The 69788-nt window shown below is 55.1% G+C and overlaps 2 protein-coding genes and 2 pseudogenes across 3 annotated transcripts; 2 read left to right on the top strand and 2 right to left on the bottom strand.

The window, feature by feature from the left end:
* Window positions 1–25322: 25322 nt before the first annotated feature.
* On the bottom strand, window positions 25323–37694 carry LOC128826617 (immunoglobulin superfamily member 1-like). The gene is made up of 10 exons (XM_054009988.1): window positions 37626–37694; window positions 37308–37343; window positions 32210–32500; window positions 30610–30894; window positions 29095–29397; window positions 28024–28146; window positions 27478–27505; window positions 26883–26926; window positions 26227–26264; window positions 25323–25932 (listed from the first exon to the last, which is right to left on the bottom strand). Exons 1-10 carry the CDS (start codon window positions 37654–37656, stop codon window positions 25777–25779), a joined length of 1335 nt encoding a protein of 444 aa, XP_053865963.1. The 5' UTR covers window positions 37657–37694; the 3' UTR covers window positions 25323–25776.
* Window positions 37695–41319: 3625 nt separating this feature from the next.
* On the top strand, window positions 41320–42156 carry LOC128826736 (cytochrome c oxidase subunit 1-like; annotated as a pseudogene).
* A 1174-nt stretch (window positions 42157–43330) lies between these two features.
* On the top strand, window positions 43331–44601 carry LOC128826522 (cytochrome b-like; annotated as a pseudogene).
* Window positions 44602–56462: 11861 nt separating this feature from the next.
* On the bottom strand, window positions 56463–68243 carry LOC128826572 (immunoglobulin superfamily member 1-like). Of its 2 annotated transcripts, none has more exons than XM_054009922.1 (12): window positions 68153–68243; window positions 67958–67993; window positions 67013–67303; window positions 65659–65943; window positions 63783–64076; window positions 62555–62845; window positions 61594–61644; window positions 60804–60941; window positions 60248–60275; window positions 59947–59996; window positions 58931–58968; window positions 56463–58672 (listed from the first exon to the last, which is right to left on the bottom strand). In XM_054009922.1, exons 1-12 carry the CDS (start codon window positions 68196–68198, stop codon window positions 58517–58519), a joined length of 1704 nt encoding a protein of 567 aa, XP_053865897.1. In that variant the 5' UTR covers window positions 68199–68243; the 3' UTR covers window positions 56463–58516. The 2 variants fall into 2 exon arrangements, with proteins under 2 accessions (XP_053865897.1, XP_053865898.1); XM_054009923.1 differs by having other exon boundaries at window positions 63783–63953.
* Between the last annotated feature and the right edge of the window lie 1545 nt (window positions 68244–69788).

Below are 69788 nucleotides of genomic sequence, written 5' to 3'. Positions count from 1 at the left end.
GCCTCAGCCGCAGGCAGATCGATGGGGCCCCGGGCAGAGATTCTCTTCCAGATCCAATAGTTCCCCACAACCAGAGTCCCAGCCCCACAGACACTGAGCTGCAGCTCCCTAGTTCTTGGATTCCTCATGTCACCCTTCTGCCGGTCTGAGTTAGCAGTAACAAGGGCCGGGTTCAGTATCTAGGGGTTCCGTTTCAATAACACAATGTAAAACCGGCTCAAGCCCCCACCCAGTGACCTGGGACAATTACATACCACCCCCCGGGTGCCTCTACGAGGCAATACTTCCCCTCTCACAAGCACAGAATCTGAGTCTAGCAAAAGCCTTTCAATAAAGGAGGGAAACAATGCGGCATTATGTTGGGGAAACACCACAAACAGGATTCATAACACAAACCATGAGCAAAAGACCCACCCCCAAGAAAGTTTGACAGTGTGCTTTTCCCCTCAGGGTCATAAGTCCAGCAACCCCAATAAAATCACCCAAAGTTCCAAAAGTCCCACACCCCAAAAGTCTCTGTCCCTGGTCAGTGCAGCCCCAGAGTTCAAAAGTTTATCTGCAGCGTTTTACCTCCCAGCCCAGGGGGGTGTGGCAGAAATGGAGGGGGCACACAGGATGTTAAGGGGCACCTTACGTGGTCCGAGGCTGACTGCCCCACTGCTCTATGGGGTTCTGCTACAGCCTTCACCATCAGCCGTTCCAGCCATTCCACAAACTGCTCCACTCTGCCAGCCGCTCTGCTCCACCAGCTGTCCCACATGCCGCTCCAATTGTCCCACAAGCTACTCTGCCTCTGCCAGCTGCTCAGCAACATATCTGCAGGCCCCCCACAGCACTCAGTGACTTCAGCTCTTTAGTGATTTCAGCTTGTAGTAGGGGAGCCTCAGTGCTGGTGCACCATTAGCCCAAACTGAATTCAACTCAGCACTCTGTAACTAAACTCTTAAAAGAATTAAATTAGCTCTAACCTTCTACAGCAGAGAAAGAGGATAGAATAGGTATTTCAGAAACAGGCATGACACAGTACCCTTCTCAACTCACCAGGTTTTAGAACCCATGTCCCTTGTCTAGTGAGTACTACTTAGTTGATGGCGAGTCCCTCTGTCATAAAACAGTTTCATTGTCCTTGCATCACATAATCAGGGTAACAACACTTTATTCTTCCTGCCCCAATAACAGAGAAACTGGGGATCCCACACCAGCCAAAGAAACCACTTTCAGTTGCTGTTGTTTCATGCTAGGCGGGGTGGGTGTGCCTATGCAAACAAGATCAGCCCCTGGAGTTCTTTTCCACAACTCGCCACAATTCACTACCAGATGTCACGGTAGAGCTCATCCTGACTCTGCTTACACTCACATACCCGTGTCTGGCCCCTGCCTCATTCACTGCATCAGGCCTGCCCTGGACACAGAGCAACTCAGCCCCACACAGGAAGGGAGTGATCCCCCCGGGAGGCATGAAGGGGTCTTTATTCCAATTCTACACAGGGGGAAACTGAGGCACAGACATATTCACTTTCCTTAATGAGCTCCCAGGGGCACGAACTGTCTCTTCACTCTGTGTTTATGCAGCGCCTGGCACAATGGGACCCTGATCATGGCAGAGGCCCTACCTGCTCCCCCAACACAAGGGATCCAGTGCTATTGAGGCCAGGATTTGCAGAGGTATCCACTAATTGTGGGCATCTCAGTTTGTGGGTGTTTGGCCTGAGATCCCCCAAGATTGAGCCCCCACCCCGCAAGGAAGGACAATTTTGAAAACCACGACATGCTCCCATCACAGAGTCTGTGGCTGTGCCAGGAGCTGGGCCAGATCTCCTGGGTCCCAGCCCAGCACCGTGTCCACCAAGCCACCGCTTCTGCTGCAGCCTCTGCCTCATTCTGCCCCGGCCGGGGCACGGCCTGCTGCGGGGCCTGGAGCACAGAGGGGATGGGATCACGGAATTAAATAGCGACTCACAGTTCCTACGCACAAGGTGCAGTGTTAAAGTAGCCTCCCTGCCCCGAGTCTCCAGGGGCGACTGCTCTCCCTTGGCTGGGGAACCCCCCAGTAACTCTGTCCCCACTCCCCAGCCGGGCGTCCCCTCTGCTGGGCCCAGGGCAGAGCCTGGCTCTGAGCATCCCACAAGGGCAAGACCCCCTGAGGATCCAGCTGGGTGTGTGGCTGGGAGCAGGGACGCTGAGCCGGGCCCCTCACCTGCTGCCATCAGCTCCTCAGGATCGCTGAGCTCTGACCAGACGGGCAGGTCGGATTTGGTGCTATATCGGCAGCTGTAGCTCCCTGCGTCTCTCTGGCTCACACTGCAGATGGAAAACTCAGCCGCACCCCCCGCGGGGTACGTCACCTGCTGTGCAACGCGGTCTCCAGCTTTATTGAGAAGGACCCTCGCTCCCCGACACTGACACTCACACCGGACGGTCATGGCTCCCTCTGGGGCGACACGCCTGCTGGGGCACAGGGAGATGGAGGCTTTGGAGTAGCTGGGCTCTGCTGGCAGGAGGAGACAGGCCGTGAGACACAGACCCCGGCATGGTCACTGCACCCCGTCCCCACAGCCCGGCCCCAGTGACGAGACTGATACAGGGGCCTGCAGGGAGACACAGGGTCCCCACACCCCTCAGCAGGGCAACGGTGCGGATCCATCTGCAAGGAGCCCCTGGAGGGGTAGCTGGGGCAGGACAAGGAGAGGCCGAGGGGACCTAGAGGCCAATTGTGTTTTATCTCCATCAGCTGGGGAAGGAGAAGCCAGTTCAGTGGGGAATGATCACAAGTGAATCAGAGTTGGCTGGTGTAGCAGGAACTGCTGGGTAGGGTCACACTGGGAACTATTGCTGAGCTCGCCTGGACAGTAACTGCCATTGGCTGAATTCAACCCACTTCCTGGGCAACAATTTACATTCATGGAGCACCAGGATCTGGAGTTAGAACGTCCAAGGCACTAGGCCAGAACCCACCGCTCTACGGTCCCTTCGCGGCTTCTCTGATTGCAGCCTCTGTACGTCCCGAGTTTGCAGGGAAATTTCTTAGGACAGTTTGCTGCAGTTTGAGCCATCCTCTTGCTCCGTCTTTGTTGGCTGTTCTGAGTAGGGTGACCAGATGCCCCCATTTTATAGGGACCGTGCCGATATTCAGGGTTTGTCTTATATACGCGCCTAAAACCCTCCACTCCCTGTCCCGACTTTTCACCCTTGCTATCTGGTCACCCTAGTTCTGAGTTTGAGCTCATATCAAGACAGCTAGTCCTCCATGCCATCTCTGTCCCTTCTGAATGGGACTTTCTCCCTGCCAGCTCTGTGCCTGGCACCCCTCTGATGACACAGCTCAGCCACCAGGGTCCCTATCCACTGGCTCCCCACTCCCTGGGTCCCTTCATTTCTGGTCCCGGTTGCTACCTCGCTGGCTGCTAGTGTCTCTCTCCAGGGACTGGGCAGCCTCCCTCCAAACTCTATCAGGCTGTGGGGAGCTGCTGCCTGCTGTCCCATCTGTTTTCTTTCTCACCCTACTTCAGCTGCCCAGGAATCCTTGGGGTTCTCCCCACCGCAGCTGTTTCATGGCTGTTTTCGAGGAATCCCCCCTCCCTCAGCCCCAATCTACAGCAGCTCCTTATCCCAGCTGGGAAACCCCCAGTGACTCCATCCCCACTCCCCAGACAGGTGTCCCCTCTGCTGGGTCCAGGGCTCAGGGCAGAGCCTGGCTCTGAGCACTGAGAACCCCTGAGGGGCTGGCTGAGGGTGGGGCTGGGAAGCAGGATACCAACCTGGGCCCTCACCTGCTACCCCCAGCTCCACGGGGTCGCTGGGCTCTGACCAGATGGACGGGTCTGATTTGGTGATTTATCGGCAGCTGTAACTTCTTCATCTCTTTGGCTCACATTGCAAATAGGAAACTCAGCCACGTCCCCAGCACATTCGGGTGCTCGGGGAAATGGAAGGTTTGGGGTAGTTGAGCTCTGCAGTGACAAGGGGACAGGCCGTGAGACAGACCCCGGCACAGTCACTGTGCCCCATCCCCACCGCACGGTCACAGAGATGCAGCCCCCGGGAGAAAACCCAGCCTGAGAAAACTCTCTAAGATCCCAGAGATTCCTGGGAGCTACGACCAAAGCTGCCCGAGGACCTAAATCCAGAGCACCCCTCTGTACCCATCTTTCCCCAGCCCAGTGTCCCCCCTCCCCATCCCTGACCTCCCATGGGCACATCTAGCCAGTATCCCCCACCCCCCCACCCCGGATCAGTACACAGCTGCTGAGTCTCTGGGTCCCCGTAGCACTGGTGAGACTGTGACTGGAATACTCTGTACCGTTCTGGTGTCCGTGTTTTAAAAAGGATGGTGAAAAATTGGAGGGGGGGCATAAAAGAGACATAAAAATCAGCTCGAGAATGTGGCTTAAAGTGAGATATTTCAGGGGCTCCATCTCATTTGGCTGTGGAAGAAGATTGAGAAGTGATTTGATTACGGTGGAGAAACACCTTCCTGGAGAGAAAATACCGAGTCCCAAAGCGCTCCTTAATCGAGCCGCGAAAGGCAGAACAAGAACCAGCGGCTGTCAGCTGAAGCCAGAGACATTCAAATGAGAAGCCCGGCACCAATTTTTAACAGTGAAGGTGATTAACCACTGGAACAAATTACCCAGGGGAAGTGGTGGATTCTCTGTTTCCTGATGTCCTCACATCACAACTGGGTGTCTGTCTGGGAGGCGTGTTTTAGTGAAACACAAGCTATTGGGCTTAATATGGGGGTAAGTGTGTGAAACTTCCTGGCCTACAAAATACAGGTCAGATTAGGAGATCAAATGGTGGCCACTTCAGGCCTAAAAATCTGTGACTCTATGAAGTGTGTGGGGGGAGGAACAGATCCTGCTGTTTTACTGTTTCACCTGCTTGTTCCCTAGAATCACTAGTGAGCAGTGGGGTGATTTGGGGAGCAGCTGAGACACCCAAACAGGCTGGCCGGGGCAGACACCAGCCCTGCGAGGGAGAGGTGGGCGTGGCAGTGACTTCACAAGGGCCTTGGGCAGGAACTCAGCCTATTGGGCAAAGTGGTGAGGCGGCTGTGACCTCACAGAGCTCCCTTGACATCAGACATGCAGTACAGGGGGGCAGGGCAGGGGGAATCTCAGACACCCCTGTGGCCTTGCTGCAGCAAACCTCCTTCTCACCGCCTCTCCTGGGGGATTTGTGTTCACGCACCTGAGTGCTAAGGAGGAGCTTCTGTGGGAGTTTTCTCCTTTCCAGCTTGATTCTGTAGAACGCCGACACCCCGTGGAGAAGGTAAGATTCTCAGTGAGGGTTGGAACATTTCAGTCTCATCCAAACATTGCCAGCCGAGTGCTGGGCTCGGAAAACACAAGGTAAGTTGGCAGGAAAATGTCCCTCCTAGGAATCCACCCCTTAATAACTGGGTAACTATAGATCTCAAAATGTAATTATAAATGAGGAATCATTCTCGGACAGGTGTCTTTGTAGTAGGATCCTGCAGGGATCGGTTCTTGGCCCTACACGATTTAACATTTTGATCAGTGACTTGGAAGCAAATATAAAATCATCTCTGATAAAACCTGCAGATGACAGACAGATTGGGGGAGTGGTAAATAACAAACAGGACACGTCATTGATACAGAGCCACCTGGATTGTTTGGGAAGCTGAGCACAAGCAACATACCTGTTAGTTTGTCCAAATGTAAAGTTATACCTCTAGGAACAAAAATCTAGGCTATATGTATAAGATGGGGGGGCTCTATCCTGGGAAGCAGAGACCCTGAAAAAGACTTGGGGTCATGTTTGCTAATCAGCTGACCAGGAGCTCCCAGCAGGACACTTTGGCCAAAACGGCAAATGCGATCTTTGGATGCCTACACAGCAGAATCTCAGCTAGAAGTGGAGAGGTGCATTTGGCACTGGTGTGACCACGACTGGAATATTGTGTCCAGTTCTGGTGTCCACAATTTGAGACGGATGCCAATAAATTGGAGAAGGTTCAGAGAAGAGCCACAAGAATGATTAAAGGATTAGAAAACCTGCCTGATAATGATACACTCAAGGAGCTCAGTCTATTTAGCTGAACAAAGATACGGTTAAGGGATGAGCATAAGGGAACAATATTTGCTAATGGGCTCTTCACTTTAGCAGACACAGGGATAAGAAGATCCAGTGGCTGCAAGTTGAAGCTAGACAAATTCAGACTGGAAATAGCACGAACATTTTTAACTGACGTGGTTGGAACAATTTACCCAGGGTTGTGATGGATCCTCTATAACTGGCATTTTAAAAATCAAGATGGGATGTTTTTCTGAAAACTCTGCTCTAATTCAAACAGGAATTATTTTGAGAGACGTTCCATGACCCGTGTAATACAGAAGGTCGGACGAGATGATCAGAGTGGATCTTTCTGGCCTTGGAATCTATGATTCACTGGGGCCTTTGGAATTTGTCCTTTTTCACTTGCCTTTACCTCCCTTCCTCTTGTCTCTTCTTTTCTCTTTCTCTTTCTTGTCCCATTTCTCTCTGCTGCTCGTCTTCCTGATGAGGGTGGGGCTGTTCACCAGCTGTCCTTGTGAGAGGTCGTCACAAAGAGGTGGGGCGGGAATCGTGTGCAGATGATGATCTCCTATGGGGACTGATGCTGTCGTCTGGCCGTCTGTTCCCTTGCTCAGCTCCCAGCCCAGAGAGTCTCCACACGGATGGGCTGAGCTTGGGGTTCTCACTGAGTTAACAGGGAGGAGACTCAGGTCCCTGTTGGCTGAGTGCAGCGAGGCCGAGGGCTCAGTTCAATGGCATTTCTTTGTCTGCCTGTCACACGATAATTTTTTATTCCAAAATGTCTGGACATCGGTGGGAAGAACCTTGTTGGTTTTGGTGACAATTGAAAAACAGCAACACCAGGAAAACCTGATTTTCTGCACCACACCCATTAAATTGGTGCTGTAGGCAGAGGCGCTCTGTGACATCACAGTAAACTCAGTGGTAACTGTCTCCAGGTGATTTGCATATTTCAACCCCATTGGTTAAAATGAGTCAACCTGTGGGTTTCAATGGGGAGATGACCCAGGCAGGTGGCAGGGTGAGGATTTAAGATCAGGGTTAGTGGAATGAGTGAGTGATGGGCGGGTTGCTGAGTTGTGGTCGATGTCACAAGGTTACTGCTCAGCTCCTCTGTCTGCAGCGCCACATGGGCACCGACTGCCGAGGGGAAGTTTTTGTTGATCTGAAACTTCTAAAACCAGAAGAACAGACGAGGAATGGCTCAGAGGATTTGACAATAAACTGTAGGGTTTGGCGCATTGCCCTCTCCCCTCACCTCGTTAAATCAGTAACACCCAGGGACACTTAGTCGCACCCCCTCTGCATGCAAACCATTGGAAAAACAAAGGAAAAAACAAGAAAATCCCCCACTTCGTCAAGTATTCAGTACATTTAAGGTCGTTTTATTTAATTAATATATTGAAAATGCTGTTTTGTGCATTTTTGAGTGCATTTGAATTTCCATCCAAACAGAGGTTGGACAATCAGAAGTAAAAAAAAATCATCGTCATCTAGGCAATAAATGCATCATTTGCCATTTTCCAACATAATAAAAATGTAAAAATTAGACTGAGGAAATGTACATTACTCCATATAACTGCTTAAATCAATGTGCATAGATATAGTTTACCATCATGGTTAGCAAGAGAAAAAGCACCAAATTTAGTGTAAAGACTATATTTAGTTGCAAATCAACATTTTTAATGGTTATCAGCTAACAAGAATCAACCTATCGTTAGGAAAATAACTAAAAAGTACAACTGTAAAACATGATGAAAATCAATGGTTTAAGTCAATCCACCCTGATGTCTAGTTCTGGGATACTGAATTTTGGAGGCCAGACTGAGACCATCATTGACTAGGAAGAGCCAGGAACCCAGGAACAAATTCTAGTCCCGTTAGCAGCCAAGCCTCTAAATCCAAGGAACAATTGAAGGCAGTAGGAGACTGGGGGACACTGAGAATTTCCAACCATTGATTCCAAACCCAAAGATGTGACATTGGCTTTGGATGGGAGAGAAGCAGGAAATCACTAGGGATTCTTGCCCCAAACAACAATCACCCATTGTCCTTTGGAGCTCAAAGGTGTCTAATGCTCATGACCTATTCAAATCGCACTGCTGCTAGGAGTTAGAGAAGTGTCTCTGTCCCGAACAGAGGAGGTGAAAATAGAGGTAAGAAGCAAGAGGTGGTTACACAGCAAGACCGCAGCAGAGCCAGAAAGAGAAGCATAAGAAAAAAACATTAATCAAAAATGTTTTGCATTTAAACCTGAGTTCTTAAACAAAGGAAATATTATCTGTAGTTAGTGAACTGAATTGATTCCTTCTGCTCATCGTATCCTTCTAGATGTATCAGCTGGTAGATCTCATCCCCTCACAGCTCATTTTTATTCACAGATTGAAGGAAGAAAACAAGTTTGCCTGCTTGGTCAACTCCCCAGGGGTTTCTTAAATCCAGTCAGTTTGTCATTGAACCGAACTAGTTGAATAAACTGAAATGAAGAAAATCTTCTTTCTGCACTTTCAAAGGAGGCTACTGCTGTCTAAAGCTGTTTTAACACTTCAAGTAATTCTGGTTCTAGGGGCTTCAGTGGTTTGACTGTCCTTAAAACTTGGCAGTAAACTTGTACTGCTTAATATTGTTTTTTTTTTTTTTTCAATTCTCTTTCCATTATTTTAAGAGATTATAATAAGGTTAGGGCTTAACATAGGTTGTCAATTTGAAATTTAATTGTAAGCAGGTTTAATTTAACAAACAAACCTGTGGTTAATTTAATTTAAAAAATCCTGTTCATATTTTAAAAATAATCTATTTTTAATCCATCTGCCTCGGGATTGAAAAGGCTCCTAGCTCATCTCCCAGTCCAGGAAGGGCTGATCCTCCTCGATCTAAGGTCTGGGGCTGGGCTCCTCACTCTGCACTGGGCTGAACTGAAAGCCCAGATGTAAATTCTAGGAATTTGGATCTGATCTTTAATGGCCCAATGCTGCACAGCGCTTACAGGGCGGCTTTTCCTGGTTAGATCTCAGAGCGCTGACAATGGTGGGTCAGTGTTATAGACCCTGTGACTGATGCTCTCGAAGGGAGTGTTCCTCTAGTGCTCAGTGCAGGGCCTGGACACAGGACTCCTGGCTCCATCCCTGGCTCTGTCACTGGCTCCCAGTGCGACCCTGAGGCAGTGACTCCCCTGCCCAGGCCAGTTTCCCATCAGGGGGGTTGGGGTCCCGCCCCTAGATTCCAGGACTTGTCAGGCGTCAGGAATGTGTGTAAGGTGCTGGCAGACGGTGAGCTGGGAGGCGTTGCCTGCAGTAGGTTGGTGTTCTGGACCCCGGCTGCTGGCCTGAGTTTCTCCATCCCTTGGCAATAAAACATCATCTTGTTTTCACAGCCGCGGTCGGTCTCCCGGTTTCTACACCCGGCCCTGTTGGCAGGGCATTGCACCGCCCAGCACAGCACCTTTCCCAGCTCACATCGCGGCGGGAAAGCGAGGAAGAGGGCCAGGGACGGACCAACTCTGAGCATCTGCCACCCAGCTCAACACCATCTAGAGCAAGTGAGCGGCACGTAGCACATCCTCAGGGGCTTCCCTGTTCTGCTTGGGGAGGGGCAGAAATGGGAGGAATCTCCTCCCAGAGAGACTAGATTTGCTAACACAGCCCCCTGCAGCCCTTCGCTCTGGGCCTGGGCAGCACGTTTCCTGCCGGGTGTTCTCCAGAGCTGTCTCCAGCGTGGGGGAAATGTCCCAGCAATGGGGCTCCTGGCCTCCCCTTATAGGAGACTCTCAGGGAGCCAGACCCTGCTGCTGAACCCCCAGAACCCCAGTCAATGAAATCAGTGAGAACTGGGGGGGCTCAGGCCTCATGTGACTGGGACCTTGTGAACTTTAGCTGGGGGTTCCCAGGACAAGCTCAACCTCCTTCCCGGGTTCTGTTCTTTCTCCAGCCTGGCAGGGAGTGTGGCCTGGGGCGGGGGCGGGGGGAGCTGCTGGTCCAAACTCACTGCAAACCCCACTGCTGTGACAGGACGAGACTCCCCCGGTGTCCCAGTGCCTCAGTGGGGAGGGGGAGCGTTGGGAGCAGCCTGTCCTGGGAGCTCCTGCCCATGTGTGTGGGTTGCAGTCCCTGTGCCCGGGGTGGGGCGAGCGCTGAGGGGGAGTTGCCCCAGCGGAGGGGAGGCAGGGGGGGGAGCAGGGAGGCCTGTTAGTGAGAGGCTGCCGTGACCCCAGACACACGGCTGCTCCCCGCTCAGTTCCCGGATGGAGAGGCTCAGGCGGATGCTGGGGAAGGAGGCTGTGAAGGTGGCTCCAGGGCCATTGGAAGCCGCTGCCGGCTGCCCCAGGAGGAGAGCGGCCCCTCTGTCCCCGCTGGGCGGACGCAGGCTCTGGCCTGGCCAAGAGGTGGAAGTGCCTGGCGATCTGCAGGAGGGAGACGCCAGCTCCCAGAGCAGGCCCTGAGGCACCTTACCAACTCCCACCTGTTCATGCTCTCTGTATGTGTGTATATATATCTCCTCCATATATGTTCCATTCTATGCATCCGAAGAAGTGGGCTGTAGCCCACGAAAGCTTATGCTCTAATAAATTTGTTAGTCTCTAAGGTGCCACAAGTACTCCTGTTCTTTTCTCATTAAACCGGTAACATCAAGGGAAACTGAGTCCCGCCCCCTCTGCATGCAAACCATTGAAACTCCACAGAAAACAAGAAACCCCCCCCACTTTGTCACAGTAGGTGAGTCCCTCGGCACCGGGGTCCAGGGGCTGGGAGGGAAAAGAGACACCGATGTGGGGGGGGGGGTGTATGTGTGGGGGAGCGCCAACACCAACACACACACACACACACCAGACAGTTCTGATCCCAGCCACCAGGGGACAGCGATGTCCCCCACAGCTCCCCCACACATGCACTGTTGCTCTGACAGGCTCTGTTCTATCCAGCAGGTGACCCCAGAAGAAAAATTCAGTGTACCTGACAGGAGCCGCCCAGTTCCAGAAAAAGGAAGAAGGCACGCACACAAGCGGCTGCTCCTTGACCTGCTCAGCAGCCTGGATTCATGACCACAGATCGACACACCAGATCCACCACGCTTCGGCTCCTCGGTCTCCACGCTGTCTCCAGTAACTCTTCGCCTGTGTAAGTGTGTGGGTGCATGAATGCGGTGAATGTGTGCGGGTACGAATAAGCTCCATCTCTTTTCTATCCGACCTAACAGTGGCATTGTAATAAAACAAATAGAAGTGTGACCCTGGGTTGGTTTTTAGGATTGGATATTAGGAAACACTATGTCACTAGGAGGGTGGTGAAGCACTGGAATGGGCTCCCTAGGGAGGTGGTGGAGTCTCCTTCCTTGGAGGTTTTTAAGGCCCGGCTTGACAAAGCCCTGGCTGGGATGATTTAGTTGGGAATTGGTCTTGCTTTGAGCAGGGGGTTGGACTAGAACCTCCTGAGGTCTCTTCCAACCCTCATCTTCTATGATTCTATGATAGGGGAACAGAGATAAGTTCCAGCTCAGATACCTGCAGCTATTTCTCCAGGCGATGGGTCGGCTTCTCAATCGAACAACTGTCCCTCCGCTGCTTTTTCTAGAGTCCCTTTGCTCTCGGACAATTTTTCCCCACTGAACTGGTTTCTCCTTCCTTATTTCTCCAGCCCGTTTCCCTTTGCTCACAGCTGGTTTCCATCATGTTTCATTCGTGCTTTACTTCTTTTCTAACAATTGCTTAGGTAACTTAGAGACTCTTTTTTCTTCCTGTTTCACTGCCTGGTTCTTCCTGTAACTTTCCCCCTCATGCCTCTGTCTTTCCTCTGTCTGCCTCCTCCTGTTCCTGCCATCTCTGTCCCTTCTCAACTGGACTTTCTCCCTGTCAGCTCCATGCCTGGCCCCTTCGATGACACAGCTCAGCCACCAGGTCCCTATCCACTGGCTCCCCGCTCGCTGTGTCCCTTCATTTCCTTCACACACACACACACACACACACACACTCCTGTACCCCTCTCTCACACAGGGGGTGACTGACCAACCCGAACCTCCCTGCCCATTGCTGTCCACCCTCCATGCCTGGCTGGGCCCCCGGGCACGGACCCGCCCCTCCTGGTATCTGGGGCAGTGTCTTCCAGAGGCAACACGTGGCAGGGGGGTGGAGAGACACAGGGTCACATGCCCCCCCTCCCCAGATTTCTACCAGGGTTCACACCAGAATGTGGCCAGCAGCAGCCTCTCGGCACTGTGCCCTGCCACCATTCTTGCACACCCACCCCTGTCTTCGGCCACTGGGACCCGCCCGCCCCCACTCACCGCTGGTGGGCGGGCAGCTGGCGAGCAGGGATCCAGCCAGTACTGATGAGGGGGAGACAGAAAATATGAGACAATTTGCCTATTTTTAAGAGAAAGTCGGGACACCTGCAGGAGGGTTAAATACAGGACTGTCCCTTTTAAAACGGGAGGTCTGGTCACCCACCCCACAGTCTCCCGGGTCAATCAGGAGTCACCCTCTACTGTGCTGGGGGCAGGGCCAGGTTCTGATCTCAGCCCCTGGCATCAATACAAGGAGGTTGAGCTGATTTTGGGTGTGAAGGTTCAGGGCTCAGCTCCTCTTTTCCACTTCCCCTCCCCCGTCCCCGTCCTGAACACTAAAGTTTCCTCTGCCCCACAGATACCCACCTCCCGACACCCTGTGCTGCCCAGCCAGCCAGCAGCCTGGAAAAGAGATGTCTCTTTAGGGACCAGATCCCAGAGCAACTGGTTCATACACCCTGGTCACAGATCCCCCAGACACACACACATGAAAACAATAGGCTTAACTCTCCTTCATAACATCCTGGCGATTAGCACAGGGTAATTTATCCATTAAACAGTTCAGATACAGGTTACCACAACCTTCAAAGAGACATAGAGACAATAATACTATTTCACTCAAGGATTATCATAAATGTTAATATTCCTTTTTGATCTTCGAATTAAAGTTACAGCAATAGACAAGACTTGTTTGCTTACATCACAAGCCCTGAGCAAACATCTCCCCTTCTATCTCTAACAATGCAGACTTGCATTTCAAAGCTCTAGTCATTTACATATCTTCCTAACCAGTCTCTAAAGTTCAGCCATAGATCAGGTCAGTTTGTGAGTTAATTAACTCTTTCTAGCCCTGTCACCTTTCAATGAAATATTATATTACATTCATAACGTCACAAGGAGACACTGTCAGTGGTTATGTGGCCAGGCCCCTAGAGAGGGACATGACACAGGCTTTGTGTATACGCCATTGGCTAGAGGGCAGCAGAAAGCTGGGGGTCAAGGGGCTCCATTCCCGGCTCCAGGAGGGGAGTGGGGTCTAGTGGTTAGAGCAGGGGGCTGGGAGCCAGGACCACAGGTGTGATGGTCCCACCATCACCCATCCTTTGTTCTGACACTGCACTGGATAACGCCACGGAGCAGGAGGGCGACAAGCAGCAGTTTTGCTGCATAGCAGAGTCATTCCCCACCTCCGGCCTGTCACCCACAACTAACACCCCCCACCTACCCCCATCTCCCATCCTGCCCCCTGGCCTATCTCCCTTCGAATCCCCCCAAGCCTGCCCCCCTCACACTCTGCCATCACCACAGTCTGTCCCCTGCCCCATTTTCCCTCAAATGCCCATCCCCTGCCCTCAGTTAAGATGGCCACCATCTCCCAGTGACCCCAGTGGGCTTGGCACCAGGCTGCCCTCTGGGAAATGGTGCCTACCTGGGCTAGGAGGGGCAGTGTTGGGCAGTGGAATTTTGAGGGTGGAGGAACGTGGGGGAAAATTGGGGGCCAGGAGGCAGGGCCATGACAGGAAAGAGGGGGAAAATAAGCTACTGTCTGTGATTAGAGGCACCTGGGTTCCCCCCTTGTGAGCGTTTCAGTGTGAATCTGCCCCATGGTAATGGGGGGGTTCAGTCACAGACTCCCAGGTCATGCCCACTCTTGGCCTGTACGGTCCATGGGGGAACCCCCTTCAGTGCAACAGCCCTTCTCGGGGGTCCACTCTCTCTCGGGGTCAGGCCCCTCCACCCCCCTGGAGCCGCACCTCTCTGAGCCTTAACACGCCTGTTCCTCACCGTGGTTGACTGCGCTGCATGAAGAAGAACTTCCTTGTATTTGTTTTAAACCTGCTGCCTATTAATTTCATTTGGTGACCCCTAGGTCTTGTATTATGGGAATAAGTAAATAACTTTTCCTTATCCACTTTCTCCACATCACTCATGATTTTATAGACCTCTATCATATCCCCCCTTAGTCTCCTCTTTTCCAAGCTGAAGAGTCCTAGCCTCTTTAATCTCTCCTCATATGGGACCCATTCCAAACCCCTAATCATTTTAGTTGCCCTTCTCTGAACCTTTTCAAGTGCCAGTATATCTTTTTTGAGATGAGGAGACCACATCTGTACGCAGTATTCAAGATGTGGGCGTACCATCGATTTATATAAGGGCAATAATATATTCTCAGTCTTATTCTCTATCCCCTTTTTAATGATTCCTAACATCCTGTTTGCTTTTTTGACCACCTCTGCACACTGCGTGGACATCTTCAGAGAACTATCCACAATGACTCCAAGATCTTTTTCCTGACTTGTTGTAGCTAAATTAGCCCCCATCATATTGTATGTATAGTTGGGGTTATTTTTTCCAATGTGCATTACTTTACATTTATCCACGTTAAATTTCATTTGCCATTTTGTTGCCCAATCACTTAGTTTTGAGAGATCTTTTTGAAGATCTTCACAGTCTGCTTTGGTCTTAACTATCTTGAGTAGTTTAGTATCATCTGCAAACTTTGCCACCTCACTGTTTACCCCTTTCTCCAGATCATTTATAAATAAGTTGAATAGGACTGGTCCGAGGACTGCCCCTTGGGGAACACCACTAGTTACCCCTCTCCATTCGGAGAATTTACCATTAATTCCTACCCTTTGTTCCCTGTCTTTTAACCAGTTCTCAGTCCATGAAAGGACCTTCCCTTTTATCCCATGACAGCTTAATTTTCATAAGAACCTTTGGTGAGGGACCTTGTCAAAGGCTTTCTGGAAATCTAAGTACACTATGTCCACTGGATCCCCCTTGTCCACATGTTTGTTGACCCCTTCAAAGAACTCTAATAGATTAGTAAGACACGATTTCCCTTTACAGAAATCATGTTGACTATTGCTCAACAGTTTATGTTTTTCTATGTGTCTGACAATTTTATTCTTAACTATTGTTTCAACTAATTTGCCCGGTACTGACGTTAGACTTATCGGTCTGTAATTGCTAGGATCACCTCTAGAGCCCTTTTTAAATATTGGTGTTACATTAGCTAACTTCCAGTCATGGGGTACAGAAGCCGATTTAAAGGACAGGTTCCAAACCTTAGTTAATAGTTCACATTTGAGTTCTTTCAGAACTCTTGGGTGAATGCCATCTGGTCCCGGTGACTTGTTAATGTTAAGTTTATCAATTAATTCCCAAACCTCCTCTAGTGAAACTTCAATCTGTGACAGTTCCTCAGATTTCTCACCTACAAAAGCCGGCTCAGGTTTGGGAATCTCCCTAACATCCTCAGCCGTGAAGACTGAAGCAAAGAATCAATTTAGTTTCTCCGCAATGACTTTATCGTCTTTAAGCGCTCCTTTTGTATCTCGATCATCAAGGGGCCCCACTGGTTGTTTAGCAGGCTTCCTGCTTCTGATATACTTAAAAAACATTTTGTTATTACCTTTGGAGTTTTTGGCTAGCCGTCCTTCAAACTCTTCTTTGGCTTTTCTTATTACATTCTTGCACTTAATTCAGCAGTGTTTATGCTCCTTTCTATTTGCCTCACTAGGATTTCACTTCCACTTTTTAAAGGAAGTCTTTTTATCTCTCACTGCTTCTTTTACATGGTTGATAAGCCACGGTGCTTCTTTTTTAGTTCTTTTACTGTATTTCTTAATTTGGGGTATACATTGAAGTTGGGCCTCTATTATGGTGTCTTTAAAAAGCGCCCATGTAGCTTGCAGGGATTTCACTTTAGTCACTGTACTTTTTAACATCTGTTTAACTAACCCCCTCATTTTTGCATAGTTCCCCCTTTTGAAATTAAATGCCACAGTGTTGGGCTGTTGAGATGTTCTTCCCACCACAGGGATGTTGAATGCTATTGTATTATGGTCACTATTTCCAAGTGGTCCTGTTATAGTTACCTCTTGGACCAGCTCCTGCACTGCACTCAGGACTAAATCAAGAGTTTAATCTCCCCTTGTGGGTTCCCGTACCAGCTGCTCCATGAAGCAGTCATTTGAAGTATCAAGAAATTTTATCTCTGCATTTCATCCTGAAGTGAAATGTTCCCAGTCAATATGGGGATAATTGAAATCCCCCACTATTATTGAGTTCTTAATTTTGATAACCTCTCTAATTTCCCTTAGCATTTCATCATCACTATCACTGTCCTGGTCAGGTGGTCGATAATAGATCCCTAATGTTATATTCTTATTAGAGCATGACATTTCTATCCATCGTATAAGCAAGCATTGGTCTAGGTGTGTGGAAGAATTGTGTTATCATCCTGGCATGGTGTTCAACATGAAAGTTGCAGCCCTGATAGGAAACTTGCTCGTGTCACAGGTGCCCTGTTGGGTGAGAGCTGCAGTTCTCAAAGATTAAATGTCTTCACCTTGGATGGTGGCAGGGGAGTGGTCCCTATCGATAACAAGGGCATGTTGGGATGGTCATTCCATCCTTGGAGGGGTGTTAATTCCTGTGGGTTGGGCTCCTGAATTGGAGGCTCACCCACTCCCATTCTCATGTCACAGACACTCGTGTAGAATAAAGGCCGGCGATAATTATATAGCTTTCCCATGGGACCAATGTTCCATCCTGGAAGGTTGGGTTTTGTGTATGGAAAACCTGAAGTCAGGACAAGCCTTATCTCAAATGTTGGGACCTGACGTAATGGTGCATGTAATGTTTAATTTAATGGATGTTATAGCAGTGAGGAAGGACTCCACTACCTGGTGTGAATTTGGGTAATTAACTTTAGCAGGCAAGCCTTGCTTAAACATCTCGTTCTTCCTATTGTGTTAAGCCTTTTAAAAAATATTACAAAAACGTGGTGGGGCAATTATAGTGATTCAGTGGATAGAAGGGTTTGCTGTTGTGGAAACAAAGATTCCATGGGGATGGCTTTGGGTTCTGTTCTCGCAATGGGCATGGGGACTTACTATTATTTTTATTGTAGATATCATTATGTATTATTTAATTCTGTTCTCAAAATTGTAGTTAATTAAGTTTTGCTAAAGTTAATCATTGCTCCTAATAAATACAAGGAAGTGGTGTTAGTGGGGGTCTAAGAATTGTTCTTAGCCCCAAAACCAAATGGGGGCGCTGAAGGGTTTGCTTGTGTTCATTTCGGATAAAATGTGGTTTGCAGGGTGCTTATGCACAGGGAAGCATGCTGTGTCTCACCACCCTGGGAACATCCTGGAGAAGGCCAAGGGGAGGGGGGTGAGCTCAGCATGTGGAGTGGAGAACTATGAGCATGTGATGAACAAATCCATATATGGAAAGGTTAAATATGATTGGTTAGAGGTTTGTGTTATGTAACTTGTTATGTAAGTGCCACGTGCTATAAAATAACAATGGGAGGGGCTCCTTGCTGGAGGGATTCTGCCTGATTTTTGTACCAGGGGCTCTCCCTTTGTGCCCATTGAATAACGCCTTGTTGAATTGAATCAAATCGCATTGAATTGAATCGCCTCCCATTGAATCGAAGACCCTTGATTCTGCCCAGCATCTGACTCATTGGGAACCACAAAATCCCAACAACTCTTACTTCCTTGCACCCTACACCCTCAGGAGTGAGATACTGGCTTCTATGACCCCTGCCTGTGGAAAATGGTGGCAGAATTTACCATCTTGTCCCTACTCATCTGCACTGTTCCCCTTGAAACATCACCTACACTCTTTGCCCCAGTTTGAACGCCCACCACCCACTTGGGCTGAACTCAGCATGTTTAGGGTGTTCCCCGAGATGTGTGCTTTGCTCAGGGTCTGTGAGAAAGTGATTGGTATGTTACAAGAGATGTATTTTAATGTAATGATTCAAAGCTGTGTGTGAACTAACAATCATGCTTCTATGTATTGCTTCTTGTGCTTCTGCAGATGTGGCCTTCAGGTGAAACCCCTACACACCAGCGGAGCGCCTCCACCAGATAAAGAAGTGACCTAGGTGGCGTAAGAAGGATATGTTCCATGAGGTGCTTCAATTCTCAGAGGCAGAAAAAAGAGAACACAGGGAGTGGAGAGAAATGGAAAGGCGGGACAGAAAGGAGAGTGAGGAGAGTGATCAAAAGGCCCATGAGCAGATGATAAAAGTCATGGAGGAGCAAACAGAAATGCTGAAGTCTCTCATCATGCTTCAGCCAGAACAGATGTGTGCTTGCCCCCTTCTGCAGCAGATACAGACCTATTTTCCTTGCCCTCCCCAAACTCCTTCCACACGTTCCTTCGAACTTTCTGGAACATCTCGGTATCCCGTTCACTCCATCTCCCTTTGGACAGCTTCCAAAATGATAGCTGGACTTACACACAGCAATGACAGCCTCCACTGCCCTGCACTACTACCTCTCTTCCCACCAATCCCTTTGTGCGTGTTAATTGGTATTTAATAAAAACAAACTCTCTGAAAGAGAACCAATCTTTATTTGTGTCCTACACAAAGTGATTACTGCTGATACATGCAGTTTAATCATTTGCTTACAGTAAATCCTGCTCAAGATTCATCACAAGTGTTAGGCAAAATAAGAAAACTCAAATTAATGAATCATGGCAGATTGCTGAATAGAAATACACATTACAGGTGCTCATTATCAAAATATTGACTCAAAACCTCCCTGACTTGAACTGCCCCCCGTTGTGCCCCCCTAATAGCCCTGGTATCAGGCTGCTCAAAATCAGCAGCCTGGAGATCTGCCTCCACTCCTGGGCAAACTTTTCACCCTTAGCCTCACAAAGATTATGGAGCGTGCAGCAGGCAGCTATGACCATGGGAATGTTTTCCTCACTTAGGTCTAACCTGCCATAAAAGCATCGCAAGCGCTCTTTTCATCTGCCAAAGGAACATTCCACGGTCATTCTGCACCTGCTCAGCCTATTGTTGAAGTGTTCCTTGCTGCTGTCCAGGTTTCCCATATAAGGCTTTCAATGTAAAGATGGGAGTAAGGGCTATGCTGGGTCTCCCAGGATCACTGTGGGCATTTCAACACCCTCCACTGGAATCTTCCAGCCTGGAAAGAAAATCCCTACTTGAAGTTTTCTGTACAGGTCAGTGTTCCTGAAGATGTGTGATGCACCTTCCTAGACCACCCTACATTGATGTCAGTGAAACACCGACAGTGATCAACAAGCGCGTGCAATACTATGGAGAAGTACCCCTTTCTATTGATGTTCTCAGTTGCAAGATGGTTGAGGGCCAAAATTGGAACACGAGTTCCATCTATCACCCCATTGCACCTAGGAAATCCCATTGCCGCAAAGCCGTCCACTATTTCACGCATATTGCCAAGAGTCACAGCCCTTTGTAGTGAGATGTGATGAATGGCTCTGCACACTTGTGTTAACAGGGCACCCGCTGTCCATTTCCCCACTCCCAATTGATTCATGACTGACCGGTAGCAGTCTGGAGTCACCAGCTTCCACACTGCGATCACCAGGCGCTTCTTCATGGGAGGCTGCTCTCATTTGGGTGTCCTTGTGCCGCAAGGCTGGGGCGAGCTCTGCACACAGGTCCAGGGAGGGGGCTTCCCGCATCCGAACATTCTGTAGCCGTGGCTTGTCATCCCAGAGCAGGCGACTGGTAACTGCAGATAATGGCGGGGGGAGGGTGTGTGCAATGACAGGCTCCCCACACACACACACCATCATAGCCACGGTCAGCTTCCTGGTGACTGCCAAGGCCACTCCAGCAACAACCTTGTGACCACGGCACCTGGACAGTCATCCACCTGGCCCACACTTAAGGCCGGCCCTGCCAGGGTCGTCCTTAGGGGAAATGGCACCTTAGGCGAACTTGTATTTTGGCGCCTTGGCCCCTGCTGCCTCCCCCAGCCCCCAACCCCCATATCATCACGGCCCCCATTGCCTCCTCCCCCCCTTTCCCTGACTCTCTGAGCTGCCTTCTGTGCACCCAGGCAGGCTAGTCCAGACACGCACTCGAGCAGGTACATACATTTCCCTGCTGTGTCACCTGTGAAGAGAAGTTATTCTCATGGGGACCATGTGGCTGCTGGCGAGGAAGGGATGGGACTCAGCTGGCTTCCCTGTGACCCCTCTGGCAGAGAGCTGCACTGTCAGCCCGGTCTCACTTCCCGGCTCTGGGCAACGTCTAGTGGGTCTCAGCGGAAGCACTTGCTGCTGGTGCCTTTCCCACGCACAGGCCAACTCGCACCCTGGCAGAAATCTGGGGGACCATGTAACACCGCGTGCCCCCACACACACATCACCTATCCCAGACCTGCGTAACAGTGTGATCCCACCGCTCAGCGCTTGTTTCCCGAGCCCAAAAGCGACGCTCCACCGCATGCAGCCGCTCCGTGAATGCCAGAAGGAAGCTGGCAGAGGAAGTGCAGCGTGAACTTGCAATAGCGATGTTATTGTGGCGCTTTTTGCCGACAACACTCTGTAGTGTAGACAAGGCCCAACCGTCAGAGGAGCGAAGTTCTGGAGCAGCCTCCCAAAGGACATAACTGGCTTCAAGACTGAGCTCGAGACATTTCTGGAGGGGACGGGATGAGGAGACATCCCACAACGGCATGGAGCTGATCCGCGACTGAAGCAGCAAATATCCCCAACGGCCGGAGACGGGACACTCGCTGGGGAGGGCTCTGAGTTACTACAGAGAATCCGTCCCCAGGTGTCTGGCGGGTGGGTCTTGCCCACATGTTCAAGGTCTAAGTGGTCGCCGTATCTGGGATCAGGAAGGAATTTTCCCCACAGGTCAGATTGGCAGAGACCCTGGTGGGGTTTCACCTTCATCTGCAGCCTGGGGCGCGGGGCACTGGCAGGTTTAAACTACAGTAACTCCTTACTTAACGTTGTCCCGGTTAATGTTGTTTCGTTGTTACGTTGCTGATCTATTAGGGAACAAGCTCATTTAAAGTTGCGCAATGCTCCCTTGTAGCGTCGTTTGGCCGCTGCCTGCTTTGTCCACTGCTTGCAGGATTCTCTGGAAGAGCAGCCCCTCCTTGTGGGGATTAGAACCAGGGGGGGCCAGCAGCCCCCCCAAACAGCTCCCCTAAATTCCCAGCAGCAGTTCAGCTGTCTCTCCCCCCACTGCCGTGCTGCTCTGGACCTGCCCTCTGCCTTGGAGCTGCTCCCAGGAGTTTCCTGCTTGCTGGGGGACGAGGGAGGGGTGCTGATATCAGGATGTCTTAGGGTTACCATATGTCCGGGTTTCCTCGGACATGTCCGGCTTTTGGGTCTTTAAACAGCCGTCCGGGGGGAAATCCTGGACATTTTTAGCTTTTTACAAATTCCCCCCGGACGGCTGTTTAAAGACCCAAAAGCGGCTGACAGGGCAGCCGCGCTGGGGGAACCACGGCAAGCCGGCGCCACTCATCTTTCCCCCCTGGGCCCCGGGGCAGTGCGTAGCTGAGCTCCCGGCGCGGCGGTGCCAGCCCACGGGGCCCCCCGCCCGGCCGGCAGGAGCCTGCAGAGAACAGCCCTGCCCCTGCCCTGGCACACCGAGAGGCAGGGAGGAGGTCTCGTTCCCCTGCATGCTGCAGCGGGGCGGGGCCTGTAGACTCGGGCAGAGAGCGGGGGGGCCCCTGCCCCCCTCCCCTAGACCCAACCGTAGGAAGGAGCCAGAGGGACTGGGAGGGACCTGCCTGCTGGATGCTTCCTGGGAGCCGCTCCAGACAAGCACTGCTGGGCTCACCTGGCCCCCTGGCAGGTCCCTCTGGGGGGGCTCCCCTCAGACCCACTGCCCTCAGCCCCCACCCTGACCCTGTTCCCTCAGCCTCCCCCGCAATTCCCCCTGTACCTCCCATCCCGAACCCACTGCCCTCAGTCCCTGCCCCCGTCCCAACAGCCTCCCCAACAGTCCCCCTGCTCCCCCCAACCCACTGCCCTCAGCCTTGCCCTACCCCAAATCTCTTCTTCAGCCTCCCCCATCATCCCACCCCCATCGCTCCCCCTGCTGTCCCACCCCCTCAACTTCCCCCCATTCCAGTCCTGCTCCCCTCTGTCTTATCCCCACCAGACCCTGTCCCTCTCCCCAACCCCCCCAGCCCAGTCCCATTGTCTCCACCGCCCCACTCTACACAGCTCTCTCTACCCTGTCCCATTCATGCTCCCCTCAGCCCCTACCCTACTCCCCCCATCCCAGTCCTGTCCCATCCCCCTCAGCCCCCCACAGTCCCAGTCTTGTCCCCCTCAATTCCTCCACCCTGCTTCCCCCGGTCCATCCCCACACACCCGCCGACTCCCTCGACCTCCCTCCCCCCAATCCCACTGCCTGGACCCATCCCCATCCCACTCAGGACATGCATGAAAAAGAAGCAATGGGCTTAAATTGTAGCAAGGGAGATTTAGGTTAGACATTAGGAAAAACTTCCTAACTGTAAAGGTAGTTAAGCATTGGACAAATTACCTAGAGAGGTTATGGAATAGCAATCATTGGAGTTTTTTAAGCGGTTAGACAAACACCTGTCAAGGATGGTCTAGTGTTGTTATTACTCAGTCCTGCCTCAGTGCAGGGGTTTGACTAGATGACCTGTTGTCCCTTCCAGTCCTACATTTCTGTGATTCACACTGAATTGCCTTGTGCCACGGTCTAGTAGTAGTGGCACACAGTTCTCTGACATGCAGGTTTATAAAATTGTAGTTAATATACAGTTTAGAGCAGAGCAGTTTTAAAGCTTTGCATGTTCAGACCAACTGAGCTGAGAATTGTGATCTTGTATTCAAAACTATTAAGATGTGGGCTGAAATAAAATCAGCCTGAATTGCTTAACAATATCAATGAAATCAGCATAGCGCTGTTATATATTGAAAACATTACAGTGAAATCTAGCAAGTATTACATAGCACGCCGCCTTGCCCCAGTGGTAACTAAGCATAACATTTTCCTGTTTCAACATTCTTAACTTGTATCCCTCCTAGAAGTTGTTTTTTTTCAAACACTGAAAGCTGCTAAGTTATGAGTTTTAACAGTTCTTTTTTCTTTTAAACGACAGCACTGAATGTTATTCTAAAATTGTTTTCCACATATTCTTAAACTCCCAGTTGATCCCCCGCTGATGTTCATTGTGAAAAGTATTGCAAGTCTAATAATAATATTTGGCACTTTTGTAATTCACTGTCCAACATGTGTTTTGTGCCCTCCTCTGGTGGATTTTTAGAGGATAACTGTATAGCTACCAGCTAAGGGAGTTATATCTTGAACTCAAGTAGTAGAAGCTCATGCTTCTACTGGATTGGACCGAAAAAAACCTGATGAGGTTCAACAAGGACAAGTGCAGAGTCCTGCACTTAGGACGGAAGAATCCCATGCACTGCTACAGACTAGGGACCGAATGGCTAGGTAGCAGTTCTGCAGAAAAGGACCTAGGGGTCACAGTGGACGAGAAGCTGGATATGAGTCAACAGAGTGCTCTTGTTGCCAAGAAGGCTAACGGCATTTTGGGCTGTATAAGTAGGGGCATTGCCAGCAGATCGAGGAACGTGATCGTTCCCCTTTATTCGACATTGGTGAGGCCTCATCTGGAATACTGTGTCCAGTTTTGGGCCCCACACTACAAGAAGGATGTGGAAAAATTGGAAAGAGTCCAGCGGAGGGCAACAAAAATGATTAGGGGTCTGGAGCACATGACTTATGAGGAGAGGCTGAGGGAACTGGGATTGTTTAGTCTCCAGAAGAGAAGAATGAGGGGGGATTTGATAGCAGCCTTCAACTACCTGAAGGGGGGTTCCAAAGAAGATGGAGCTCGGCTGCTCTCAGTGGTGGCAGATGACAGAACAAGGAGCAATGGTCTCAAGTTGCAGTGGGGGAGGTCCAGGTTGGATATCAGGAAAAACTATTTCACTAGGAGGGTGGTGAAACACTGGAATGCGTTACCTAGGGAAGTGGTGGAGTCTCCTTCCTTGGAGGTTTTTAAGGCCCGGCTTGACAAAGCCCTGGCTGGGATGATTTAGCTGGGAATTGGTCCTGCTTTGAGCAGGGGGTTGGACTAGATGACCTCTTGAGGTCCCTTCCAACCCTGATATTCTATGATTCTATGCTTTTAAGTCTGGATGGCTCGGGTTCAATCTTTGGTGACTAGCTATGATGGAGGTTGCTACACTTATAATCCCTTTAATCAGAGGTTCTGAATATGCTTTGTTGTAGGCAGAACTAGCCTATAGTTAAGCAACCGAAAATTTAGAATGGGAAGTGTTGAAATGTTGGGAAGCCTTATAATTTTGCCAATCTGGAACGAACATCCCATCTGAGGGATGGGGGCGGGGAGAGAAGAGAGTGAGACAGGACCGGGAAACTAGGACAAGGAATCCAGAGCGGTAGTGGGGGGCAGTTGAAATCATATGAGGAGCTGGGGCGGGTTAGACAGCAATAGGATAGACATAGACTGGAGGGGACGGGGAAGAAGGGTCTTTGACTACTAGAGACCACTCCGTTCTCCGAACATTTGATTTGCGGGAAGCAGGGGAGGGGGAGGAGCAGGGGGCAGAGCGTTCAGGGGAGGGGATGGAGTCGGGGCGGGGACTTTGGAGAAGGGGCGGAGTTGGGGCGGGGCCGTGGAAGGGGCGGAGTTGGGGCAGGGGCGGGGAAGGGGCGGAGTTGGGGCAGGGCCGGGGCCCCTTAGAGTGTCCTCTTTTTCCAGGACTGCAATATGGTAACCTTAGGATGTCTCCCTGCACCTGTCCCCCCCCCGTACCCTCTCTCCACAAAGCGAAGGAGGGGACAGGGCTCAGGGACAGAACGGGGGAGGGGGAGCTTGCTGGAAGCTGTTGTTTTCCTGTCTGAACTGGCTGATCTGCTTAAACAGGCAACGTTCTTGAAGTGGGGTCAGCAAAGTTAAAGGGGCAATGCACCCCTCTCTCTCTCTCTCTCTCTCACTCACTCATGCACGCAGCCCCCTGCACTTTGGAAAGTCAGCACCTGCGTAGCCGTGCATGCGCTGTCAGGAGGAGGGAGTGGTGCACTCCATGGATAGGGTGGGCTCATCAGCATGTTCCGTTGAGGGCGCAGCCGAGTGCTAGTTCATCATTTAGCAGCAAGGCTCCCTGGGAAATAGCCCACCCTCTGACTTCATCACCTCAACCAAGCTTCACAATCATCATTGCTGTGGACAGTATTCAACTGTTTGTTTAGAATTGTTTAAAACTTATACTATATATGTATATAATGTCTTTGGTCTGGCGGAAAAAAATTCCCTGGAACCTAAACCACCCCATTTACATTAATTCTTATGGGGAAATTGGATTCACTTAACATCGTTTCACATAAAGTCGCATTTTTCAGGAACAGAACTACACCGTTAAGTGCGGAGTCACTGTAGTGTCAGTGGTGGATTCTCTGAAACTTGACGTCTTTAACCCATGATTTGAAGCCGTCAGTGACTCAGCCGGAGGCTGGGGTCTGCTACAGGAGTGGGTGGGTGAGGCTCTGTGGCCTGCGATGTGCAGCAGCTCAGACAAGATGATCACAAAGGACCCTTCTGGCCTTAAAGTCTGTGAGTCTGTTGCCCCCTCGGGGTGGTACCCCATGGCTGCGCAGGGCTCTCATTGCGGGGCCCCCCGGCTCACGTTGATCGCGGCATAAACGCTGGACTGGGCGGCCTCAGGGGCAGGGGCCAGGCCCCCCCGCTTGGTGTGCAGCGCCCAGCCGTCCAGCTCGGCGTAGGTGAGTCCATCGGCACCGTGGTCGGGCTCCTGGGGCTGGGAGGAGAGAGAGTCACTGGGGTGTGTATCTGTGTGCACCAAACACCCCCACCACACACACACACACACACACATTCACACAGAGCAGGGTTTGTCCCCTCCAGCAGGGGGTGACAGGGACACACACAAACACACTCACACACACCCCTGCAATCCCAGCTGGCGATCCCATAAGCACCTCCCAGGAACCCCACCCCCACCCCAAAATACTGAGTGTGCCAGATAAGGTGAGTGGGGCCCATGTGGGTCAGGGTTGGGGGTCAGGGCCCGCGGGCGGACAGGGACACTTACCAGGGTCTGCGTCTCTTTCCCTTCATCGATGGAGGAGTCTGTAGAACAGAGACACCAGCTGAGCTGCACCCCCGGCCGGCCCAGAGCAGAACCCCACATCCAGCTCTGACCCCTTTGTCCAGCCAGGGGGCTCAGAGACCAGCACAGCCACCCCTCCCCCGCCCCACAGCATGGGCCAAGGTCATTAGCCCCATGTTACAGAGAGGAAAACTGAGGCACAGAGACGGCAGCAGCGTCTAGGGGGTTATGGCGGGAGGGGGGCTGGGAGTCAGGACTCCTGGGTTCTCATCCCAGCTCTGGGAGGGGACTGGGATCTAGTGGTTAGAGCAGGGGGCTGGGAGCCAGGAGTGGATGGGGATTCTCCCCAGGTTATTGGCTGGGAAGGTCCAATGGAGAAGTGAAGGGGGGACACACAACGCTCCAGGCTTGGGGGGGGAGAATGGGGGGCCCACAGAGGGAGACACTGAACTAGAGGGGGAGGGGAGGGTGGCCCCCAGGGAGTTGGTGTGGAGGGAGGCAAGAAGCTCAGCTGACACCAGCTACCTCTGGGGCCTTCTCCTTAGTCCCACCCAGAAGCAGCTGTGGAGCCCCCACAAGCCCCTCCCATCCCCAGGGGTCCTGCCCCACCCTGGTACCTCCTTGGGTGTGTTACTCACAGATGGGGTCTTGCTGTGCCGGGGTCTTCAATACCCTCAAGGGGCTGGGGCTAAAAGAGAGAAAATCCCCTTGTAAATGTCATATCCCCCCACCCGCAGGGAGATTCCCCAACACACTGAGAGAGCCCCCCATCCTGCCTCACACTGAACCCTGTTCCCTAACCCCCCCCCCCCGCCGCAACCACTAGACCCCACTCCCCTGCCAGAGGCGAAACGTGGGGGGGGGGGGCATGCAGGGTCACATGACCCTCCCCAGATTGCTCGGTCACATGGTGCAGCCGGGCCCCTCCCTGTGGAGCAGCTGAGCTGGGGAGCTGGGCTGGACAGGGAGAGGCAGAGGCAGGAGCAGAGAAACAGCTGGGAGCTGCAGCGTGGGGGGTCACTGCTTTCCGGGAGGGGGGGCGGGTGTGGTGTGACTCCAGCTGTTCTGGGGTTGTGCCCCTCCACTGTCAGCAGGCCCAGGTCATCTCTGAGGAGTCCTGACTCCCAACCCCATTACCCCCCCCCCACACACACACACAGAGCCAGGGACAGAACCCAGGAGTCCTGTGACCCCGGCAGGTCGATCGGGAGGGGGGAGGAGCCGGGTTCCTACCTGCTCGGTCTCGGTGCGGCTCCTTTTCCTGCAGAGAGACACAAACCAAAATCCCCCATGAGCCAATCGGGATCCCCCGGTCCCAGCGCCCGGCCACTCACCCCCACAGGGCAGCAGGGATGGGGTCTGGGGGGTCCCCTCTGCTGCTGGTGCTGAGCCTGGATCCCTGCTGGGCTGGGTTGGACCAGCAGGGGGCAGCACAACACCAGAGCATGCACCGGGGGGAAGGGCAGATTAACTCGGGGGCTTTTCCTGTCCCCAATCCTCCCTCATTAGTGACTCGTTTTAACGAACCTGATCCACAGGCCGGTGGCTCCCCTGGCATCCCAGGTACCTGAGAGACACGGTGCCCAAGGCTCATTTTACAGAACCCCTTGCGCGATGCTGAGAAGTGGCCCCGCTGGGGCGGGACAGCTGTGTGTACAGGGATTACCCTGCTGAGCCGCCCCTTGGCTTCCCCGGCACAGTCCCCTATCCCAGCCGTGACCCCATCCCGCCCTGCTTAGCGGCAGGTTTAACCCTTCCCTCGCTGGGCGGGACACTCACTGGCTCGGGTTTTTCTGAAGCAGACGAAGGCCACGAGGAGGAGGAGGAGGACGGCGGCTGCCGCGCTCACCCCGGCGATGATGGGGCTAGTCGGACCCATAGGTTCCAGCGATTCCGATCCGTCTGGGAAACAGCAGAGCCGTGAGTGCCGGGGGCGGCTGGTCTGTTCCCCCCCCCCAGCCCCTCCCACCCCAGGCGGTGCCCAAGGGGCTGGGACACCGCAGGGCGCAGGCAGCAGAAAACTAGATGGGGACGATGTTGGGGGGGCCCAGGGCATCAAGTGGGGTCACAGCAACAAGATTTGGGGGATTTGTAGTGCTAGGGGGCGCTGGGCTGCAGGCAGGGGGCGCTCTCCCCATCAGTCAGAGCTGGCCCCATTGCCCAGCACAGCACTAGGGGGCGCTGTCTGATCCAGCCTGGCCGTAATTTCTAAGGCATTTCACCCACTTCCTCATGGCTACACCGACTCAGAGCAACGGGCCCATCTAGCCCGGTATCCCGCCTCCCATGCTGGCTGCTCCTGGCTGCTTCGCAGGGAGCTCCAGGGCACCCCCACCCCCACCACTGATGGGCCCAGCTGCCCCCAGAGGAAGCCTCCGGCTGCCCCGTTAGCAGCGGGTTCGTGTCTGAGCGGGAGGCTTCGCTCCCCTCCCAAATCCATTGGTGTGGGGGAGTCACTGCCCCTGAGAACAGCCTCCATCCCTCCCCCTGGGCAACCACTGGGGGAAGCTGCCCCTTAATCTCTGACTCAGTAGATTCCCCCCAGCCCCAGTACCTGGCCCCACACTGCCCGGGCGGGTGGGATTCGGCGCTGCTCCAGGCTGGGTCGGGTCGGTTCCCCCTGCAGAAAGAGAACCAGCGTCTGTCAGGGTGGGGGGAGGGGCTGAAACACCAACTCAGAGATTGCCCCCAACTCCCCGCGACCAGTGATGGGAGAAGCCCCAGCATCCCGACCCTGGTCCGCAGAAGCACAGGGGTACAGGGGAACCCTTAGCACTGGGACCTCTGCTCTGAGCATCCCATCAGGGTGCCGACCTTCTGAGGGTCCGGCTGGGAGCGAGAACGTGGAGCTGGGCCTCTCATCTGCTACCACCAGCTGCACGGGGTTGCTGGGCTGCGACGAGACGAAGGGCTGTGATTGGAGCCGGTAGCTGCAGCTGTAGCTCCCTCCGTGCTGCCGGCCCACGGTGGGGATGCGGAACTCGGCCCCGTCCCCAGCAGGGTCCATGTGTCGCGGCGGGTTCTGGTCTCCAGCCTTGTGCAGGAAGAACCTCACGTCCCGGCGCTGCCCCTGACACCGGATGGTGATGTCTGCCCCTGGGGCGGTGACCCCAGTGGGGCTCAGAGAGATGGAGGGTCTGGATAAGCTGCGATCTGCGCACAGGAAACAGGCTGTGAGAGCCAGACCCGGGCACCCACCCAGCCCCGGCCTCCAGCTGCAGAAGAGAAGAATGAGGGGGGATTTGATAGCAGCCTTCAACTACCTGAAAGGGGGGTTCCAAAGAGGATGGAGCTGGGCTGTTCTCAGTGGGGGCAGATGACAGAACAAGGAGCAATGGTCTCAAGTTGCAGTGGGGGAGGTCCAGGTTGGATATTAGGAAAAACTATTTCACTAGGAGGGTGGTGAAGCACTGGAATGGGTTCCCTAGGGAGGTGGTGGAATCTCCATCCTTAGAGGTTTTTAAGGCCCGGCTTGACAGAGCCCTGGCTGGGATGATTTAGTTGGGGTTGGTCCTGCTTTGAGCAGGGGGTTGGACTAGAACCTCCTGAGGTCTCTTCCAACCCTAATCTTCTATGATTCCCCGGCCGGCCCTAGGCATGGAAGGGAGTTAGCCCCCCGAGAGCCAGGGAGGTGTCATTATCCCCATTCTATGGGGGGGAAACTGAGGCAAAGACAGATTCACTTTCCTTAGTGAGCTCCCTGGGGCAGGGACTCTCTTTACTCTGTGTTTATGCAGCGCCTGGCACAGCGGGGCCCTGATCATGGCGGGGGCCCTACGTCCTCCCCCAACACAAGGGATCCAGCGCTATTGAGGCCAGCGTTTGCAGAGGTCTCCACTAACTGTGGGCGTCTCGGTTTGTGGGCGCTCGGCCTGAGATCCCCCAAGATTGAGGCCCCCCCACAAGGAAGGACACTTTTAAAACCCGCGACGTGCTCCCATCACACAGAGTCTGGCTGCACCAGGAGCTGGGCCGGATCTCCTGGGTCCCAGCCCAGCGCCGTGTCCACCAAGTCACTGCTTCTCCTGCAGCCCCTGCCTCATTCAGCCCCAGCCGGGGCACTGCCTGGGCCGGGGCCTGGAGAACACAGGGGAGGGGATCACGGGATTAAATAGCGACTCACGGTTCCTACGCACAAGGGGCAGCATTAAATTAGCTTCCCTGCCCCGAGTCTCCAGGGGCTGCTGCTCACCCATGGCTGGGGAACCCCCCAGTGACTCCGTCCCCGCTCCCTGACTGGACGTCCCCTCTGCGGGGTCAGGACTCGGCAGAGCCTGGCTCTGAGCATCCCACTGCCACCAAGCCCCTGGGAGGGTCTGGCTGGGGATGGGGTTGGGAACGGGGACGCTGAGCCAGGCTCCTCACCTCTCACCACCAGCTCCACGGGGTCGCTGGGGTATGACACGGCGAACGGCTCCGATCTGCTGTGATAGGAGCAGCTGTAATTCCCGCCGTCCTCCCAGCTCACGTTGCTGATGGTAAACACAGCCTCGAACCCGTCCGAATCCACAGTTTGGAAATGGCGTCCATCTTTATTCAGCATGAATCGCATGCCCAGGCGCTGCCCCCGACACTGGATGGTCCCAGCTGCCCTCAGGGAGACCCCCCCGCTGGGTCTCAGAGAGATGTTGGGTTTGGGGTAGCTGGGCTCTGCAGTGGGAAGCAGACAGGCCGTGAGACGCAGGCCCCGTCACTCAGTCCTGGGGCCCGTCCTCACCACGCAGCCTCAGTGGTGGGTCAGACCCGGCGGCCCTGGGGACGGGCTCCTGGATGCCTTTCCACGGGGGCCAGAGTTTCCTCTGAGCCCTGGGCTAACAGCATGAGACACGGAGCAACCCCAGCCCCTGGGAATCCAGAGCTCTGCTCCCTCGTGGGTGACAGGTCAGTCCAGTCTCCAAGGTCCATTCACTGCCTGGCTTCTCTGCTGGGAGGGCTGGGAGCCAGGACTCTTGGATTCTATCCCTCTGGTGGGGGGGGGGGAGTGGGGCCTAGTGGTTAGAGTAGGGGGGCTGGGAGTCAGGACTCCTGGGTCCTATCCCTGGATCTGGGATGGGAGTGGGGGCTAGTGGTTAGAGCGGGGGAGGGGATGGCTGGGGGCCAGGACTCCTGGGTTCTGTGCTCAGCATCACTTCTGACTTGTAGGGGACTGTGTAAGTGTCTCCTATACACGGAGGTTTAAAACCTTCAGCTCCGCCCATCACCCCCTAACTGATGTGTTGCCTGGGAGCCTGCAGCTCCCCCTGGGGGCAGGGGTTTCTCTCCCTCAGCACTGAATCTCCAGCGGCTGCTTCTCCCCCCTGGCTGGGGAACCCTCCACTGACGGCATCCCTGCTCCCCGGCCGGGCGTCCCCTCTGCTGGGCCTGGGGTTGAGAGCGGAGATGCTGAGCCGGGCCCCTCACCTGCTACTACCAGCTGCATGGGGTCACTGGGCTCTGACCAGGTGTCGGGATCCGAGTCGGGGGATAATAGCAGGTGTAGCTGCCTCCATCTGCCCGGCTCACTTTGGGGATGGGAAATTTGACCCCACCCAAGTCCCTGCCCCATGCTGCTGCGTTCCTGGCCCAGCCTTGTACAGAACAAACTCCAGACCCTGGCGCTGACCCCAACACCGGATGGTCACGGCTCCCCCCAGGACAACCCCCACCGGGTGGGGCTGAGGGAGATGGAGGGTTTGGGGGAGCTGAGCTCTGCAGTGTGAGGGAGACGGGGCGTGAGACAGACATCGGCACAGCCACCGCGCCCCGTCCCCGGCATGGAGCATCAGCGATGGGACAGAGACAGGGTCAGGGTCTCCCCTGGGATCCAAGGCACCAAGGCACCATGGGGCCAAGATATCCCCCCTCCACCTGATCTGCACTGGTTGGGCTGGATATCCCATCTGCTGGGCACCAGGGCTCACGGAGACCCCTGGGGGTCTGGCTGGGTGTGGGGCTGGGAGCCGAGGTGCTGGGCTGGGCCCCTCACCTGCTACAATGATCTGCACAGGGTCACTGGGCTCCGAGTAGGCAGCTCGTACTGTTCTGTCGCTATAACGACAGGAGTAGCTGCCACCGTGTTCCCGTCTGGCTCTGGTGATGGGAAATTCAGCCTCAGAGCCAGCAGGGTCTGTGTAAGTCAGATAGTTCCCATCTCCAGCCTTGTAGAGGAGGAACGTCATGCCCAGGTACTGATGCCCACCCTGGATGGTGACATTTCCTCCCACGGGGATCACCCCACAAGGGCTGACAGAGATGGAGGGTTTGGGGTAGGACCCCTCTGGATTCACAAACAAACAGGCAGTAAGTGGGGGTGACACAAACCATGTCCATCTGACTCAACCTTCTTCCCATCAGTCGCTCCAGCGTTTTACCCCCCCGCCCGTCCCTGGGGTGCAGGCCCGGCCCCACAGCTCACAGCTGGGGAGAGACACAGGAGGATGTGACAAAGTGGGACAGTTCTTAATGTTTCCTCTGAATACTGTAGGGATGCCTCAATTTCCCCATGCATGTCTTAAGTCTCTAGGTGGTGGGATAAGGAGGTGTAATTGTTGCAGAGCAAAGGGTCAGTGTACATAAATGGCCGACACTCTGTCTCCTGGCAATTAATGGCCTGGGCCCTTCCCCCCTGCAAGGTGATGGCTAAAGGTGTTGGAGAACAAAGGAATCAGGTGACCTCCTGGCCCGGGAAAGGGACAAAGCCCAGAGGAGGAGGGGCTGGAAGGTGAGCCAGTTTGGGGCTGGCTGGGGACGTGGAGTGAAGTGCAGACATGGTTATCTGGCTCACTGCCCCCCAAAATGGACCCGGCTGAGGTGTCCTGTTCTCTGTACCTACAAGCTCTGTTTTAGACCATGTTCCTGTCCTCTAATAAACATCTGTTTTACTGGCTGACCAAGAGTCACGGTGAATCGCAGGAAGTGGGAGGTGCAGGGCCTTGTCTCCCCCAAACTCCGTGACAACTGGTGGTAGTGGTGGGATGTACTGCACCCCGTGGATGGCGCTTCTTGCAGTGAGGTACTGGGGAGCAGTAAAACGTAGGGGGATTAACGAGAACCAGGCTTGCTGAAGGCTCAGAGAGGAGCTAGGCCTAACCCCTGGGAGTACGTGACCAGTGAGAGGACTGTTGCAGTAAAGGGGTCCCCCTGGGTAGGGTTACCATATTTTGTGCCTCCAAATGGAGGACACTCCCTGGGGGCCCGGCCCCGCCCCCAGCCCTGCCCACGCCCCGCCCCAACTCCGCCCCTCCCAAAGTCTCTGCCCCCTCCCCTGCTTCCCGCGAACATTTAATTCGCGGGAAGCCTGAAGCAGGTAAGGGAGGGTGTGGGGGGGAGGAGGCGCGGCCCAGGCTGGCCCCCCGGTGGCTCCAGCCTGGGTCGGCTCGGGCCCTGGGGTGCTGGCCCCGGCCGACCACCCCCGGCGGCCCAGCGCACCCCCTGGCTCCCAGCCCCCGACCCCGGCCCGGCTCCCAGCCCCGCGGGCACGACCCCGGCCCGGCTCCCCGACCCCGGCCCGGCTCCCGGCTCCCCGGCCCGGCTCCCCGACCCCGCGGGCCCGGCCCGGCTCCCCGACCCTGCGGGCCCGGCCCGGCTCCCGGCTCCCCGACCCCGGCCCGGCTCCCGGCTCCCCGACCCCCGGCTCCCCGACCCCGGCTCCCGGCTCCCCGACCCCGGCCCAGCTCCCGGCCCCGCGGGCCCGGCTCGGCTCCCGGCCCCGCGGGCCCGGCTCGGCTCGGCTCCCGGCCCTGCGGGCCCGGACCGGCACCGCGCCCCCGGCTCCCAGCCCCGCGGGCCCGGACCCCCGGCTCCCGGCCCGGCCCTGCGACCCTGGCCTGGCCTGGCCTCCGGCCCGGCACCGCGCACCCGGCCCGGCACCATGCCCCCGGCCCCGCACCAGCCCCGGCCCCAGACAAAGAGGCCCCGGCCGAGCCTCCCGATTTTCCCGGACATGCCCGGCTTTTGGGGATTTCCCCCCAGACGGGGATTTGAGCCCCCAAAAGCCGGACATGTCCGGGAAAATCCGGACGTATGGTAACCCTACCCCTGGGGACTGTGGTGAGCGTTTCCAGGGGCGGAGGAGACTGCGGCTTGATCCTGGGGGAGAGGTGGTGACCTGGAGAAGGGCTGGCACAGTAGAGGTTCTTCCTGGAAACCGTGGGGAGCTGAGAGCACACAGGCCTGTGAGTCCACAACAACTTGGGAACAGCGGGAAGATGTATAACCATCTCCTTAAGAGGGACCTTGTAGAGCTGTGCAGGCAGAGGGGGCTTCGCAGGGGGAAGCTCACCAAAGAACAGCTCATTGCCCAGCTAGAGAAGGAGGATCGCTCGGAGGAGCTGATCCCACCCCTGGGGAAGCAGCCCAGCAGATGCAGCACAGGCACCGGTGTCTGCCCCAGCTGGGAGGGGTCAGACTGCTGCCGAGAGCACTCCAAGGCCCCTCCTACCTATGACTAGGGGAGGGGCTGGACGGAGCCCGGCGAACCCTGGGGGCACTGTGACCCCCACGGCCAGCCAAGGAGCATCTGGCCAGAGCCCAGAGAAAACAGAAGGTCTGGTATGATGGCACGGCGCAGGCCCGCACCTACGCCACTGGGGACCAGGTGATGGTTCTCATCCCCGTGAGGAAAAACAAACTCCAGGCGCCAGGGAAAGGCCCTTTCAAGGTTGTCAAGCAACTAAATGAGTTAAACTACGTGGTGGAGCTGTCTAACCAGGCGCATCACCGCCGGGTGTACCATGTCAATATGATGAAGCCATATTATGACAGTGGAAATGTGGTGTTGGCCGTGTGTAGACATTAGGAGGAACAGGGAGATGACCCTTTAGTAGATCTAGTCCCTGAGACAGGAGCTGGCTCCCATCCAGAAACAATTCCCCTCTCTGATCGGCTGACCCCTGCCCAGCGAGCTGAGATCGGAGGGGTGCTGCATCTGTACTGACAGCTGTTTTCCAACCAGTCTGGACCACTAATTTGACTGTCCACCGGGTGCAGACAGGATCGCACCCGCCTATAAAATGTTCTCCCTTCCAAGTCACAGGGAAAACTGCTCAGGACCTGGAAAGAGAAGTCAAGGACATGCTGGCTTTGGAGGTGATGCAGCCGTCTTCCAGCCCTTGGGCCTCACCGGTGGTGCTGGTCCCCAAAAACGACGGGTCAATCCGGTTCTCTGTGGACTATCGGAAGCTCAGTGCCATCACTGTAGCCGATGCCTACCCCATGCCCAGGCCTGACGAGCTCCTAGACAAGCTGGGAGGAGCTCGGTACCTTACCACCATGGATCTTACAAAGGGCTACTGGCAGGTGCCATTGGATTCAGATGCCAGGCTGAAATCAGCCTTTATCACCCCTCTGGGGCTCTGAGTTCCTGACCCTGCCTTTCGGCCTCAAGGGGATGCCGGCCACCTTCCAGTGCCTGGTGGATCAGCTACTGAAGGGGATGGAGAGTTTTGCCGTGACGTATATTGATGACATCTGTGTCTTTAGCCAGACCTGGGAGGATCATGTGTCCCAGGTTAAACAAGTGCTGGACCGACTCCAGGAGGCTGGGCTGACCGTAAAAGCTGAGAAGTGCAAGGTGGGGATGGCTGACATATGTTACCTGGGCCACCAGGTGGGGAGCGACTGCCTAAAGCCAGAACCAGCCAAGGTGGAGGTGATCAGAGACTGGCCCGCTCCCCAAACCAAAACGCAGGTCCAAGCCTTTATCGGGATGGCGGGGTACTATCGAAGATTTGTGCCCCACTTTAGCTCCATAGCCGCCCCCATCACTGAGCTATGCAAGAAGAGGAAGCCAGACAAGGTGGTCTGGACTGAGCAGTGCCAGAGGGCTCCCTGTGCATTGAAGGAGGCTCTGGTCAGTGGCCCAGTTCTGGTAACCCCAGACTTTGACAAGCCATTTATGGTGTTCACCGACGTCTCAAACATGGGGCTAGGGGCAGTGTTAATGCAGGCAGATGAAAAGAGGGAGAGATGTCCCATCGTGTACTTGAGCAAGAAGTTGTTACCCCGGGAGCAAAACTACGCCACCATAGAGAAGGAATGCTTGGCCATGGTGTGCGCCCTTAAGAAACTAGAGCCATATCTCTTTGGGCGACACTTCACCGTGTACACTGACCACTCCCCCGTGACCTGGCTACACCAGATGAAAAGAGCCAATGCCAAGCCACTGAGGTGGAGCCTGCTCCTGCAGGATTACGATATGGAGGTGGCCCATGTGAGGGGAAAAGCCAAAGCTGATGTGTTGTCCCAGAGAGGGGGGCCTGAACTTTCCCAGGTCACTGGTTAGAGTGACCACGCTCAGTTCAGTCTTGAAGGCAGGAGAGATGTGACTGAGTAGGGAGTGGGGAGTATTAACCTGGGAATGTTGCACGGGAGTTTTATTAGTTTACTGCCTTCTGCTAACACGGGGCGTGCCTCCCTTTCCCCGGGGTACTGCACCAATGCTAGATGGTGATGGGAAATAGGGGGTGACTTCACTGAGGGATGATACTTGACAGCCAGCAGTAACATGAGCCCAGGAGGGGGTTGGGGCTAGGTGACACCTTCTGCCTGGGGAAACTGGACAAAGGCTGGAGGAGGGGCCAGGGGGTGTGGCTGGATGAGACTGCTGGAGGGAGTTTCAGTTTGGAGCTGGCGGGGGAGGCCTAGACCCCACCCCCCAAGATGGACCCGACTGAGGAGTCCTGTTTTCTGTACCTACAAGCTCTGTTTTAGACTGTGTTCCTGGCATCTAATAAACCTCTGTTTTACTGTCGCTGAGAGTCACGGTGAATCATAAGAAGTGGCGGGTGCAGGGCCCTGACTCCCCCACACTCCGTGACATGGGGTTCCTGGCCTAAATTTGGGTCATTTGAGCAAGCAGCTCACAGGACAGGCCCCCCAAAAAAACATGTTTACAAAATCCCCCAGTTGTTCCAACAGGTTCCCATCCCGGTAATGATTAGAGCGAGGTCTCAGTCCCCACCTCTGGGGAGAACGTGTCTGACAGGTTCATACCTCTGGGGGATTGGCGCCCCGCACCCCCACCCACGTCCCTCGTCCTTAATGCAGAAATTCCCCCAGCTGCCCCATTCCCCACAGATACTCACGTCCTGACACCCCGCTCCACCCGGCCAGCCAGCAGCCTGGAGAGGAGACAACTTGTTAGAGACCAAATCCCAGAGTGACCGGACCCTGGTCTCAGATCCCCCCATGGACACACACGCTGGTCTCAGACCCCCGCTCCCCCCCCCCGCCACCATGGGCACACGCCCTGGTCTCAGATCCCCCGCTCCATGGGCACACGCCCTGGTTTCAGATCCCCCCCTCAAGGGCACACGCCCTGGTCTCCAATCCCCCGCATGGGCACACACCCTGGTCTCAGATCCCCCTCATGGGCACTCTCCCTGGCTCTCTCTGATACTCACCGAGGAGGAGGACAGTGAGAGCAGACGCCATGACAGGGCAGTGGGGGCTCCTCAGCGCTGCCACCAACACCCTGGTACCCAGCTCCACCCAGTCTGAGGCCCGAGCGCGAGCGGAATGAGGAACTGCGCCACAGGCTGCGGCCCCAGGAAGCCTGTGATGCACTTGGCCCTGTTCTTCCCCATCAGATGGTTACTCTGCAATCTCCAGCCCAGATCTACCACGGTCGGAGCAAAGCCAACTCCTTGCCACGCCCATCAAACCACATCCCCTCCTGCAGCTGCCTGGTTCCCGCCCCCCGCCCCATCACCCCCCAGCCCCACATGGGAGCTGCCCAGTCCAGGGACCAGCTGGGAACAGGGCAATCTCAGGAGGCATCAAGAGGTGCCCAGGCTGCCCTGACCTTTTCCAACAGGCCCTTCTAGCCTCCCTGGAGCAGCAGCTCAGAGCAGAGGAGGGCTCTCTCCTCCAGCCCCCAAAGGAGCGACCCTCTCCCATGGAGAGGGACAGAGATTCCTTCCTGACCCAGCTGGGCCCAGTGCTCGCCCTGGAGCATGAGGGTGGAGGGGCCTGGCCAACTTCCTTCTCAGGTAGTATCACTGCAGAAATGGGCATCAGGGGGGGTTGTGGTTTCTGGTCCCCATGAGTGGGGGAGGGAGGGATAAATGTAGATCCTGAGTTGTTAAAGGAACAGCCGATAAAGTTGTGAAAGGGGAAATTTTCCCAGAGCCGGCGCTCACTTCCTGTTTCTGCTACTGCCAGTGAAACTCTGTGTAAACCTGATGCCCTGGCAGCTACCTTGTAATATACCCCCGCTCTGGAAGGATAGTGGGGTCTAGTGATTGGAGAGGAGGGTCTGGGAACCAGGACTCCTGGGTTCTCTCCTTGGCTCTGGTTGGGGGGTGGGGTCTGGTGCTTAGAGAAAAAGACACAGATTAGAGCCAGCCCCCTAGAGGTGAAAGGCCTCATGTCCCTTCCCCAGCCCATCCCCGGGGCAGCGGGTCTGTGCAGCTCAGGGCCCGGGGCAGAGCTCACAGGGGCCAACAGCTGATCTGAGTTTCCCTCTCCAACCTCAGGATGCTGCGAAAGGGACATGGGGGAGGTGGGAGCTGCCCAGACAGGGGACGGGACAAGATCACAGGGACAGAGCTCAAGAGAAACTGCCCCCACTCCCCGCCCCGGCAGATGCCCCAGCTCTGGCTCCCCAGCTCATTTGCCCTTCACCTCCCACAACGTTCACCCATTGGGCCCCTCAGCCCCCCGTTCTGCCCCCTGGCCTGTGTTCCCTGCCCATATCACATCCCCCCAACCCCACCCCATCCCGTGTCCCCTCATGTCCCTGGCTCTCCCCCCAGTTCTGTCCCCCCAGCCTGTAATTCCCTCACGTCCCCCCCATCAGCTCCCCACCCTCCTAGTGCTGCCCCGTCCCATGTCCCTTCACTCACCATTGTGCCCCCCACATCCTGTCCTCTGTTCTCCCCCCACGTCCCCTCAGGCCCCCGACCGCCCCATTGTAGGGAAGGGACCCCTGGATGCCCTCAGTTAATATGGCTGCCCCATTGCCCTCTGCAGCCCTGGCAGGGCGGCCATGCTGCCCCTGGCTAAGATGGCCGACACCTCAGCCTGGGAGCGGGAACAATCCCCCCCCAGACTGTCAGGGTGGGGCAATGGCAGCATAGCCATGAACCCCCCGGCATCTCTGACCCCCAGCCTGTGCCCCCCAACTCCCATCTCTTGATCCCACCCCCCGTTGCCTCCACCCCCCACCACTTCCCCCAGCTGGAGCTGCCCTATTTCAAATGGGAGTTAGTGTGAAAACAATCCTGCCCCCTGCTTTGCTATGTGGGGGAGCTACACGTGAAAGAGCCCCCCGGCCTGCCCCCCCAAGCTCACCCCCAATCAGCCCATCTCCCCCAAAGCCCCAATTTTGGGTCCCCCACTTCTCCCATGTTACCCAGCCTGGCCCATGAGTTCGGCGGCCGCTCGGGTTGGACTAATCCCGTCTTTCTGTCTCGCCAACTTTCCCCCAAACGTTCATTCATCCAGGTTCTCGTGACGCTGCCTGAACTTCTCACTCACCTTCGTCGGCTGAACCCACCATGAGGGGACATTTGGAGGCTCCGGTATCACAGCCGCTCCCTGCGGTGGGGAGATTTGGGGGGCAGGGGAGAAGGAAGCTCTGGGGGTTTATACAATAGAAATGGAGGGTGGGGAGGTCTAGGGAGAAAGGGGGGAGAGAAAAGGGGCTGGGGGACCCCGCTGCAGAGAGAGGAGGGGGACAGACACTTGGGGGGCAGCAAGTGCTGTTATTCTAGCGCCAGGGCCAGACGCAGCATCCCCAAAGAGGGGGCTGGGGGGGGGTCTGTCTCTGGGAGCTGGGGGCGGGGGGCTGGGGTTCTGCGGGATGGGGGAGCAGCTCTGGACTGGGCGATGACCCCTGGTGGTCCTGGGCGATTTAACTACCCAGCCGCCTGTTGGGAAAGCGCTAGGGCCAAAGGCACCCTGCCTAGTGAGGCCCTGGATGGACGGGGGATGACGGTGGGTCTCCGAGGGGGAGGCCGTAACTGGGGGCGGCTGGTGTGATGAAGTGGGGGGTTTCTTGGTTTTTCTTGGTTTTTCCAATGGTTTGCATGCAGAGCGGGTGGGACTCCGTTTCCCTGGGTGTTACTGGTTTAACGAGGTGAGGGGAGAGGGAGTTTGTTGGTACAGAGGACCGACAATGGAACTTTGGACCCCAGCTAATGGCCTGGAGAATGGATACCCCAGCGACCGGTGACCTGGTGACCCAGAGACCCAGCTCAGGAGTTGCAGCTGGTTCTGGCCAGTGTGAGGACAATGGGCTGTGAAGAGAGGACCCCGGGGACCTGACCAGCCGGTTTCAGCCATGGGGGCCAGAGGACAGAAGTGAGGAGAGGAGTCCCAGGCAACCCTGTTTACCTGGATAGAAGACAATGGACAGGGGCAGAACTTGGGGCCGGTGACATCAGATGCCCAGCTGGGAAGCAGGGGGGCTCGGGGCTGGAGAGGGGGAGCAGGCAGAGCCCACCTGGATGCAGGGGAGACTGGGGTGTGCTGGGCTGAGGGAGGCCAGGTCTGAGGGCCCTGAGAGATTCCTATGCAGGGGCGGCCCATCCATATAGGCTAACTAGGCGGTCGCCTAGGGTGCTAAGTTAAATGAGGCACCAAATTCGAGGGAAAAAAATCAAATGAAAAAGATGAAAAAAAATACAAATAAAATAACGAAGATGTCATTATTTCAATTCCCGTGCACGCTTAAACACTCAGCCATCCTACCTGTGATTTTAACCCGCTGATTATAAAGACATTGGCACCCTATACTTAATCTTCGGGGCCTGAGCAGAAATAGCAGGCATAGCTTTAAGTCTACTAATCCGTGCAGAACTAAGCCAACCAGGAACTGGTGGATTTGGAAATTGACTCATACCATTAATAATTGGAGCACCAGATATAGCATTTCCACGCATAAATAATATAAGTTTCTGACTTCTAGCTCCATCCCTATTACTACTTCTAGCATCATCAGGAATTGAAGCAGGTGCAGGTACAGGTTGAACTGTATACCCTCCACTAGCTGGAAACTTAGCTCACGCCGGTGCCTCTGTAGACCTTTTCTCTTCACCTGGCTGGTGTGTCTTCAATTTTAGGGGCTATCAACTTCATTACTACAGCAATTAACATAAACTCCCCAGCCATATCAAAATACCAAGCACCCCTATTTGTGTGATCAGTACTTATTACAGCTGTCCTATTACTACTATCGTTACCAGTACTAGCTGCAGGTATCACTATACTACTTACCGAAACCTAAATACAACCTTCTTTGACCCTTCAGGAGGGGGAGACCCAATCTTATACCAACACCTATTCTGATTCTTTGGCCATCCCGAAGTATAGATCCTAATTCTACCAGGATTTGGCATAATCTCTCATGTAGTCACCTATTACCCTGGCAAAAAAGAACCATTTGGCTACATAGGAATAGTTTGAGCAATGATATCCATTGGATTTTTAGGTTTCATTGTATGAGCCCATCACATATTTACTGTTGAAATAGACATAGACACCCAAGCCTATTTTACATCTGCAACAATAATTATTGCTATTCCAACAGGAGTAAAAGTATTCAGTTGATTAGCTACCCTGCATGGCGGAATAATCAAATGAGATGCCACCATATTATGAGCCCTTGGCTTCATCTTCCTATTTACTATTGGAGGGCTAACAGGCATTGTACTTGCTAACTCATCCTTAGACATCGTATTACATGACACCTATTATGTAGTAGCACACTTCCACTACGTTCTCTCAATAGGGGCTGTATTCGCTATCATAGCAGGATTTACCCATGGATTCCCACTTTTCACAGGATACTCACTACACCAAACTTGAGCAAAAGTACATTTTGGAGTAATATTCGCAGGAGTTAACATGACCTTTTTCCCTCAACATTTCTTAGGTTTAGCTGGAATACCACGACGTTACTCCGATTATCCAGATGGATACACCCTATGAGAAACTGCTGAGCTCCAGTTCATTTGCAAATTTGACACCATCAGCTCAGGATTAAACAAAGACTGTGAATGGCTAGCCAACTACAGAAGCAGTTTCTCCTCCCTTGGTGTTCACACCTCAACTGCTAGCAGAGCACCTCACCCTCCTGGATTGAACTAACCTCGTAATCTCCATACTGATTTATACCTGCCTCTGGAGATTTCCATTACTTGCATCTGAAGAAGTGAGGTTCTTACCCACGAAAGCTTATGCTCCCAATACTTCTATTAGTCTTAAAGGTGCCACAGGACCCTCTGTTGCTTTTTACAGATTCAGACTAACACGGCTACCCCTCTGATACTTAACTCATCAGTGTACTTCAACACCTAACCCATCGTGCACTACCAACAACATACTTAAAATTATGCCAAAACGCTGCAACTCACTCAACCGACCTATCTTGATACGAAAACATCGGCCCAAAAGGACTAACCAAATTACAAGTTGCCCCAATAAAATTCACCTCTGCATTACAAAAAGGCCTCATCAAAATCTACATAACCTCATTCATCCTATCAATCATGTTACTACTTATCGCAACCTAATTGCACGAAGTACCCCACGGGATAAACCACGGACCGATTCCAACACAACAAACAATGTCAACAACAACCCTCAACCAGTAATCAAAACATCACATTACCAAAATAATAAAACCACGACACCCCACCAAAATCTAAACGAACAACACATAACCCATCAGCATCAGCCGTAACACAACCAAACCCTTCTATACTCCATAAACAAGAACCCCTAACCACAAGACCCACAACAAGTAAAATATAACCCACCACATAAACCACCCCTCCTAAACTTCCCCAACCAATAGGATAAGGTTCCGCCGCAAATGCAGATGAATAAGCAAAAATCACCAACATTCCACCCAAATAAATTAAAAATAACACCAAAGAAACAAAAGACCCTCCCATACCAACCAACACCCCACACCCAGAAGCCGCCTCTAAAACTAAACTAAGAACCCCATAATAAGGAGACGGATTACAAGACACACCAACCATCCAAAAATCAAAACAAAACCCAAATAAAAACATAAAATACATCACAATTCTTGCTTGAACTTAAACCAAGACCTATGATTTGAAAAACCACCGTTGTATTCAACTACAAAAACCCAATGGCCACAAACCTACAAAAAACTCACCCAATAGTAAAAATCATCAATAATTCATTCATTGACCGACCAAGCCCCTCTAACATCTCTGCTTGATGAAACTTTGGATTCTTATTAAGCACTTGTCTAATTCTACAAATTATTACCGGAATTTTTCTAGCTATACACTACTCTCCAGACATCTCACTAACATTCTCATCAGTAGCCCGTATCACCCAAGATGTACAATACAGATGACTTATCCGCAACATACGCGCCAACGGTGCCCCCCTCTTCTTCATATGCATTTACGTCCACATCGGACAGGGACTTTATTATGGCTCATATTTATACAAAGAAACCTGAAACACAGGAATCATCCTCTTACTTCTAACAATAGCCACTGCATTTGTAGGTTACGTCCTACCATGGGGCCAAATATCCTTCTGAGGTGCCACCGTCATTACCAACCTCCCCTCAGCCATTCCATATGTCGGTAACACACTAGTACAGTGAATCTGAGGAAGATTCTCAGTAGACAAAGCAACCCTAGCCTGATTCTTTACCTTCCACCTTTTACTACCATTTCCCATTATTGGTCTAGCAATAGTACACCTACTCTTCCTACATGAAACCAGATCAAACAACCCAACAGGACTAAACTCAAATGCCAATAAAATCCTCTTCCACCCCTACTTCTCATACAAAGACCTATTAGGATTCATTTTAATACTAACCTTCCTATTAACCCTAGTACTATTTTCCCCTAATCTTCTAGGAGACCCAGACAATTTTACACCAGACAACCCCCTATCTACCCCTCCACATATTAAACCAGAATGATACTTCCTTTTCGCCTAAGCAATCCTACAATCAATCCTAAACAAAGGTGGCGTACTCGCCCTCCTATTCTCCATCCTCGTACTATTCCTAATGCCCACTTTACACATATCAAAACAACGAACAGCCCAATTCCGACCACTAACACAAACCCTATTCTGATGTTTAGTCGCTAACCTCTTAGTACTAACATGAATCGGAGGACAACCAGTCGAAGACCCATTCATCGTTATCGGCCAAGTAGCCTCTATCCTCTACTTCTTAATTCAAGTATCAGAGAGGTAGCCGTGTTAGTCTGAATCTGTAAAAAGCAACAGACCCTCTGTTGCTTCTTAATTCTATTAATCCTTATACCTATGGAATAATCGAAAACAAAATACTAACTTAAAACATTCTAGTAGCTTAACCTATAAAGCATTGGTCTTGTAAATCAAAGACTGAAGACTACAACCTTCCTAGAATAATCAAAAGAGAAGGACTTAAATCTTCATCCCCGGCCCCCAAAGCTGGAATATTTTATTAAACTACCTTTTGACACCGGTAGTAAACACCACGGCATCTAACGCCAAACATTTGCCCATTTTTCTCTACCAGGCCCGGTAGAATAGTTTCCGTTATACCCTCCATGTACTATTGTACATTCATTTATTTTCCGTTAGCATATCTCCAGTAATATTACTGCTTAATTTGATTATTGACATACATTTTATTGGTTTTACATAACATATTTATTCAATGTGACTATCACACAGGTATTATAAATGGAATGGTTTAAGAACATAGAGTTAAATAATTATTCTACAGCATGACTATAGCCGCAGTACCAGGTTATCTATCAATTTAGCTAATCACGAGAAATAAGCAACCCTTGTTAGTAAGATACAACATTACCAGTTTCAGGCCCATGTGATAGGTGGCGTACATAACTGATCTATTCTGGCCTCTGGTTGTTTTTTCAGGCACATAACACTAATGAAGTTCATTTGTTTCTCTTTAAAAGGCCTCTGGTTAATGAGTTCTATACATTAAGTTTATAACCTGGCATACGGTGTTTTTACTTGCATATAGTAGTTCTCTTTTTCTCTTTGTGTTCTCAGGCCCTCATAACTGATACCTGCCGACTCAGTGAAACTGGACTTACGTTCAAGCTGGTTGGTCTTACAAAATTGATATGGCGTTATTTAATTAATGCTTATAAGACATATATTTTTCCAAAAACCCACGACAGTAATTTCAAACCTAAACAATTAAAACCATACATTTTATTTAGCTAAACCCCCCTACCCCCCGTTAAAACTAACATTAGCCCAAATAGCCACTTACTTCTCGTCAAACCCCTAAATCCAAGAGCAACTAAACTGACATAAACATTAGTTATATAGACACTAAATAAAAATCAAAGGACCTACTAATACTAAACAATTCTAAAACATATATTATATTATATTATATTATATTATATTATATTATATTGTAGCTTATCATAAAGCACGGCACTGAAGTTGCCAAGATGGGTAACCAACATACCCCAAAACCAGAAAGATTTGGTCCTAACCTTATTGTTACTTTTTGCTAAACTTACACATGCAAGTATCAGCACACCAGTAAAAACACCCTAACCGTCCTATCAGACAAAAGGAGCCGGTATCAGGTACATCATAGCCCAAAAGACCTAGCTTTGCCACACCCCCAAGGGTATTTCAGCAGTGATAAAAATTAAGCAATGAGTACAAGCTTGACTTAGTTACAGCAAACGTTAGAGCTGGTAAATCTCGTGCCAGCCACCGCGGTTATACAAGAAGCCCAAACTAACAGACAACCAGCGTAAAATGTGATTCAAATTTTAACCTACAAAATTAAGGTGAACCCCTTACTTAACTGTCATACGTAAAAGTATATATTAACACACTATGAAAATAACCTTAATACAACAAAAAAGAACAAGAGTACTTGTGGCACCTTAGAGACTAACAAATTTATTAGAGCATAAGCTTTCGTGGACTACAGCCCACTTTCCACTCTGTATGCATCCGAAGAAGTGGGCTGTAGTCCACGAAAGCTTATGCTCTAATAAATTTGTTAGTTTCTAAGGTGCCACAAGTACTCCTGTTCTTTTTACGGATACAGACTAACACGGCTGCTACTCTGAAACTTAATACAACAGAACTATTTGAACCCACGATCACTAAGATACAAACTGGGATTAGATACCCCACTATGCTTAGCCCTAAACCTAGATATTTTATATACAAAAATATCCGCCAGAGAACTACAAGCATAAACGCTTAAAACTCTAAGGACTTGGCGGTATCTCAAACCCCCCTAGAGAAGCCTGTTCTATAATTGATCATCCATGATCTACCTCAGCATTGCTTGCCAACCCCACCTATATACCACCATCACCAGCTTACCCTATGAAGGACACAAAAGTAAGCAAAATAATCTAAACAATTAACAAGTCAGGTCAAGGTGTAGCTAGTGACACCTAACTCCAATATACATTAAGGTTGCATAGCTCTAGGGTTACCATATTTCCACAGTCAAAAAAGAGGACACTGGGGGGAGGGAGCCCCGCTCTAGCCCCGCCCCCATCCACTCCCTCCCACTTCCCGCCCCCTGACTGCCCCCTTCAGAACCCCCAACCCGCCCTGCTCCTTGTCCTCCGACTTTCCCCTCCTGGGACCCTTGCCACTAACTGCCCCCTAGGACTCCACCCCCTATGTAAGCCTCCCTGCTTCTTGTCCCCTGACTGCCCCCTCCCAAGAATGCCCCACCCTAACTGCCCCCCTAGGACTCTACCCCCTACCTGTCCCCTGACTGCCCCGACCCTTATCCACACCCCCACCCCATATTCACACCCCCACCCCCAGACAGACCCCCGGGACTCCCATGCCCTATCCAACTGCTTCCCGCCCCCTGACAGGACCCCCAGAACTCCCGACCCATCCAAACCCCTCTGCTCCCTGCCTGCCTCGACTCCTCTCCACACCTCCACCCCATATCCACACCTTCTCCCCCAGACAGACCCCGGGGACTCCCATGCCCTATCCAACCGTTCCCCGCCCCCTGACAGGACCCCCAGAACTCCCGACCCATCTAAACCCCTCTGCTCCCTCCTGAGAACCTCCCACTCTAACTGCCCCCCTAGGACCCTACCTGTCCCCTGACTGCCCCGACCCTTATCCACACCCCTGCCCCATATTCACACCCCCGCCCCCTGACAGGACTTCCAGAACTCCTGACCCATCCAACCCCCCCTACTCCCTGTCCCTTAACTGCCCCCTCCAGAAACCCCCTGCCCCTTCTCCAGCCCCCTGGCCCCCTTACCCTGCCACTCAGAACAGGGTGTTGGGCTCCGCATGGAGCCCGACACATGGCTGCGCTCCCCAGCGCAACACACAACCTGGTCCCCACCCCCTCCCAGTGCTGCCAGAGCGGGGCGCTGGGCAGCAGGGGAGGAGGAGCTACCCCGGCCCGATGCGAACGGCCCGGCCGGACGGCGATCCGAGAATGCGGGGAGGGAGCGGGAGGAGGAGGAGCTCTACAGCTGCCGGAGTCCAGCCCGTCCATTGATCTGAAGCTGCAGGAGAAGGGCTCTGGCTGCCGGAGCCCCATGTGAGCGGCTGAATTTCCTGCAGCCCTCCCAGCCGCGCCGCGCTCTGCATGGGGGGGAAATCCCGGACATTTGTAGCTATTTACAAATTCCCCCCGGACACTACTTTTAACACAAAAAGCCGGACATGTCCGGGAAAATCCGGACGAATGGTAACCCTAATAGCCTGAAATTCATGTAGAGTGGGAAGCAGCCAGGCCGTGAGACGCAGGCCCCGTCACTCACTCCTGGGGCCCGTCCTCACTAGGGTTACCATACGTCCGGATTTTCCTGGACATGTCCAGCTTTTTGGTCCTCAAATCCCTGTCTGGGAGGAAATTCCAAAAAGCCGAACATGTCCAGGAAAATAGGGAGGAGTCGTGAGGCTTGGGTCTGGGCTGGAGCCGCTGGGGCCGGGCTGGAGCCGCTCGACCGGAACCAGGGCCCAAGCCACTGGGACCAGGGCTGCGGGTGCTCGGCCGCCGGCTGGCGCCACTTGGCCGGGGCCCCGGGGCCCGAGCCGAGCTGGAGTCGCTAGGGCCGGAGCCGCTCGGCCAGAGCCGGTGCGCTCGGATGGAACCGGGGCCGGCGCCCCAGGGCCTGAGCCAGGCCAGAGATGCTGGGGCCAGAGCCTCTTGGCTGGGGCCGGCCGCTGGAGGGAGCCGCTCGGCCGGGGGGCTGGACTGGGCCACGCCTCCTCGCGCCCAGCTCCAGCTCCAGCCCCAGCTTACCTGCTGCCTGCCTGCCTCAAGCTTCCCGAGAACATTTGATTTGTGGGAAGCAGGGGAGGGGGAGGAGCAGGGGGCGGAGCGTTCAGGGAGGGGGCGGAGTTGGGGCGGGGACTTTGGGGAATGGGCAGAGTTGGGAGGGCCAGGGCAGGGAAGGAGCGGAGTTGGGGTGGGGCTGGAGGCGGGGAAGGGGTGGGGCTGGGGCCCCGTGGAGTGTCCTCCTTTTAGAATATTAAAATATGGTAACCCTACTCCTCACCATGCAGCCTCAGTGGTGGGTCAGACCCAGGGGCCCTGGGGATGGGCTCCTGGATGCCTTTCCACAGGGTCCAGAGTTTCCTCTGAGCCCTGGGCTAACAGCATGAGACACGGAGAAACCCCAGTCCTGGGGGCCCAGAGCTCTGCTCCCTAGCAGGTGACAGGACAGTCCAGTCTCCAGGGTCCATTCACTCCCCGGCTTCTCTGCTGGGAGGGCTGGGAGCCAGGACTCCTGGGTTCTTTCCCTGGCTCTAGGAGGGGAGTGGGGTCTAGTGGGGAGAGCAGGGAGGATGGGGGCCAGGACTCCTGGGTTTTGTGCACAGCACCCCCACTGACTTGTAGGGGACTGTGCAAGTGTCTACTATACACTGAGGTTTATAACCTTTAGCGCCGCCCATCACCCCCTAACTGATGTGTTGCCTGGGACAGGCCCCCCTTCTCTGCAGCTTCCTCTGCCTCAAATCTCCAGTGGCTGCTTCTCCCCCCTGCCTGGGGAAACCCCCAGTGACTCCATCCCCTCTCCCCGGCCACGTGTCCCCTCTGCTGGGCCCAGGGCTCAGGCCAATGGGGGCTGCGGAAAGGCGGCCAACACGTCACTCGGCCCGCGCCACTTCCCGCAGCCCCTATTGGCCTGGAGCAGCGAACCGCGGCCAGTGGGAGCCACGATTGGCCGAACCTTTGGACGTGGCAGGTAAACAAACCGGCCCGGCCCGCCAGGGGCTTTCCCTGAACAAGCGGCGGCCCGACTTTGAGAAGCACTGGTCTAGCCTAAAGACAGCCCTTGAGTCATCAGTTTACCCATAAACAAATCTAGTGTCTCCCTTCAACCATTCTATTTGCTCTACAAAAATCCCGACTCACTCTCCAGTCAGGGTTCTGATGCATAGACCCGAGCTCTGCATCAGTTCCGCTGGGACTCCATCTCCCGACTGATCGTGCTGGGGGCTCTGCCTGTCTCCGGCCCTCAAGACCCTCCGCTACCACCACCACCTGGGAACCCCGACCAGTTCAAGCCTCATGGAGTGGGTGAGATTCCCCCCCTTTCCTCTTTCTCTCTGTTTTCCTTTCTACCTTAGGTATTAACCTTTAATAATGCAACTGTTATGTTGGTTTAGGCTCCTTGTGTAGTTCTCACTATTATTCAATAAATAACTTGTATGGTTAAGTTGGTTGCTTCTCTCTTTCTTGCTGAATTTTACTCTTTTGTGTTTTTAGCTTCCCCCATTTACTCTACAGTAACGCTTCTTTTACCTAAGCTAAAGATGCCTGTAGCGCCCAGAATACTGTGGGGTTTGCTCATCACGTGGGTTACTACCAGTACAATTGTGACTTGAGAGGGGGGATAAGGATGTGCTGAATCTGGGACACATAAGGGTGGCAGCTTGAAAGTGCTGATTGCCCCAGTCCACTCAGATTTGCTCTCTGTGTGTGTGTTCATCCGGTTCTGGGGCTGGAGGAACCCAGCCCAGGGGAACCGAGTCCCTGCAGTGTCACTCCATTGGGAGGGGACTTGCAGCAGGGAGAAGTAGAGCCCCGTATGAGAACACACGTGACACAAGCACATTGATAGAATTACAAAACACCCACACACACACCCGGAAGAGTAACCCGACTAAATGAGCATACCCCAAAGTAACGGGCAAAGCTGGAAACACCCCCCAGCATCCCGGACCCTCCCTGATGCTAATATCCTCCCCACAGACTGATACTCATGTCCCAACGCCCAGCTAGTGAGCAGCCTGGAAAGGAAATTGGAGTTAGGGACCAGATCCCAGAGCAACTGGATACTACACTCTGGTCCCAGATCCCGTCCATGGACACACGCCCCGGTCTCCTATCCTCCCCCATGGATACATGCCCTGGTCTCAGATCCCCCTATGGGCACATGCCCTGGCTGTCTCCAATACTCATTGAGGAAGAGGACGGTGAGAGCAGATGCCATGTGGGGGGCCCCTCAGCGCTGCCACCAATGCCCCAGTGCCCAGCTCCACTGAGCCCGGAACAAGGCACTGAGCCGGAGCTGCAGCCACAGGAAGCCGGCGATGGTTCATCTCTGCCTGTGTCCCTCACACCTTTGCTCTCTCATCTGCCAGCCACACCTACACCCTCGATCAAAATAGCCCCAGCAAACCACATCCTCTTGTGCCACGGCCCACGGCCCCAGCGCTGGGCGGGGGCTCCCTGGGGATGTGGGGGTCACTGTCACCAACCCCCTCGCGCCACATCGGGGCAGAGCGATGGGCCCCCTAGCCTATGTCCCCCTCCCTGCTTATTGGGGGGTCTCAGGGATAAGATCGGGGGCCTGGGAGCCAGGACTCCTGGGTTCCACCCCTGGCTCTGGGAGGGGAGTGGGGTATCTCCTTCTTCTGGGGCTTGGGAATGGCTGGCTCATGGGCGTGGGCAATTAGTAGTTTTACTAGTAGTTTTTACAGGCCAGCTGCCAGGGTCCCTGGGGGCTGAGCAAGGCGACCCAGTGCCTGGCATTCTGCAACCCAGTACTGGGTCATGATCCGAACTTGGACAACCACGGCACTAGGGCACAGGACCCATGCGATTGAATACGCAGAGCAGGGCCCAGCCCCTCCAGCAGGGGGTGACAGGGACACACACACACACACACTGTTACTCCTGGGAAAATTCTGTGCATCTGTGGACACATAGAATTCTTCTGTCCCGCATAATTTTGTTTTTCCCGCATAAAATACATTTTGCCCAAGAAGTGCTGCAGTTCTGCATCTTGCCCACCAGAGGCCGCTGTGGCACCAGAGCTGCCAGCAGCATGAACGGAGCTGGCTATTCTGGTGCCACAGCGGCCCCTGGTGGGCAGAGGCGGAACTGCAGCACTTCTGGGGCAGAATGTATTTTAAGTGGGAAAAAAATTCTCTGCCTGCCCCGTGCTGCAGAATTCCCCCAGGAGCAGAAGTTCATCACAGCACCTGCCGCAGAGCCAGGTTAGGGCAGAGTGGGGCACCCAGGGCTGCTGGGGGGTCACAGACTGGGGCTCAGGAGCTAGTGGGGTGACAGCGTTGAGCCTGGGGATGGGGGAGGAGGCTGCAGGGACACATGGGGATGGGAGTTGCGGGGACAGGGGCTGATGTGCCTGACTGAATGGGGGAGGCTTGAGGTCAGCCAGGGTCTGCATGGGGGAGACTTCCCAGCTCCCTAATAACACAACACCCCTCCCCCCCCCCAAAAAAAACCTTCTCCCACCCATACCCAACACCTTCCAAGTTCACTCCCAGGCTCCTTCCCTCTCCCTCAGCTCCCCCGTTACCCCTGACTCCCCCAAGCCTTTGCACTGCTTCAGTCGGGTGCAGGAAAGACAGTTCTGTCGTGTGATTTAAATGAATTACTCAACGTTCTGTGTTAATATGCCTAGTGAGGAAACTATTTCTTTTTTAATTACCAGAATCTTTTTTTGCTCTGTATTGTTACAGACATACGCACTGACAGATCTTTTGAAATAAATGACCAAAATAATTGAAATGGGCAGGATTATATTGTGTTGTTTTGACAAATAAAATTTGCAGAATTTTCAGATATTGTGTGCAGAATTTTTATTTTTTTGGGTCAGAATATTTAAATTTTTGGCGCAGAATTCCCCCAGGAGTATACAGTTCTCCAGGCTAGTAGGGAGTGAATTCAGTACTGGGGACGGTGCTGGCTGGGCAGCCCTGGGCCCCGACTCCTCCCTGTGTCCCCAGATCAGAGGCAGCCCAGGGGAGGATTCCCCTGGGAAAGGACCCTAGTGCTGACACGGGGTTGCTGGGCTCTGACCAGACGGGCGGGTCGGATTTGGTGCTATATCAGCAGCTGTAGCTCCCTGCATCTCTCCGGCTCACGCTGTGGATGGGAAACTCAGCCACATCCACCTTTGGGTCTGTCACCTGCTGTGCAGCTGGGTCTCCAGCTTTATTCAGAAGGACCCTCTCTCCCCGACACTCACAGCGAATGGTCACGGCTCCCCCCGGGGCAACCTGCCCGCTGGGGCGCAGGGAGATGTTGGGTTTGGGGTAGCTGGGCTCTGCAGGCACCTCCTCCTAGCCTCCCCTTCCTCAAGCGCACCACGTCCCCGCCTCTCCCAGCGCTTCCTGCCCCCCGCCACCTAACAGCTGTTTGGCGGCGCTTAGGACTTTCCGGGGTGGAGAGGGATGTGGCGCTCTCAGGGCAGGAGGCGGAGAAGAGGCAGGGCCAGGGCGGGGACTTGGGGGAAGGGTGTGGAATGGGGCTTGCCTGGGGTCGGAAAAGGTGGGGTGTGGACTTTGGGGAAGGGGTGGTGTAATAGGGCTCACATCCCGCCCCTCCCCCTGGGGCCCGCTTGCTGCCCCCAATAAGGCTCAGAGAGGCTTCAGGGTTGTGCAACACCCATTTCTTTATTTACTTAACTTCATCCCATCACCAGTGTCCATCTATGTACAAGTTTTACAGGATTAGCCACCTCCTTTACAGGCAGAGGCAGCCTTCAGCTAGGAGGCCTCCAGTTCCCTCCCTGACTGACTGACTTCTCCCTGGCTCCCCCACCTTCTGGCTCCCTCCCAGCCTTTATAGCCCTTGGCTTCTCAAGCCAGCAGGTGTTGCTAATCCTCAGGCCGGCATCAGGCCTTTTCCATCAGCCCCAATCTGCTTCCCTTCATTGGAGCTGACTGGGCAGGGCTAATTAGGTGCTTTTGCACCAGCACCCTGCTACAGGTGGAATGGGAGTGGGGTGAGGGCGGTCAGGGAAGGGGAGGGGTGGGTGAGGGCGGTTAGGGAAGGAGCAGGGAAGGGGTGTTCAGTTTTGTACAAGTAGAAAGTTGGCAACCCCAGCAGTGAGAAAAAGTCCCCACCCTAATGCCAAGCCCTGGCTATCTAACCAGACACACGGTGCAAGAGGATGATTCATGCGAGGGGAAATGGAGGCACAGGCAGGTTAAGTGACACCCCAGGGTGCCCTGGGAGCAGGGATTCCCCCTCTCTTGATCCCAAATCTCCAGCCTCAGGAGAACGTCCCAGTTCCTTCATCTCCACTCCCCGGCCCAGCGTCCCTTCTGTTAGGCCCAGGGTCAGGGCAGAGCCTGGCTCTGAGCATCCCATCGACACAGAGCCCCCCTGAGGGTCTGGCTGGGTGTGGGGCTAGGAGTGGTGATGCCGAGCCAGGCCCCTCCCTCACCTGCTACAATGATCTGCACAATGTCACTGGGATACGACCAGTTGGGCGGCTCCAATCTGGAGCGAGATCAGCAGCTGTAGAACCCTCCGTCTTCCCGTCTGGCGCTGGGGATGGTGAATTCACCCCCATCCCCATCAGCGTCCAGCTCCCGGATTTCGATTCCACCTTTATACAGAAATAACCTCCTGGCCTTGCACCGACACTGACAGGGGATGGTGACGGCTCCCCCCGGGGCGATCATCCCGCTGGGGCTGACGGAGATGGAGGGTCCGGGCGCAGGGAGCTCTGCGTTCACACGCAAACAGGAGTGAGATGGGGAGACACAAACCCCTCCCCGTGTGTCTGTCACCTGTCCTTAGCGCCCAGCCCCAGGGACAGCACCAGGGCTAACAGACACCTCACTGCATCTACAGGGAACCTGTGGGCTGGGTTCTGATCTCAGCCCCCTGGGGTCAATCCGGAGTCACCCCTGACTGCACTGGGGGCAGGGCTGGGTTCTGATCTCAGCTCCCCAGCATCAGTACAAGGAGGATGAACTGAGTTTGGGGTGAAGGTTCAGGGCTCAGCTCCTCTTTTCCCCTCCCCCCTCAACATTAAAGTTTCCCCAGCCCCAGATATACTCACGTCCCGACACCCCGCTCCACCCAACCAGCCAAGAGCCTGGAAAGGGAGACAGGTCATTAGGGACCAGATCCCAGAGCAACTGAATCCTACACCCTGGTCTCAGATCCCCTGTGACAAAGTGGGGGAATTTTCTCAGTGTTTTGCATGAATACTGTGTACCTCAGTTTCCCTGTGTGCTGCGTGTCATATGTAACAAGGTCGTGGGAGAGGGTTTGTTGGTGCAGAGGACCAGGTGTGACCTCGCCTAGGGGCCAGAACCCCAGACAACGGCCTGGAGATGAGGAACGCGAACAACTGGTGATCTGGAGGCCCAGCTCAGCTTGGCAGCCAGCCGGTTCCAGCCAGAACAAAGGGCTGAGGAGGGAGGACCCAAGTGACCTGTTTACCTGGGCCCAAAGACAAAGGATGGAGGAGGGGCTGTTGGGGTAGATAATATAGGATGATGGGCTGGAAGGAGGGGGCTGCTGGATGGGGGAAAGGAGCAGCCAGACCCCTCCTGGATTGGGGAGAGACCTAGATGTGATGTGCTATGTTGGGGGAGGCCAGGCCTGAGGCCCTGAGAGTTTCCTGTGCTGTGTTCAGACGCTCAATAAACCCTTCTGTTCTATGCTGGCTGAGAGTCACTCCAGGCTAGAGAACAGGGTGGCATTATTCCCTCTGGGAGTGGAGGGCCCGGCGGTCCAGAGCGAGTGGACTCGCTGAGGGGGCCCACGGCGAGAGACAGACGTGCTAAGGCTCAGAGAGGCGCTGTCAGGGTTTCCTCCCCACTCTGAACTCTCGGGTACAGATGTGGGGACCCACATAAAAGATCCCCTAAGCTTATTTCTAGCAACTTAGGTTAAAAACTTCCCCAAGGCACAAATTCTTCCTTATCCTTGGACAGTATCGCTGCTGTTAGGGGGCTTATTCCTTCACCCTCTCCCTTCCCTGGTCCTTCTCGCATGAACAGAGAGCAACAACACCCAAAGTCCGAAGGTGCAAACAATTCGATGTTTATTGGGGTGAACTTTTAGCAAGCATGATTCCAGTTTCCTTCCTCAGTGTCCCCCTTCCCAGCTCTGACACCACAGAGCCTTGCCTGTGTCCCTGTTCCCATTTCTGCCCCCCCCTTAGCAAAGCATGATTCCAGTTCCCCCAGTCCCTGTTCCCATTCCCCCCCCACTTTACTTCCTAATTGACTGCAGACTATATAGTAAAACTTGAGTTCTGCGTAGCTATAATCTTAACCAATCTTTTTACTGAAATTTAACTAACCAATCCTGACACATTGTAACACGGTTATTTAACCAATTATATCCCACCACCTTAATTGGTTTACACCCAACAAAATTAATTATACAGCAGACAGAAACAATCACAGAACCAGACCGAGACCATGCAAATAAACATACAAAACAATACAGAAGTCAGGATTTCACAACTACATCTACTCAGACATAAGGGTTTTCCAGCTGGGTCTATTGAGAAGTGAGTTCTTACCAGACAGAAAACTATCAAACTAAATTTCCTTTTACATCTTCTAGGCTCTTCCCTTTCTCTGGAGGTCACAGGAATATCAGGACAGGATTGTATTCCTAACAGCCCATTAGCACCTTATTTCCATGTGACTAGTTTGGGATGTGAGGAGGTGACCATACATTTCCCAGTTTATGGCTGCCTCTGCTGCTTAGCCGAAGGCCTTAGCCTGAGAACCAGGCCTCAAACTGTCCCTTACACATACAAAGAGTAATGTTGACTCTTTCTTTTCTACCTCTATAACTAGCTACGTGATAAGAATACACCTAAATTCTTAAAGTCTAGGCCTTTGCAGACAGGCCTGAATATCTGCATCCTAACAGCTGCCACCACCAAGTGAGTTAGACAAAGATTCAGAAAAAGAACCACTTGGAGTTCCTGTTTCCCCCAAATATCCCCCCAAGCCCCTTCACCCCCTTTCCTGGGGAGGCTGGAGAGTAATATATCAACCAAATAGGTAACCAAGGTGAGCACAGACCAGACCCTTGGGTTTTTAGGACACTAAAAACCAATCAGGTTCTTAAAAACAGAACTTTATTATAAAGAAAAAAGTAAAAGAAACACCTCTGTAAAATCAGGATGGAAGATAATTTTACAGGGTAGTAAGAGTTAAAACACAGAGGATTCCCCCATAGGCAAAACTTTAAAGTTACAAAAAACAGGAATAAACCTTCCTGTTAGCATAGGGAAAATTCACAAGCTAAAACAAAAGATAATCTAACGCATTTCCTTGCTATTACTTACTTACAATTTGTAATCTTAGCTGCTTAGTTCAGGTCTGGCTTTAGGAGATGTATTTTCCCTGTCCTGATCCCTCGCTGTCCTGGAGAGAACAACAAAGAGAGACAAAACAAAAACCTCCCCCAAATTTGAAAGTATCTTCTCCCCTTACTGGTCCTTTTGGTCAGGTGCCAACCAGGTTATTTAAGCTTCTTAACCCCTTACAGGTAAAGGAGGGATTTTATGCTATCCTTAGCTGTATGTTCATGACAGGTGCGGTTCCAGGAGGCAGAGGGGCTTAACCCCCAAGAGAGCTTGTGACCCCTGAGAAGGGTTGTAATACTGAAAGGGGAGCCAAGAGAGAGCACGAGTCCTGTGAGTCCATGACACCCCCCCATGGGCACATGCCCTGGTCTCAGATCCTCCTCCCATGGGCACACACCATGAGGATACATTTTCAGCCACATAACTATATACATGAAATTACAACCTATAACATCACTGTAACAACAATGCTCGGTGCATCATGAGCCTTCCGAAGACACCCGACATGACAAACTTTACACTAGATCCCAGATAATCATATTATAAGGATGAACATGGGGGTGCTGGGTGTTCCCCAGAGGTACAGAGTGTCACAGGTGGAGACTATCAGGCTCAGGGGGGCTCTTTAAGCAGGAGTTAAGGGAAACCGAGGCAATGGGGAGACGGCTGATGTCTGAGCACCCAGGGGCAGGCAGACATGGGTCAGGCCAATCTGTGGGTCCGGAGGCTGCAGGGGCCAGGATTTCAGGGGTGGGGGGGAGGATCTCATGCAGGAGCCAGGATGGTGGAGCTGAGGGGACTTTTCCTCCACACATCACTGAACGGTCACAAAGCCTCATTCAATGGAAAACAGCCCCCACTCCCTACCCCTGCAGGGGGGATTCAGAACTGCCCCGCTCTGTGTCCTAGCCCCCGCACTGCTCCCAGCAAGTGGCGATTCCCACATCGCCCCAGAGGCAGGGCCTCAGGGTGGGGCCTGGGGCCCTTACGGGGAAGATACAAGCAGGGGATTAGCTGTGGGGTTCTCCCTGTGCCTACGTTGACCGGCCCGGGGTCCCGAGGAGGGAAACATCGGGGTCACAGGGTGATGCCCCCCCGATCTCTCATACGGACACCGCCCAGGGATCACCTCCCCTTTGCTCCCCGCACACCGGCTCACAGGGATGGATCCCCCAGCACAGCGGGGAAGGGACGACCCCATGGAGGGGATGTAAACAGCCGGTGCCAATTGGTCACGGGCATCAGACCCTTCTGCAGCTTCGCCCAGAGTCAGGGTGTGAACCCCGGCGTCCTGCCCAACTGTCGCCCTTCCCCAGAGGGGCTGCAACCCAGCGCTGGGTGAGGGGTCCCTGTATAACCAGCCCCCATGCCCCACCCCATCTCCCCCAGGTGTTACACACATTCCCGGCACGGACACAGGGGGGCTGTGGGGTGCCCAGGTTGGGCTGGTTTGTGGTTCTGTGTTTATTACAAATCTGGAGATTAACCGGAAGCAAAATAACATAAATAGCCACCTCGGCGCATCCCCTCCCCCTCCCAGTGCTGAGCCCCCCACACCGGCCCCTACATGGGGGCCTAGGTGGGGCAGGGAGACAGCAGCTCGATGAGAAGGGGCAGCCATGGGGGGAGGGCAGTGTCCCCCCTAAATCTTCCCTAGAAGCAGAGTCTCGGGGCAGGTGCTGCAGGTGGGTGAGTCTGTTCCCCCCTGGGGGTCGGCACCCCACGGCTGCAGGGGGCTCTCACTGCAGGGGCCCCCGGCTCACATTGATCACGGCGTACATGCTGGACTCGGCAGGCTCAGGGGCAGGGGCCGGGCCTCCCCGCTTGGCCTGGAGCGCCTGGCAGTCCAGTTCGGCGTAGGTGAGTCCGTCGGCGCCGGGGTCGGGCTCCTGGGGCTGGGAGGAGAGAGAGTCACCCACGTGTGTGTGTGTGAATCCACCAACACCCCAACACACACAGAGCACAGGGTACACACACGCACACACACCCCTGGAGATCCCTTAAGCCCACCCCTCTCCCACCAGCCCGACCCCCACCCCAAGCCACTGAGTGTGCCAGAAAAGGCATGGGGGGGGTGAGGTGGGAGGAGGCTGCTGGGGCCCATGTGGGTCAGGGTTGGGGTCAGGCCCCATGGGGGAACAGGGGACACTTACCAGGGTCTGCGGCTCTTTCCCTTCATCCATGGAGGCGTCTGTGGAACAGAGACACCCGCTGAGCTGCACCCCCGGCCGGCCCAGAGCAGAACCCCACACCCAGCTCCGACCCCTTCGTCCAGCCAGGGGGGTCAGAGCCCAGCACAGCCACCCCTCCCCCGCCCTACAGCATTTGCCAGGGTCATTAGCCCCATGTTACAGAGAGGAAAACTGAGGCACAAAGATGTCTGGGGAGTTACAGCGGGGGCGGGGGCCGGGAGTCAGAACGCCTGTGTTCTCACCCTGGCTCGGAAGGAGAGTTGGGAATTAGTGGTTAGAGCAGGGGGCTGGGAGCCAGGAGTGGGTGGGGAACTAGAGCGGGAAGGGAGGGTGGCCCCAGGGAGCTCCTGGGAGTCCAACACTCTCAGCTGACACCGGCTACCTCTGGGGCTCTGTCATGGAGTGTGGGGGAGTCAGGGCTCAGCACCCCTCTTCCTGCGCTTCACCGTGACTCTCAGCCAGCCAGTAAAACAGAAGGTTTATTAGATGACAGGAACACAGTCCCAAGCAGAGCGTGTAGGTACAACCAGGATCTCTCAGTTAAGTCCTTCCTGGGGTGGGGGAGGGGGGGTTAGGGAGCTTAGACCCCAGCTTGGGGTTCCCTGCATTTTACCACCCAGCCCAAAACTGAAAGCCAGAACTCCTCCAGCAGCTCTCTTCCCCCTCCCCCCAGCTCCTCCTCTCCTTTGTCCAGTCTCCTGGCCAAAAGGTGTCACTTCTCCCAACCCTCCTCCTGGCTCAGGTTACAGCTCAGGTATCTTCCTTCAAGGGAAGCCCCCCATCCCCAGTGTAACTCCCCTGCAACCTTCCCAGGTCAAATCCGCCCCGCTCCCTGTTGCGTCCCAGGCCCTCTCCTTAGTCCCGCCCAGCAGCAGCTGTAAATCAGGCCCTGCCCCATATGGGTGGAGCCCCCACAAGCCCCTCCCCTCCCCAGGGGTCCTGCCCCACCCTGGTACCCCCTTGGGTGTGCTACTCACAGGTGGGGTCTTGCTGAGCTGGCACCTTTAATGCCCCCATAGGGCTGGTGCTAAAAGACAAAATCCCTTTGTAAATGTCATATCCCCCCACCAGTGGGAAGATTCCCCAACACACCGAGAGAGCCCCGCATCCTGCCTCACACTGAACCCAGTTCCCTAAACCCTCCTTATCCCAACCACCAGACCGCACCCCACCCTGCTGTAACCATTAGACCCCACTCCCCTCCCTGAGCTGGGACAGAACCCAGGAGCCCTGTGACCCCGGCAGGTCGATCGGGAGGGGGAGGAGCCGGGTTCCTACCTGCTCGGTCTCGGTGCGGCTCCTTTTCCTGCAGAGGGACACAAACCAGAATCCCCCATGAGTCGATCGGGATCCCCCGGTACCAGCCCCCGGCCACTCACCCCCACAGGGCAGCAGGGATGGGGGTATTGGGGGGTCCCCTCTGCTGCTGGTGCTGAGCCTGGATCCCTGCTGCAGGGGGCCGGACCAGCAGGGGGCAGCACAACACCATAGCATGCGCCGGGGGGAGGGGCAGATTTCCTGTCCCCAGTCCTCCCTCGTTAGTGACTCCTTATACCGAACCTGATCCAGGCTGGTCAGCTTCTCTGTCACCCCAAGTACCGGAGAAGCAAGGTGCCGGCACCTCTTTATACAGGGACACCTCGCTCAGCGCTGAGATGCGGACACCTCTGGGGTGGGACAGCTGTGTGTACAGGGATTACACATGCAACAGCGCCCTCTGCTGAGCCTCCCTGCTCCTTGGCTTTCCCGGCACAGTCCCCCATCCCAGCCGTGACCCCATCCTGCCCTGCTTAGCGGCAGGTTTAACCCTTCCCTTGCTGGGCGGGGCACTCACTGGCTCGGGTTTTTCTGAAGCAGACGAAGGCCACGAGGAGGAGGAGGAGGAGGAGGAGGAGGAGGCCGGCGGCTGCCGCGCTCACCCCGGTGATGATGGGGCTGGGCTGACCCAGATGTGCCGGCGATTCCGATCCGCCTGGGAAACAGCAGCAGCCGTGAGCGCCGGGAGCGCCTCGTCTGTTCCCAGCCGGCACCCAAGGGGCTGGGACACCACAGGGCGCAGGCAGCAGAAAATTCTATGGGGAGGATGTCGGGGGCCCCAGGGCATCAAGTGGGGTCAGAGCAAGATTTGGGGGATTTGTAGCACTAGGGGACAGGGCTGCAGGGGGTGGGTGGCTCAGTAGGGGGCGCTCTCCCCCTCAGTCAGGGCTGGCCCCATTGCCCCAGTACAGCACTAGGGGGCGCTGTCTGATCCAGCCTGGCCAACATTTTTAAGGCATTTCACCCCCTACCGCATGGCCGCACCGGCTCAGGCCAACGGGCCCATCTAGCCCGGTATCCCGCCTCCCATGCTGGCTGCTCCTGGCTGCTTCTTGTGGAGCTCCAGGTCACCGCCCACCTCCCCCCGCATGGCCACTGATGGGCCCAGCTGCACCCATAGAAAGCCTCCGGCTGCCCCGTTAGCAGCGGGTTTGTGTGTAAGCAGAAGGTTTCTCTCCCCTCCCAAATCCGTCGGTACGGGGGAGTCACTGCCCCTCTGAACAGCCTCCATCCCTCCCCCTGGGCAACCACTGGGGGAAACTGCCCCATAATCTGTGACTCAATAGATTCCCCCCCAGCCCCAGTACCTGGCCCCACCCTGTCCGGCGCCGCTCCAGGCTGGGTCGGGTCAATTTCCCCTGCAGGAATAGAACCCGCGTCTGTCAGGGGAGGGGCTGAAACACCGACTCAGAGAACTCCCCCCACCCTCTGCGACCAGTGGTGGATCAGCCACTGGGCCTATGGAGCCCCAGCCACCGGGCGAGGAGGACGGGAGAAGCAGAGGGGGGTGGGGGGGCAGGGGAAGCCTTAACACTTCCGCTGCGGCCCCGGGACGGGAGGACTCTCACTACCTGCTGCAGCCTCAGGGCTGGGGGACTCTCACTCCCCATTGCGCCCCAGGGCCGGAGCGTGGGGACAGAGCTTCTCCGGTCTTGGGGCCACAGTGGGGAGGGGGGCAGAAAGTAGCAAATGAGTTGCAGGGCTGCAGTGGGGGGATGGACTAGGGCAGGACTGTGGGTGGAATAGGGGAGGGGTCCCAGGGAAGGGGCAGAAAGGGGTGGAGCCGTGGGTGGGGTCGCAGGCGGAGGAGGCAGAAGAGGAGAGGGACCACAGGTGGGAGGGGTGGGGAGGGATCCCCCTTGCTCTGGCCCAGGGCCCCAGGAAACCTTAATCCACCTCAGCCCATGATCGTTACTGTCAGCCCGGGGAGGGGGGTTTGTGTCTGGGGACGGTGCCGGCTGGGCAGCCCCTGGGCCCTAACTCCTCTATGCATCCCCAGTGTGGGGGCAGTTGGGGGAGTATCCCCTGGGAAAGGTCCCCCCCCCATTCTGCAGCTCCCCCTGGGGGCAGGGATCCCCCCTCCCTGAGCCCTGAACCTCCAGGAGCTGCTACTCCCCCCTGGCTGGGGAACCCCCCAGTGACACTGTCCCCACTCCCTGTCCAGGCCAGTCCTAGGGCTCTGGGCAGAGCCTGGCTGTGAGCATCCCATCAGGTGCCGACGTTCTGAGGGTCCGGCTGGGAGTGGAGATGCTGAGTTGGGCCCCTCACCTGCTACCACCAGCTGCACGGGGTCGCTGGGCTCTGAGGAGATGAAGGGCTCTGATTGGAGCCGGTAGCTGCAGCTGTAGCTCCCTCCGTGCTGCCGGCCCACGGTGGGGATGCGGAACTCGGCCCCGTCCCCAGCAGGGTCCATGTGTCGCGGCGGGTTCAGGTCTCCAGCCTTGTGCAGGAAGAACCTCACGTCCCGGCGCTGCCCCTGACACCGGATGGTGACGTCTGCCCCTGGGGCGGTGACCCCAGTGGGGCTCAGAGAGATGGAGGGTCTGGGTAAGCTGGGATCTGCGCACAGGAGACAGGCTGTGAGAGCCAGACCTGGTCACCCACCCAGTCCCGGCCTGCAGCTGCAGAGGAGAAGAGTGAGGGGGGATTTGATAGCAGCCTTCAACAACCAGAAGTGGGGGTCCAAAGAGGATGGAGCTCGGCTGTTCTCAGTGGGGGCAGATGACAGAACAAGGAGCAATGGTCTCAAGTTGCAGTGGGGAAGGTCTAGGTTGGATATTAGGAAAAACTATGTCACTAGGAGGGTGGTGAAGCACTGGAATGGGTTCCCTACGGAGGTGGTGGAATCTCCATCAATAGAGGTTTTTAAGGCCCAGCTTGACAAGCCCTGGCTGGGATGATTTACTTGGGGTTGGCCCTTCTTTGAGCAGGGGGTTGGACTAGAACCTCCTGAGATCTCTTCCAACCCTAATCTTCTGTGTTTCCCCAGCCAGCCCCAGACACAGGCAGATCCAAGGCCCCCCCCAGCAGAGATTCTCTCCCAGATCCCAGAATCCCCCTGACTCTAGGAGGGGAGTAGAGTCTAGTGGGGAGAGCAGGGAGGATGGGGCCAGGACTCCTGGGTTCTGTGCACAGCACCACCACTGACTTGTAAGGGACTGTGCAAGTCTCTACTATACACTGAGGTTTATAACCTTCAGCTCCACCCATCACCCCCTAACTGATGTGTTGTCTGGGAAAGGCCCCCCCTGCTCTGCAGCTCCCCCTAGGGGCAGGGATCCCTCCTTCCTCTGCCCCAAATCTCCAGTGGCTGCTTCTCCCCACTGGCTGGGGAACCCCCCAGTGACTCCGTCCCCGCTCCCTGGCCGGGTGTCCCCTCTGCTGGGCCCAGGGATCAGGGCAGAGCCTGGCTCTGAGCATCCTATCGGTGCAGACACCCCCGTGGGTCTGGCTGGGCGTGGGGCTGGGAGCCGGGACACTGAGCCGGGCCCCTCACCTGCTACAATGATCTCGACGGGGTCACTGAGATACGACCAGCGACTCTGTTCTGCTATGGAGCGATAGTCGCAGGTGTAGCTCCCTCCATCTTCCCGGCTGACACTGGGGATGGGAAATTCAGCCACGGTCCCATCAGGCACCAACTGCGCCTGCAGGTTCGGGCGTCCAGCTTTACGCAGAAAGAACTCCATGGATCGTTGCCGACCCTCACAGCGGATGGTGACATTTCCCCCGAGTGCCACCACCCTGCTGGGGCTCACCCAGATGGTGGGTTTCAGAAATTCACGCTCGGCTTTTGACAAGAGACAGGCGTTAAACAGGGGGGAGACAGCCCCCCGCCCTCCTCCCCACCCCAATTCAGTCCATCCGTCATTTGGCCTCTCTAGGAGTCTGTCCCCTACCAGGGTTGGCACTGCCTGCCCATGGGGCTCGGGGGCAGAGGGTTCACCCAGACGTCGCTCAGGACCCAGGCTGCATGAGAGATCACCTGCCCCCCCCCCCCCCCCCCGGCCCCACCTGAGGCCAGCCAGGGAGCCTGACCAGTGCCCCCCTGCAGCTCTGCCCCTCACCCCAGGGTTGGAAATAGAGTTTATGACCGGCGGAAGTCACACAAGACCCACCTTTCCCCAGGCCTTGGGAATGGGGGGAGGGGGGAGGACTTTGAGTGCAGGGGAGGGCGCTGTTGGGGGTGGATCTGGGGACGGATCTGGGGGGTTCTCCCCACAGCTGCACTGACCGGGAACGTTTCAGTTACCCCGGAGCCCCGGGCAAGCAAGACAGGGGAAGCCCCAGCACCCTGACCCTGGTGCCCCACAGAAGCATGGGGCCGGGGAGGCAGGGGAAGCCTTAGCACCAGGACCTCCGCTGCGGCCCCTGACGGGAAGAGCTCTTGCTACCCGCTGCACCCCGGGTCTGAGGTGCGGTGAAAGAGCTTCTCCGGTCTTGGGGCCACAGTGGGTGGAGGCAGAAAGTAGCAAATAAGTTGTGGGGCTGTAGTGGGGGGACGGAATGGGGTGGGGCCATGGGTGGAATGGGGCGGGGCCCCGGGGAAGAGGCAGAAAGGGGTGGGGCTGTGCGTGGAATGGGGCGGGGCGCCGGGGAAGAGGCAGAAAGGGGGTGGGGCTGTGCGTGGAATGGGGCGGGGCGCCGGGGAAGGGGCAGAAAGGGGTGGAGCCATAGGCGAGGCCGCAGGCGGAGGAGGTGGAACAGCAGAGGGACGCAGGTGGAAGGGGTGGGGAGGGATCCCCCTTGCTCTGGACCAGGGTCCCAGGAAACCTTCATCCACCTCAGCCCGTGACTCAGCATCGATCGTTACTGTCAGTCCCGGGGAGGGGGGTTTGTGGCTGGGGACGGTGCCGGCTCCGCAGCCCCTGGGCCCTGACTCCTCTGTGAGTCCCCAGAGCAGGGGCAGCCGGGGGACCATCCCCTGGGAAAGGCCCCAGCTCTGCAGTTCCCCCCAGGAGCAGATCCAGGGGCCCCCCCAGCAGAGATTCTCTCCCAGATCCCAGAGTCCCCCTGATGGAGAATCCGGGCCCTGTGAACTGGACTCCCAGCCCCACAGACACAGAGCCGCGGCTGATAGTTCTTGGGGTCCTCACATGCTGTCGTGGTCCCTGCCTCATTCCACCCACCCCGAGTACAGAGCGACTCACGGGCTGGTTGGTGGTGCCCGGCACTGCAGGGAACTGAGTCCCACACAGCCTGGCTGGGGAACCCTCCCAGTGACTCCGTCCCCGCTCCCTGGCTGGGCGTCCCCCCTGCGGGGTCAGGGCTCTGGGCAGAGCCTGGCTCTGAGCGTCCCATTGGCCCCGAGCCCCCGTGAGGGTCTGGCGGGGGGAGGGTTGGGAACGGGGACGCCAAGCCGGGCCCCTCACCTCTCACCACCAGCTCCACGGGGTCGCTGGGGTATGACCCAGCGAACGGCTCTGATCTGCTGTGATAGGAGCAGCTGTAGTTCCCGCCGTCCTCCCGGCGCACGTTGCTGATGGGAAACACAGCCTCAATGTCATCCGAATCCACAGGTGGGAAATGGCGTCGCTCTTTATTCAGCACGAACCGCACGCCCCGGCGCTGCCCCTGACACCGGACGGTCACGGCTCCCTCAAGGGCGACCCCCCCGCTGGGGCTGAGGGAGATGGAGGGTTTGGGGTAGCTGAGCTCTGCAGTGGGAGGGAGACAGGCCATGAGACATAGGCCCCGTCACTCAGCAGAGGGGCAGAGATCCAGGGCACCAAAGAACCACGGGGACGAGTGTGACGAAGTGGGGGGGTTTCTTGTTTTCTGTGGAGTTTCAATGGTTTGCATGCGGAGGGGGTGGGACTCAGTTTCCCTGGGTGTTACTGGTTTAATGAGGTGAGGGGAGAGGGAGTTTGTTTTGCAGAGGACCGGAGAGAGGACGTGGGGACCCAGCCAATGGCCGGGAGGATGGATACTCCAGCGACCGGTGACCTGGCAGCCTGGTGACCCGGAGGCCCAGCTGAGAAGACGCAGCCGGTTCTGGCCATTGGGCAGACAATGGGCTGCAGAGTGAGGACCCAGTGACCTAACCAACCGATTCCAGCCAGAGGACAGAAGCGAGGAGAGGAGGCCCCGGTTTACCACACTGTTTACCTGGAGAGAAGACAATGGACAGAGGCGGGGCCTGGGCCCAGTGATCTCAGATGCCCAGCTGGGAGCAGGGGGGCTCTGGGCTGGAGAGGGGGATCAGGCAGAACCCACCTGGATGCAGGGAGACTGGGGTGTGCTGGGCTGAGGGACGCCAGGCCTGAGGCCCTGAGAGTTTCCTGTGCTGTGTTCAACTCTCAATAAACCCTCCTGTTTTACGCTGGCTGAGAGTCACTCCGGTCTAGAGAACAGGGTTGCATCAACCCCTTTGGGGGTGGAGGCCCGGGGGGTCCAGAGCGAGTGGACTCCCTGAGGGGGCCCATGGCGAGAAACAGGTGTGCTAGGGCTCTGAGAGGTGCAGCTCCAGGAGGTGGAGGGGCCTGACCCCGAAAAAGAGTGGACCCCCGAGAAGGGCTGTCTCACTGAAAGGGGCACCCCCCACGGACCGCACGGGGCCAAGCGTAGGCACAATCTGTGAGTCTGTGACGAGATATCCCCCCTCCACCCAACCCTCACTGGTTGGGCTGGACATCCCATCTGCTGGGCACCAGGGCTCACAGAGACCCCCTGGGGGTCTGGCTGAGTGTGGGGCTGGGAGCCAAGATGCCAGACTGAGCTCCTCACCTGCTACAATGATCTGCACAGGGTCGCTGGGCTCCGAGTAGGCAGCTCGTACTGTTCTGTCGCTATAATGACAGGTGTAGTTTCCGCTCTGTTCCCGTCTGGCGCTGGTGATGGGAAATTCAGCCTCAGAGCCAGCAGGGTCTGTGTAAGTCAGATAGTTCCCATCTCCAGCCTTGTAGAGGAGGAACCTCATGCCCAGGTGCTGATGCCGACACCGGATGGTGACGTTTCCCCCCACAGGGATCACCCCACCGGGGCTGACGGAGATGGAGGGTTTGGGGTAGGACCCCTCTGGATTCACAAACAAACAGGCAGTAAGTGGGGGTGACACAAATCGTGTCCATCTGATTCAACCCTCTGCCCATCTGTCGCTCCAGCATTTTTTCCCCGCCCGTCCCTGGGGTGCAGGCTCGGCCCCGCGGCTCACAGCCAGGGTGAGACACAGGACAGGGAGAGGAGATTTCCAATCTCAGATTCCTTTAGTTCTCCAGGGTCAATTCAGCCCTGCCCCCGCTGCAGTCAGGGATGACTCCAGATTGACCCCAAAGAGATGTGATCAGAACCTGTCCCTGCCCCCAGTGCACTCAGGGGCGACTCTGGATTGTGCCTGGGGAACTGAGATCAGAACCCAACCCTGCCCCCATCACAGTCAGACGGTGAATTGGGATCTACCCTGTGGGGTTCCTGGTCCAAATTTGGCTCATTTGAGCAAGTGGATCCCAGGACAGGACCCCCAAGAAAACATGTTTACAAAATCCCCCAGTTGTTCTAATAGGTGCCCATCCCTGTAATGAGTGGGGCGAGGTCTCAGTCCCCACCTCTGGGTGTGGGAGGGAGCACATGTCTGACAGGATCATCCCTCGGGGGGATTGGCGCCCCTCACCCACATCCCTTCTCCTTAATGCGGAAATTCCCCCAGCTGCCCCATTCCCCACAGATACTCACGTCCCGACTCCTGGCTCCGCCCAGCCAGCCAGAAGCCTGGAGAGGAGACGGCTCGTTAGAGACCAGATCCCAGAGCAACTGGATCCTACACCCTGGTCTCAGATCCTCCCCCTCCCCCCCCCCCACATGGACACACACCCTGGTCTCAGATCTCACACACACACACACACACAATTGGCTGTCTCCAATACTCACTTAGGAGGAGGACGAGAGCAGACTCACTTATGAGAGCAGACACCATGACGGGGCAGTGGGGGGCCCCTCAGCGCTGCCACCAACACCCCGGTGCCCAGCTCCACCGAGCCTGAGGCCCGAGTGCGAGCGGAATGAGGAACTGCGCTGGGGGCTGCAGCCCCAGGAAGCCCATGATGCGCTCGGCCCCTTTCTTCATATGGTTTCTCTGCAATTTCCAGACCAAATCTACTGCGGTCAGAGCAATACCAGCTCCCTGCAATGCCGAGCAAACCACATCCCCTCCTGCAGCTGCCTGGTCCCCTCCCCCCACCATCACCTCCCAGCCCCACATGGGAGCTGCCCAGTTCAGGGACCAGCTGGGAACAGGGGAAATCTCAGGAGGCGTCAAGAGGTGCCCAGGCTCAGGCTGCCCTGACCTTTTCCAACAGGCCCGTCTAGCCTCCCTGGAGCAGCAGCTCAGAGCAGAGGAGGGCTCCCACCACACACACACACAGTGCCCCCCACAGAGCGACCCTCTCCCATGGAGCAGGGCAGAGATTCCTTCCTGACCCGGCTGGGCCCAGCGCCCGCCCTGGAGCATGAGGGTGGAGGGGCCTGGACAACCCCCTTCTCAGGTAGTGTCGCTGCAGACACTATTCTTAGCCAAGTGATGTGGCAGAGAGACAGAAGACGGGGGTGGGGATTGTGGTTTCTAGCCCCCATGAGTGGGGGAGGGAGGGATAAATGTAGATCCTGAGTTGTTAAAGGAGCAGCGGATAAATCCGCGAAAGGGGAGGTCTGCCCAGAGCCGGCGCTCGCTTCCTGTTTCTGCTACTGCCAGTGAAATTGCGTAAACCTGATGCCCGGCACCTACCCTGTTATATATCCCAGCTCCGGCAGGGGAATGGGGTCTAGTGATTGGGGGGCAGGGGAGCTGGGAGCCAGGACTCCTGGGTTCTCTCCCTGGCTCTGGTTGGGGGGTGGAGTCTGGTGCTTAGAGAAAAGGACACAGATTATAGCCAGCCCCCTAGAAGTGAAAGGCCCCATGTCCCATCCCCGGGGCAGTGGGTCTGCGCAGCTCAGGGCTCTGGGCAGAGCTCACAGGAGTCGACGCCTGAGCCGAGTTTCCCTCTCTGACTTCAGGATGCTGTGAAAGGGACATGAGGGGAGGGGGGTGTGATGGGTTGTGTCACCGAGTGTGGGGGGACACAAGGCCCTGCACCCCCGGCTTCCTGCGATTCACCATGACTCTCAGCCAGCCAGTAAAGCAGAAGGTTTATTTAGACGACAGGAACACAGTCCAAGACAGGTCTTGCAGGCACAGACAACAGGACCCCCTCAGTTAGGTCCATCTTGGGGTCCCGGGGCACCACAGCCCCATTGGGGGGCAGAGCCCCGTCTGGGTTCCCTCCATTACCAGCCAGCTCCTGAAACTCTCCCTCCCTCCAGCATCTCTCACCCAGCCTCCCCCAGCTCCTCCCCCAGCCTTTGTCCAGTTTCCTGGGCAGAGGTGTCACCTGGCTCCAACCCCCCTCCTGCGTTCTCACATTATGTGCTCCTGTATTTCCCCTCAAGGCCAGTCTCCCATCCCACAATGCAGACCGTCCTAGCCACACTCCCCACTCAGCATTCAAAGACCACATTAAGAACAGTCCCA

The sequence above is a fragment of the Malaclemys terrapin genome, chromosome 20 (genome assembly GCF_027887155.1).
Source record: "Malaclemys terrapin pileata isolate rMalTer1 chromosome 20, rMalTer1.hap1, whole genome shotgun sequence".
Classification (NCBI taxonomy): domain Eukaryota; kingdom Metazoa; phylum Chordata; order Testudines; family Emydidae; genus Malaclemys; species Malaclemys terrapin.
The sequence above is the reverse complement of the archived record's forward strand: the minus strand, read 5'-3'. Positions and strand labels throughout refer to the sequence as shown.

Bases quoted from the DNA above. Each gene is read 5' to 3' on its own strand.
- LOC128826617 (XM_054009988.1), bottom strand. From the start codon at position 37,656: ATGGCGTCTGCTCTCACTGTCCTCCTCCTCG. The intron at 26,927-27,477 runs GTAGGAACCCGG...TTTTAGCCCCAG, and splicing joins GCCGCACCGAGACCGAGCAG to CCCCTTGAGGGTATTGAAGA. The intron at 25,933-26,226 runs GTAAGTGTCCCT...CTCTCCTCCCAG, and splicing joins GGAAAGAGACGCAGACCCTG to CCCCAGGAGCCCGACCACGG.
- LOC128826572 (XM_054009922.1), bottom strand. From the start codon at position 68,198: ATGGTGTCTGCTCTCATAAGTGAGTCTGCTCTCGTCCTCCTCCTAA. The intron at 58,969-59,946 runs GTGAGTAGCACA...TCTGTTCCACAG, and splicing joins AGCTCAGCAAGACCCCACCT to ACGCCTCCATGGATGAAGGG. The intron at 58,673-58,930 runs GTAAGTGTCCCC...CTCTCCTCCCAG, and splicing joins GGAAAGAGCCGCAGACCCTG to CCCCAGGAGCCCGACCCCGG.